Source organism: Diadema setosum, chromosome 21, assembly GCF_964275005.1.
Source record: "Diadema setosum chromosome 21, eeDiaSeto1, whole genome shotgun sequence".
Classification (NCBI taxonomy): domain Eukaryota; kingdom Metazoa; phylum Echinodermata; class Echinoidea; order Diadematoida; family Diadematidae; genus Diadema; species Diadema setosum.
In genome coordinates, this window is record NC_092705.1 from 30,734,242 (window position 1) to 30,806,330 (window position 72,089).

Here is a 72,089-nt window from a genome sequence, read left to right on the forward strand (position 1 = left end):
GAGGGTTAAGCAAGATTACGGTTTGCTTTGACAATATAGACAGTGGAAGAAGAATGTATGCGCTGCCATTTTTATCTTAGTTCTACTTCATAAAATGTCATTTACTATGTAGAGCGAATGTTGTTTTTTTTCTTTTATTATATCTGTCAAAGTCATTTGCTTTCCTTTCATCTGCAAAATCAGCCATGAATTATGATGAAGTGTGTGTATATTTCTGAAAGTGATCATAGTTGATTATTTGTACCTTCCAGAAACAATAAAATAAAATGAAATAAAATTAAAAAGTGCACATACATCGTACACACACACAATAACATCGAAGCATGGAAAAATTTCTCAAAAGATATTTGGATCTAATAAACTTTTGCCTTTATTCCTAAAAACAAACAAAATGAAGTAGAAAAGTTTCTAATCATTGCAAACATACACCAACAATAAAAATGAAAATTATATACGCAGAACAACCAAATAGTTTGAAAAGACCAATATTACAAGATTTCTTTTTAAGTATGCGAGATACACATGCTTTATATTTGATTCAAGATACTCCGGGTGAAATTCTGAACCCTAAACACTGTTTCAGAGAGAGAGAGAGAGAGAGAGAGAGGGGTAAGTTAAGAGGGCAGAGAAAAAGACGGCACATAATGAATGTAACGCGGTATGGATGGATGTACAGATTTTTTTGTTGTTTTGTTTAAGACAATTAGGAAGAATTGCAACAAACACTTAAACTTCGGTTAGACAAAAATCAATACAAGCATGTAAATGTGACCCTGCATCACATGAGTCTTTTAAGTTAAGAGCAGATCCTGAAAGAGAAGTTTTAAAATGATGTGGTATAACTCAAGTGAAATGGACTCCCCCAACCTTCCCTAACCTCCCCTAACCTTAATACTGGAAAGAAAGCACACACTCTGGAAAAGTGTGAACTGAGAAAAGAGGCTCTGAAGTACAGGGTCTATTCAAACGCTTAATCTTTTAAGCCATGCTTGCCTTACGATGAATGGAACAAAACATAGGATGTAAACCACCGGAGTAAAAACAGTGAAGGTATTGTCAGATTAAACTGAAATTGAGCATGCTTTATCAACTCATTCTGTAAATAATTAATGCTAACTTTCAACGCAGTAGCCTCATCCTTATAGAGTTGAAAGTGAATGGTATGGACAAGGTTTTTAAAAAATGAAAAGGGAACTCTATAAGACACACTCAATCACATTATCTTACTAAAAGTGTTCGAGAGAATTTTGTTGTTCAACATTCTTTATTATGAATAAACAAGGTAACATGAAAGGCCTAGGTTGTCTAGTGGATTTAACAGGAGGCACAAGGCAAATACAAAGGACAATACAGAAAATATGTCAATACATCTTGTATAGTATAAAACTTACTCGACAATTACAGTTACATAATCACAATCAAATTGACCAAAAATACATTTATACTCAAACAAATCAAAATATGCAATATTTGATTTCAAAACATACATTTCTTCCATGATAATACAACTTTATCTCATTGTATTTTTATTCTCTTTGCCTTTTACTAAGTAGTTCTCTTTGACCTCCCTCTCTCTCTCTCTCTCTCTCTCTCTCTCTTCCCTCTCTCTCTCTCTCTCCCTTCCCCGCCTTATTCTTAAACAAATCTTCTTCCTTTCTTATACCTTTCTCCTTACTCCATGACCCATTAATTCGTTTAACACCTTATTAATTAATTTCTTCTCCAAACACTCCACTTTAACTTTCTCATTAAAGATAACACCAATCCATTAACAATACCAAATCATGCAACATCAAATCTTATATAACATCATATATTAGCAATTGAATAAATCTAAAATTCTTTGGTTTCCTTGTATAAACCTAGACATAAAATCTTTACACTAAAAAACTTAACTAATGTTATAAAGAAAGACACAAACATCCTGTCTAAACTCATCAAACGCCATACATTAAACACTCATCTCATGCTCATGATAAAAAAAAAAAACTTACTAAAAACACAATTTTCTGTTCGTTTCATGATCCCAAAATTAAGTAAAATGTAGAAGAAGACTTCTGCCCTACTTTGGCAAAAGGAAGCAAGTGACACCAAATACAAATGCTACAAATAAAGAAAATATGTTTTTGGGAAGGCCCTTCAAATTTGTGATGAGAAATAATGTCGGTATTCGTGCAAGTCATATGGGGATGCATTTAAGAAAATTCGAAGAATTTGGATATTCTCATAGAAACTCGTTATTATGTAACTTGCTTCCTTTTGCCAAAGTATTGTAGATTTGTAGCAAATATAAAAAATGCCAAAAATAAGCAAGTGACAATCATATCATAAGGATGTCACTTGCTTCATTTTGCCAAAGTATATACTAGAAAAACAAGTGACAATCACATCATGAGGTTGTAACTTGCTTCCTTTGCCAAAGTATTTCAGATTTTTAGCAAACATGAAAAAAATGGCAACAGGGAGCAAGTGACAATCATATCATGAGAATGTTACTTGCTTCTTTTTTGCCAAAGTATTATAGATTTGTACCAAACATAAAAAAATAGGCAAAAGGAAGCAATTGACAATTATATCATAAGGATGTTACTTGCTCCCTTTTGCCGAAGTATTTTAGACTGTGAAGATGTTGACCATCGCGGTGAATACTATGACGATAGGGAAACAATTATTCACTTGTCTCGCGAAGAAGATCGTAGAAAGGTGTACGACGTTTCGCTCGCTACTGCTGAGCTTCGTCAGGTACAATAAGACACGTTGGTGCGTGCACGCAAGTTATAGCGTGTATGCGGACGTGGTAGTGGGCCCGCGGCCGCCGGAGCCGGGTCGGGCAGTGCGCCGCACTGTGTCCGCTGTATGCTGCGTTCATGCGGACCTAGTTGGCAGCACGTTCACTCTGAATATCACACCAAAACTTAATTTTCCTCAACATGCTACTACAGAACTAATCGCATTTCACGTTACATCGCATCAATGATGTAGAGTCTATCTGGAGTGCAGAAAGCTATCTCACCACTCTCAAACTCTTGTAGATAGTACCAAACTATTCGTGGCTTTACTATTTTGAAATCAGTGATGAGATTGCACAGGTGCTGCAAATCTCTCGTGTATTGATCGATACTGACAAGACCCTCCTCGCGCTTCACCCAGGCTACAATGACCGAATCATCTCGACAAACAGCTGGGAAGGCTGTCATGTCCTCCGTCTTCAAGACATTCTTCTTCGTCCCCTCACTATCAAGGCACACGATAGCCGATGGGACTGCCACAATCTGGTTCCTCGTGGTGTGAAAAGAGAATAATTGACAGGGTTTAAATTCACAACTTATTTCCCTAACAGCCTTACCTCCTCGTGGGGTAAATACCTGGATCTTCTTTAGATTGACATAACCCACGTAGATATCATCATCTCTATCCACAGTGAGACCACCAAGTCCTCCTTCATCATAACTCATTGTCTCGAACGCGACGTTAAGCTCCCCCCATTGTGGAGTGTATAATGATATATTGTTGCCTCCATCACGTACAACACTTTCACCATCAGACAGGAATCCAATTCCCCAGACACTGACATCCTTCAGTACGGTCTGCTGTATCTCACCGTCAGGGGAGTAGACATGGATTCCGCCATTCACCGAACCCACTGCCATCTTGCCGTCTGGAGCACAAGTGGCACAGGTCATGCTGTCTTTGCTAGGGAGCTCTACGTCTGCTTTGACATCCCACGTGTAACCACCCAGCTCTCCGAGGCGAAGTTCATTGACCTTCGCTTCTTTACGGAATGAAATCTTTTGAGCTCGTTCTGCCACACCTTTCAGTGATTTGTCGTCAGGATCTTCTCGTTCCAGAAACCTCTTCAAGTTCTCGCATAGCGTGTCATGTGCAAACAAGGCGTCTTTCTCTAGCGGTACCTTCATACCTTTAGCTACCAGCTCTTCCATACCGTTCACGTGACTGAATGTTTGGCGACTCTCTTCCTCCATAGTTTGTAATTCCTTCTCGAATTTTTCAGACAATCGTTTCACTTGACATTTCAGGGTCTCTTTTCTGGTTGACAATAGTTGCATGCATTCCTCGTACGTCTTGTCGATGTCATCATTGAGTCTTCTCATCATGTTTGTTATTTCATCACGCTGTGTCTTTATGAAATCGATATGATTTTCAATGGTTGTTTTCTTTGATTTTGCTCTATCTTGTAACTTCTTGATATTTTGCTTCAAATTCTCCTCATGGATAGCTGCCTCTTCGATCTGATGCCCTGCTTGTAAGTGCCTTACCAACCCGCACTTGCTGCAAATGTACTCCCGACATTTGGTGCAGAAATACTCTTCATCATCGTTAGGATGTTTCTTACATTTCCGTCGCTTCTCAAGAGGAACTTTTCCAGAGAGTACGTCACTCATGGCCACCATTTTGTGATTGGAGACCAGTTTCCAGTTCTTGTGGCCATTCTCACACGATTCACACATGTATTTCCCACAGTCCTGACAGTAGGACACAGCTGGCTGCTTTCCGTCCGTCTCACAAACTGTACAAACTGGATTCTTGGTTTTCACTTCGTCCACGAGAGAATTCACTGGTACGTTTGTTTGTAACTTACTCACATCTCCACTTGGAACTGGCGTTTGTTTCCTGCATACTGGGCATGTTATAGTTTGTCGGCTGGGCTGAGTTTGAAAGATTTGTTGCAGGCAGTCTTTGCAGAAGATGTGAGAACACGTAAGTGATTTAGGTTGGTTAAAAAGTGTCAGGCAGGCAGGACAACTCAGATTCTGGCTGCTGATTTGATGAAACGTTGCCATGGTGTCCCTCTATGTCCTATAATAGCAAAAGAACCACACAGCGGTAAACAGAAATATGAATTCTCATTTATCAAAGACATAGAAAAGTGGATATTCAGTCGAAGCACGATGTTAAAATTGATGCACTCTTAAGATACAACTAAGTAATAAATCAAGCACAATTTAAAAGACGTGTGAATATTGTTTTCATGTTGCTAAGTATAGTTTATATCCGGGTTTCAAAGATTGATTTATGATGGTTCATTTGATTGGAGGAGATCACACTAACTAGTTGTCTGGTGAGAATGTCATTGGGTGGGTAGACTTAGAATAAAGCCGGACACTTGTTCATATCCTGAAGGAACGATAGTCAAAAAAACAACAACAACAACAACACTCATCATATTTTGATTAATACGTATCCGGGCAATTACCCCCCAGAGGGCAACTACCCCCCCCCCCCCCATGCCCCCCCCCCCCCCCCGGCTAAACACTGGTTAGTGGTAAGGTTAAGAGTTAAGATTAGGGTAAGGGTTATGTTTAGGGTTAGGAGTTGGGTTAGGGTTAGGATTAAGTTCAAGATTAGGATTAGGATTAGGGCCAGGGGAAAGGTCCTGGGTAATTGCCCAGGGGGTAATTGCCCTAGACCCCTTTGTGGCACTGAATGAGACTACCCTGCATGCTTTTAAAGGAGACTTGATAAATAAACAAATAAATAAATGAATGAATAAATAAATCAATCAATAAATAAATAAATAAATAAAGTAAAATAAAACACACAAACAAAGAAACACGAAACAAACACACATACACACACACACAAACACACACGCAATAATCATGGATTATTTGTAAAGAAAAAAAATACGTGACAGCTATACATAACATTTAGTAGCTCTCGCATAGTGTGTCAATAATCGTTTCGTATGCTTACCAAGTAGCGGGCTGCACTTCCGGGTTCAAGTTTGCTGATTTCTGTCTGGCTCCGAATCAAATTTAGGCATGAGATCACTTCAATATCTGTTGTTCAGCCTGTAGGAAGGTGTGAACACATGTAAGATTGCATGTGGTCTTACTTTTTACTGGACCCCAGCAAAATCCAGACAGTTTGATTGAGGACAGAGAGATACATTGCGTAGTGCGCACAAAATGGCCGGGCGATTCGTGCAGCTTTAGAGGGGTGTTTGTATACTTTGCGAACTTTCACCTGATCGCTTCCGGGAAGCGGATTTTCCCATATCTCAAACACTGTGTCTAACTGAAATCACAGAACATAATGATTAACCATTACCATAGTATCATTAACACGTCGAGGATATACTTTCCATCAAAAAGCATTACGTGGAATGTATATATGATACTAACATAAAATATAACGTTATTTATTCATATATTTTTTACGTTTTTCATACGCAAGGAATGTTCGTTTATCCGAAAACGAGAACAAGGTGTGTACAAACGAACTTTCGGAATTTCGAAACTTATTTTTGTTTCGGATTGACGAACCTCAGAATTATATTAAACTACAACCAATGATAATTATACATCAAATATCAAAACAGTTATCATGCGATACAGAAGACGGCTCTTGTGTATGGTCCTTCTTCTCTCTCTCTCTCTCTCTCTCTCTCTCTTTCTTTCTCTTTAATGACTACAGTCACATTGTGAATATTTTAAATATTGTGACCTTCCTTGCTGTTTGAACACATTGTCTAAAATTTGATGAAAGCAAAAATATGCAGGAGTCTTCACATACGCCTGCTTGACTGAACATATTATATGTATAATATGCACATTATGGTTATTCTGTTTTATACTGGGGGTAGATTGGTAGGTTAAAAACATGATGAATTTAGTTCACCTAATTCAAGCATGATTTCTTTTTTTAGTTGCTGCAGGTTTTGGGAAATGTATTCTCAAGGGAGTGTCAGGAAATTTCTATAATGAAGCAGATATTGATTAATTTGACCAAGCTGATCAAATTTGATGTAATTTTTCGATATTGAATATGATCAGCAAAAAAGAAAAAAGAATAAGGTATGTTTTAAAGAAAAAGAAGGTGATTCAGCAATTGGCTTCATTAAGTTGATCAAGATGGCTTTTTCTGAGAGTCATGTAGAATTTGATGTAATTTCTTTTATACATGGTATAATCTAAAAGAAACCCAAAACAATCCAGAATATTATTATGTTGGGAAAAAAAATGACTTATCAGCACAAGAGAGAATACGGCTGCTTATTTTTGTTCATATTAATTTCGTTGCTAACATGGAACTGATATTGAATGAAATTCAAATAAAGAATATCATGAAACAAAAAAGTGGTTGTGTGTGTTTGCGTATAAGCGTGTGTGTGTGTACGTGTATGTATGTGTGTATGGTCATGCATGAAAGACGTTTGGTGTGATACTTACCTGTGAACAGCAGTCAAAATCATGGTGTCTTGATGCTTAGAAAATGACGCATGAAGAAAAGATGATTTCATCAAATCCCAGGCTCATATAGAAACAATACTGATAAAAGACACTACTTGACTTTTTTTCTTTTAAATACATCGCTTTTTATCTCCTTTTCTTTCTAGTCTACCCCCCCCCCCCCTCTCTCTCTCACTGCTGAAAGAACTCAATTATATTTATAGTTGTTTTGCACATGCAAAAAAACTCGTTTATTTTTGAAGACTTCCACCACCTGGCTGAATACTTACATTATTATAATCGATTCTCAACAGATGACGACTTCTGTATCGTTTCGCTATTTCTCTCTTTTTCTCTTTTTCTCTCTCTCTTTCTGTCAATGTACGTATCTATACATCTATCTATATTTCTCTCATACAGCCTGTTAATGACTCTTATTCCTCTTGAAAACTAATATGATATTCCCAGGGCTCTCGGAAGTGGTTTGACTTCATACACACCTTTCGTTGTAATTCCGCGTCTTGGGGGAGTTAACGAGAGTGCGCTCGTGTGGAATTCGCGGACACAAGGGACAAAAAATTACAGTAACAGATTCTACAATGTCTGTTTCTGATCTTTTCCCCTTTTTTGACAATTTCAATCTTCGGGAAGACACAGCAACAACAAAATGACAAGAAAAAGCAAGTTAAAGTCATCACAGATTTTTCCGTTGGTTCATGGAATATGGCAAGCGACTTCCAATTATTGGAAAACGAGGAACACAATGTTTAAAGAGTTAAAACCGATGTATTCATTTGCACCAACTCGAATTATTTAAGGCAGAAAGGGTGGAAAAGCAAAATAACTAATTGAACAGTAAGTTGGTCCAATATTTTTATCGTTATGTTACCGGCGCAGTTTCATTAAGTATACTATTTAAATTTATCTCTATTCATTTCAATGATGACTTAATATACAAACTGTACTTTGAAAATGACCTTTATCTGTTTTTGTACTTAACTCTTCATTTCATTGTAACTCAATTTGGAAATAGCAGCGAAAATAGAGACCATCATTCGTAAACGTTTCTCGGCACTCACAAGGCGCTGATGGCTATAAGGCAACAAATAGTATACGTCAATTTGCTTTTATGTCCTAATCAAGACAGTTGTGTCATCATTATTATGTCACATGGAATGTACCAGCTATTTTCATCATGAAATGGAAATTGAAGAAATTAGATTTTACTCCAAACGTAGAAGCAAGACGCAGGATGTGTCTACAGAGATTTAATGTATCCATAGACACTGGTGTATTTGCTGTGTGTAGTGTACGGAGTAAGTAGTTACATACTAGTACTCAGATGCAATAGACATGAACTTCACTCGATCGTAGTTGGGAGGATAAGTGATATTTATTGGAGAATCTTTCTGATATAAAACATGAATATACAAGCAGTTGCACAGAGGTGTGATCGTGTTAATGCTAGGATGAGGGACGAGGTGTAGTGGTCAGTCTTACTTGGAAAGTGGTCAACGATATTTATGTGAGATCGTTGATCAAGAGGAAGTGATGGACAGTCATGGCAGAATGTGTGCTGGCGTGAGATTGACGAAGATTGAGAGGGGAAAAAGGACATAGGTGGCGTAATTATGATTGAATCATACCGTTCAGTGGTCAGTGGAGATTACACCAGGGCCCTGTTTCATAAGGCTGTTGGTAAAGTTATGCACGATCAGTGTGTGGGACTTTGTATTGGTTTGATGATGCACGGTCATAAATGCAATATAACATCTAAATCATGTTACATTAATTTCTAATCACAGTATAATTAGTCCACCCAATTTCTCATTTTGTCTTGACTAGCGTGATAATATCATCATTATGTTAAGCGAGCTGTACAGAACAAAAATACAACAGAATAATCATACAATGAAGATAATCCATAATTATTAAAAGATACAAAAATAAGACAACAAACCAAGAAAAAAAAACACTGTAAAAAAAGAGTCACGTAGTATAAGTACAGACAGATGATAAAACAAACAAACAACATATGACAAGGGAGTGATAAACGGTAATTACTGACCGTGTTTCAGAGAGAGAAGTTAAGAGGGCAGAGAAAAAGACGGCACATAATGAATGTAAGGCGGTATGGATGGATGTACAGATTTCTTTTGTTTAAGACAATTGGGAAGACATGGAAAATTGCAACGAAACACTTAAACTTTGTTTAGACAAAAATCAATACAAGCACGTAAATGCACTAAGGTAACATCTAAATTATGTATCATTAATGTCTAATCACAACAAAATTAGTCCTCAGAAGTTCGCATTTTGTCTTGACTAGCGTGATAAGCGAGCTGTACAGGAATGATCTATATGATGCTAATTATCAACATTGATGGGTACGAACAAAGTTTACTACCAGCAATAAACAACATGCTTTTATCTACGATAAAAGTGATACTAGTTACATTTTATATACAATAGTTGACCCATACATTTTCCAAGATCAACATACATGACATATGAGTTTCAATTTTTTCATTTTCATTTCATTTCATTTTCGACTACGCAAAATATTTTATACACAAAATAACACAGTATCAATACAATGTATAGTAGCAAAGAAAAATACGTGAAATTAACAATACTATAAGCATCATAAAAGCAGATGAATTAAATCAAAGTTAAAGTTTCAGGAAAATGGAGGAGACATAGAGACACTTCCCCTCGTGGACAAAATAAGCCTAGCAGAGTTTACTTATTCAACCATGGTATAAAGCTTGCTATCAGGTAAAAGCTGTTTTTCTGCAAGGCCGTGAAATGATAACAAAACATAGAAATTATACAACGAAGTGAATCCAAGTTTAAAGATACAAAATTAAGACAAAAAACAAGAAAAAACACAAATAAAGAGTCACGTAGAATAAGTACAGACATTTCAGTCCTCACACAAAATCAATGTGTGCGACTTTGTGTTGGTTTTGAGATGCACGGTCATAAATGCACTGTAACTTCTAAATCATGTATCATTAATTTCTAATCACAGTATTAGTTCACAGGAATTCTCATTTTTCAATTTCAATTTCAATTTCAATTTATTTTCATACTTCTCAATGAAGGAATGTACATCAAATATAATAAAAACATAGTGAATCATAATATCCGGCTTGGTTGTACAGTAAATTAATGTAAGAATAGAAAACATATAGTGGTCAATCATCGTACGTTTGGTTCTATGTATAACGCTAAAGAAATATGACGGAACCTACTTAAAAGCGAGCTTGTTAAGCATTTTGTTAAGCAAATTTTGTCTTGACTAGAGTGATTATATCATCACCATGTTTAGTCTGCTGTACAGGTATTAACTAAGATGCTAATTGAGTATATGAATATAAGAACGACCCAAGTCCATAGATGACCATTTCAAGTAAACTTAAAAAAAACTTCATATTTTTTTTTATTTGTCCAATAATATTCTATTTAACTGTGATGGGAAGGCAACATTGTATATACAATTTAGAACATATTATATTATTATGACGATTAATATTTACATTGATTGTGGAGAGGCCATTTTGTGTGATGGACTTGGGTCGTTCTTTGATTCATAAGATTATGGACTTGGGTCGTTCTTTGATTCATATACATGATATTCTGCTATAGAGATGAAGGACGAGAGAGGGCGCTATAATATGAATGTAAGAACGACCCAAGTCCTTCATGTTTACATTCATATAAGATTTAACTCATTTATTTCAGGCACTTCCGGGGGTAATTAGGATTTATCATTTATACACAAGATGAGTCCATGCATAAGCTACAATTTTCCATGTCAAACTAAATTTGGCCAAAAATTGGACTTGGGTCGTTCTTATATTCATATACTCAATTGTTAACATTGATGGTTACTAACAAAATCTACTACCAGCAATAAACAACGTGCTGTTATCTAACATAAAAGTGATACTACATACATTGTATATACAATAGTTGACCCACACATTTTCCAAGATCAACATATGAGTTTCAATTTTTTCTCTTCATTTCATTTCATTTCCAACAAAGCAAAATATTTCTATACAAAAATTAACACAGTATCAATACAATACGTATATAGTAACAAAGAAAAATACGTGTAAGTAACAATATTACCCATCATAAAAGCAGATGAAATTAAATTGAAATTAAAGTTGCATGAAATGGAGGAGACGATGAGACATTTCTCCTCGTGGACAAAATTAAACTGAGCAGACTTTATCTATTTTACCATGGTATAAAGCATGCTATCAGGTAAAAGCTGTTTTTCTGCAAGGCCGTGAAATGATAACAAAACATACAAATTATACAACGAAGTGAATCCAAGTTAAAAGATAAAAAATTAAGACAAAAAAAACAAGAAAGAAATTTGCAAAAAAAGGAGAGTCATGTAGTCTAAGTACAGACATTTCATTCCTTTCCTCACACAAGATCATTAATTGCGACATTGTGTTGGTTTTGTGATACACAGTCTTAAATGCACTATACCATCTTAATCATGTACATGTATCATTAATTTCTAATCACAGTATAACTAGTCCACAGAAGTTTTCATTTTGTCTTGACTAGCGGGATGATATCATCATCATATTCAGCGTGCTGTACAGGAATGAACTACGATGCTGATTATTAACATTGATGGGTACGAACAAGTCTACTACCAGCAAAAAACAAGATGCTGTTATCTGTGATAAAAGTGACACTACATTTTATATAATACAATAGTTGACCCAAATACTTTCAAAGATCAACATATGAGTTGAGCTGAGTTTAAAAAAGCTTGCTATCAGCTATATATGCTGGGGGTTTTTTTTCAGCAAGGTGGTGAAATTATAGCACGTGGAACAAAAATGCAACACAGAAATCAAACAATGAAGATGATCCAAGTTAAAAGCTAACAAACTAAGAAAAAAACGCTGTAACAACAAAACAAAAAGAGTCACGTAGTTAAGTACAGACAGATGATAAAACAAACAAACAACATATGACAAGGGAGTGAGAAACGGTAATTACTAACCGTGCTTCAGAGAGAGAAGTAAAGAGGGCACAGAAAAAGGCTGCACATAATAAATGTAACGAGGTATGGATGGATTTCCAGATTTCTTTTGTTTAAGACAATTGGGAAGACGTGGAAAATCGCAACGAAACACTTAAACTTCGTTTAGACAAAAATCAATACAAGCAAAGTAAATGCGCTAATGTAACATCTAAATCATGTATTATTAATTTCTAATCACAGTATAATTAGTCCACAGAAGTTCGCATTCTGTTTTGACTAGCGGGATAATATCATCATTATGTTAAGCGAGCTGTACAGGAATTAACTATACAATGCTAATTATTAACATGGATGGGTACGAACAAAGTCTACTACTACCAGCAATAAATAACATGCTGTTATCTATGATAAAAGTGATAATACATAGTATATACAATAGTTGACCCACTCATTTTCCAAGATCAACATGCATGACATATGAGTTTCATTTTGTTTTCATTTTCATTCCATTTCATTTTCAACAACGCAAAATATTTTTGTACACAAAATAACTCAGTACAATACGCTCAATACAATGTAGTAACAAAGACAAACACGTGATATTAACAATACTATAAGCATCATAAAAGCAGGTGAATAAGATTGAATTAAAGTTTTAGGAAATGGAGGAGACATTAAGACATTTCCCCTCGTGGACAAAATAAGCTGAGCAGAGTTTATTTATTTAACCATGGTATAAAGCTTGCTATCAGATAAAGGCTGTTTTTCAGCAAGGCCGTGATATGATAACAAAAGAAAGAAATCATACAATGAAGTGAATCCAAATTAAAAGATACAAAATTAAGACAAAAATCAAAGGAAAAAACACTGCACAAAAAAAAAGAGCCACGCAGTATAAGATCAGACAGATGATAAAACAAACAAACAAACAAACAACATATGACAAGGTAGTGACAAACGGTAATTACTGACCATAAAAAATTATAAATAAGGTCGATAAGTTACAAAGGAAATGTGAGAAAATCCTTTTAAGAATGCGGTAATTGACGCTATAAAATGGATCTTGTTTCTGTTGGTCATATGAAATTTCATATGAAGTCATTTACATTTTCTAAAGCTATGACTCATTGAATGGGTGAAATTGGTCTCAGTCCTACCTTGTCGATTTGGTTAGGCAATAAATCGTAGACATTAATCAAACATTTTTTTTTTTTACTTCTTTTAATGTACAAAGGACTATATCAAGACACTTCAGTTAATCTCTGTCCTCTTAATGTTATTCATTTGCAGCTTCTCGCTCATATTTGGTGCACCACAATATCAGCGATTCATCACCTCAAACTCCTCCGTAACAAGTGACGTCAGTTTATTTACAAAAAGGAAAATGAGCTATTGCAGACATCAGAAAGTACAGAACATTTGCAACTTAAAATACGCAAGAAAATGAACATGAAGAGAAAAAGAGGGAGAGAGAGAGAGAGAGAGATAGGGAGAAGCCGATACAGATTTGGAATGGTTGTTTGCTAAGCGAAACATGATAAAGAATGATCAGACATACATTGATTTCGTTTGAATGATCTTCTGTGCAACCATTTCATCAAAATTCTTGTAGAATTCTCTAAAATACTCTCTTCCACCAAAGCAGTCTTTTGGTTTGTTTATTTGTCTGTTTTTTTCGGTGCAAAGCAAAATAAATCTCATCCCTTCCTAATAACAGAAAAATCTGCTTTTCTTACTTTTTCTTATTTATGTCTTAGTTACGTCAGTGTAGAGCAATTTGTCAATCAGTTGCAACAGCTACTTTGTTTTAAAATGGAGATGGATTTTATTGTCACTGTTCCCAAGCTGATAAAGGCAGCGTGTTTGCATGCGATAAGTTTCGGATCCATTATATGAAATATTTTCTGAATGCCGATGAAGCAGAAAATCGCTGTTCATTCTCATATTATTGTTCTAGTCCCAATATGCGATGTGACTTTCTGGATTAAAAAAACGCAGCTACCCTTATACCAGTCACATAAAATAATACCTAAAATATAACCTCTATAGCTCATTGAGCACACTAACATATAAATACAAACAGAGCACAGGGCAAAATAATATGATTCAATATCACGAATGATTGCATATAAAGTTCTCCTCCTTTTAGATCAAACATGGCAATGTATATCAAAGGCAAACTAGGGAATTGAGGATACTTGTTTGCTTGGCAACGTCTAGACTATTTGAAATATTATTGTGATATCTGGTGTTGAGCAGTGTTAACTGCAAGAATAAATTGCCTAATTTACATTAACAATATTGAATAATACTGTTCACTTGGGCAGACCCATTTCTGTCGCTTTTCAGGTTTTCTGTTTCAGTATTTGTCACAGCGCACCTTGAACCCGATACCAAGCTATGTTTGTCTGTTAGTTATAACATAGTTAGCTGAAAAGCAAAGCAAGGTGTTATGGGTTGCATTTTAGGTTGTCATGAAACTGAGCCTTATGTAACAATTCATCAAACGAACGTTTGTTTGTTTATTTAATCACACTGCATTTCATTTCGGTAATGTTAATATTGTTATATATAAAATGGAGCTCGAAAACCGAAATCATGAATATTGTGATTTCCTTGTGAATATAATTATGATGGTCAGACCTGTGATACTCAAAGTGGAGTAAACTACGATGACACTTACAATTATCATGCTGTTTGTTTAGAGCCCACTGAGGGACGCTCATATTCAAACATATACAGAGTTTCGTCGCAAAATGGGGTAAGTGGCAATTCTAAAAAGTAATGATAATAAATGAAGTAAGCCCATAATCATCTCACATAGCAAAATCAAAACTTTCCAGGGAAACCTTACATGTAAATTTAAAAGAAATGAAGTAATGGTGTGAAATTATGACTTATATTCCTTTAATTGTTTTTTACCAGGTTTAATCGTAAAAATTTCAACTTTAACAAGAATGTAGTTAGTTCGTTTTGCGACAAAACTCTTCAAATAAATAACACGGAACAATTCAACCAGGTGTATAAGTCTGTGTTCACTTAGAATATCGCACCAAAGAATTCATTTTCCTCAACATGCTACTACAGAACTAATCGCATCTCACGTTACATCGCATCAATGATGTAAAGTCTCTCTTGAGTGCAGAGAGCTATCTCTCCACTCTCAAACTCTTGTAGATAGTACCAAACTATTCGTGGCTTTACTACATGTATTTTGAAATCAGTGATGAGATTGCACAGGTGCTGCAAATCTCTCGTGTATCGATCGATACTGACAAGACCCTTCTTTCGCTTCACCCAGGCTACAATGACCGAATCATCTCGACACACAGCTGGGAAGGCATCCATACCCTCCTTCATCAAGACATTCTCCTTCTTCCCCTGGCTATCGAGGCAGACAACAGGTGATCTGTCTGTCAGTATCAGTTTGCCCGTGGTGTGAAAGGAAAATAATTGCTGGGGACAATATCCATCACATGTTATTTCCCTGACTGCCTTACCACCCTGTTTGGTAAATACCTGGATCTTTTTGGAGTCCCAATAACCCACGTAGATATCATCATCTGTATCCACAGTGAGTCCACCAATCCCTCCTTCATATTTACCAATCGTCTCAAACGTGACGTCAAGCTTTTCCCACCGAGGAGTGTAGAGTGACATTTTGCCGTATATATCACGTACAACACTCAAACCATCAGACAGGAATCCAATTCCCCGGACACTGTCATCCTGCAGCACGGTCTGCTGTAACTCACCGTCAGTGGAGTAGAGATGGATTCTGCCTTCCAACGAACCCACTGCCATCTTACCGTCTGGAGCACGAACGGCACAGGTCATGCAGTCTATGCTAGGGAGCTGTACGTCTGCCTTGACATCCCACGTGTAACCTCCCAGCTCTCCAAGACGAAGTTCATTGACCTTCGCTTCTTTACGGAATGAAATCTTTTGAGCTCGTTCTACCACACCTTTCGGTGATTGGTCGTCAGGATTATCTCGTTCCAGAAATCTCTTCAAGTTCTCGCATAGCGTGTCGTGTGCAAACAAGGCGTCTTTCTCTAGCGGTACCTTCATACCGTTAGTTACCAGCTCTTCCATAGCATTCACGTGACTGACAGTTTGGCGACTCTCTTCCTTCATAGTTTGTAATTCCTTCTCGAATTTTTCAGACAATCGTTTCACTTGACATTTCAGGGTCTCTTTTCTGGTTGACAATAGTTTCATGTACTCCTCGTATGTCTTGTCGATGTCATCATTGAGCCTTCTCATCATGTTTGTTATTTCATCACGCTGTGTCTTTATGAAATCGATATGATTTTCAATGGTTGTTTTCTTTGATTTTGCTCTATCTTGTAACTTCTTGATATTTTCCCTCAAATTCTCCTCATGGATAGCTGCCTCTTCGATCTGATGCCCTGCTTGTAAGTGCCTTACCAACCCGCACTTGCTGCAAATGTACTCCCGACATTTGGTGCAGAAATACTCTTCATCATCGTTAGGATGTTTCTTACACTTCCGTCGGCTCTCAAGAGGAATTTTTCCAGAGAGTACGTCACTCATGGGCACCACTTTGTGATTGGAGACCAGTTTCCAGTTCTTGTGGCCTTTCTCACACGATTCACACATGTATTTCCCACAGTCATGACAGTAGGACACAGCTGGCTGCTTTCCGTCCGTCTCACAAACTGTACAAATTGGATTCTTGGTTTTCACTTCGTCCACGAGAGAATTCACTGGTACATTTGTTTGTAACTTACTCACATCTCCACTTGGAACGGGCGTTTCTTTCCTGCATATGGGACATGCTATATTTTTTCGGCTGGACTGAGTTTGAAAGATTTGTTGCAAGCAGTCTTTGCAGAAGATGTGAGAACACATCAGTGATTTAGGTTGGACGAAAAGTGTCAGGCAGATAGGACACTCCAGGTTCTGGCTGCTGATTTGATGAAACGTTGCCATGGTGTCCCTCTATGTCCTATAATAGCAAAAGAATCACACAGCGGTAAACAGAAATATGAATTCTCATTTATCAAAGACATAGAAAAGTGGATATTCAGTCGAAGCACGATGTTAAAATTGATGCACTCTTAAGATACAACTAAGTAATAAATGAAGCACAATTTAAAAGACGTGTGAATATTGTTATCAGGTTGCTAAGTATAGTTTATATCCGGGTTTCAAAGATTGATTTATGATGGTTCATTTGATTGGAGGAGATCACAGTAACTAGTTGTCTGGTGAGAATATCATGGGATGGGTAGACTTAGAATAAAGTTGGACACTTGTTCATATCCTGCAGGAACGATAGTTAAAAAAAAAAAAAACACTCTTCATATTTTGATTAATACGTATCCGGGCAATTACCCCCAGAGGGCAACTAACCCCCCCCCCCCCCCCCGGCTAAACACTGGTTAGTCGTAAGGTTAAGAGTTAAGATTAGGGTAAGGGTTATGTTTAGGGTTAGGAGCTGGGTTAGGGATAGGATTAAGTTTTAGGATTAGGATTAGGGCCAGGGGAAAGGTCCGGGGTAATTGCCCAGGGGGTAATTGCCCTGGACCCCTTTGTGGCACTGAATGAGACTACCCTGCATGCTTTTAAAGGATACTTGCTAAATAAACAAATAAATAAATAAATAAAGTAAAATAAAACACACAAACAAAGAAACACGAAACACACACACACACACACACCCGCAATGATCATGGATTATTTGCAAAAAAGAAAAAAATACGTGACAGGCATGCACAATATTCAGTAGTGCTCGCAAAGTGTGTCGATATCGTGTCGTATGCTTACCAAGTATCAAGTAGCTAGCTGCACTTCCGGGTGTAATATTGCCGATTTCTGTCAGGCTCCGAAACAAATTTAGGCATGAGATCACTTCAATATCTGTTGTTTAGCTGTAGGAAGGTGTGAACACATGTAAGATTGCATGTGGTCTTACTTTTTACTGGACCCCAGCAAAATCCAGACAGTTTGATTGAGGACAGAGAGATACACATTGCGTAGTGCGCACAAAATGGCCGGGCGATTCGTGCAGCTTTAGAGGAGTGTTTTTATTCTTTGCGAACTTTCACCTGATCGCTTCCGGGAAGCGGATTTTCCCATATCTCAAACACTGTGTCTAACTGAAATCACAGAACATAATGATTAACCATTACCATAGTATCATCAACACGTCGAGGATATACTTTCCATCAAAAAGCATTACGTGGAATGTATATCTAATACTAAAATATATAACGTTATTTATCCATATATTTTGTACGTTTTTCATACGCAAGGAATGTTCGTTTATCCGAAAGCGAGAACAAGGTGTGTACAAACGAACTTTCGGAATTTCGAAACTTATTTTTATTTCGGATTGACGAATCTCAGAATTATATTAAACTGCAACCAATGATAATTATACATCAAATATCATATACCAGTTATCATGCGACACAGAAGACGGCTCTTGTGTATGGTCCTTCTCTCTCTCTCTCTCTCTCTTTCTTTCTCTTTAATGGCTACAGTCACATTTTGAACATTTTTAATATTGTGACCTTCCTTGCTGTTTAAACACATTGTCTAAAATTTGATGAAAGCAAAAGCATGCAGGGGACTTCACATACACCTGCGTATGTGTAATAAACACGGTATGGTTATTCTGTTCTGTACACGGGGGTAGGTTGGTAATTTAAAAAAAAAATGATGAATTTCGTTCAGCTAATTCAAGGATGATTTTTTTCCCTTTACTGCAAGTTTTGGGAAATGAATTCTCAAGGGAGTGTAAGGAAGTTTATATAATGAAGCAGATATTGGTTGATTTGATCAAGTTGATCAAATTTGACATAATTGTTCGATAGGCCTATAGAGTATGCTAAAAAAAGAAGAAGTTTTAATTTAAAAAAAATGAGGGATTTAGTAGCACAAGTTTCTTTTTTGTGTAATGTACGTGTATCTTTTCTTTTGGAAAGAGATCAAGATCAAAACCAAAACCAAAACACCTCAGAATATATTGCACTGTATGTTGAAAAAAAAAATAATGATTTAGCAGCACAAGAAAGGAGAATACAGTTGCTTATTTTTGTTCATATTAATTTCGTTGTTAACATGGACCTGATATTGAATGAAATTCAAGTAAAGAATATCATAAAACAAAAAGTGGTTGTAGATGTGTATGTGTGTGCGTGTGCGTATATATGTGTGTGTGTGTGTGTGTATGCTCATGCATGAAGGACGTTTGGTGTGATACTTAGCTGTGAACACCAGTCCAAATCATGGCGTTTTGATGCTTTCAAAATGGCGGATGTGGAAAAGGAGATAAATCCAGGCTCATAGAAACAACGTGACGATGCTGATAAAAACACAGCTTGAGTTACTTTTTTTTTAATATATTGCTTTATACATCCTTCTCTTTCTCGTCTACCCCCCCCCCTCTCTCTCACTGCTGAAATGACTCAATTATATTTACAGTTGTTTTGCACATGCAAAAAAATCCTTGTTTATTTTCGAAGATTTTCACCACCTGGCTGAATACTTACATTATTATAATCGATTCTCAACAGATGACTACTTCTGTATCGTTTCGCTATCTCTCTCTTTTTCTCTTTCTCTCTCTCTTTCTGTCAATGTACGTATCTATACATCTACCTATATTTCTCTCATACAGCCTGTTAGTGACTCTTATTCCTCTTGAAAACTAATATGATATTCCCAGGGCTCTCGGAAGTAGTTTGACTTCATACACACCTTTCGTCGTAATTCCGCGTCTTGGGGGAGTTAACGAGAGTGCGCTCGTATTGAATTCGCGGACACAAGGGACAAAAAATTACAGTAACAGATTCTACAATCTCTGTTTGTGATCTTTTTCCCTTTTTTGACAATTTCAATCTACGGGAAGACACAACAACAACAACAAAATGACAAGAAAAGCAAGTTAAAGTCATCACAGATTTTTCTGTTGGTTCATGGAATATGACAAGCGACTTCCAATTATTGGAAAACGAGGAACACAATATTCAAAGAGTTTAAACGCGAAAACCGATGTATTCATTTTCACCAACTCGAAATATTTAAGACAGAAGCTGTGGAAAAGCAAAATAAATAATTGGACTGTAAGTTATAATTATGATAATATATTCCAATATTTTTATCGTTACGTTACCATCGCAGTTTCATTGAATATATTATTCAAATTTATCTCTATTCATTTCGATAATGACTTAGTATACAAACCGTATATTGAAAATGACCGTTATCTGTTTTTTTCATCAAACTCTTCATTTCATTTTAACTCAATTTGGAAAGAGCAGCGAAAATAGAGACCATCATTCGTAAACGTTTCTAGGCACTCCCACATGATCTAACTACAGTTTTGTTGTATACTGTAAAACTCATCGTGAAAGCAAATTGACCGAATATTATCAAGGCGCTGATGGTAGTAAGGTAACGAACAGTATACACCAATTTGCTTTTATTTCCTAATCAAGACAATTGTGTCATCATAATTATGCCACACGAAATGTTGTACCAGCTACTATCATCTTGAAACGGAAATTGGCGGTATCAGATTTTACTCCAAACGTAGAAGCAAGACTCAGGATATATCTAAACAGAGCTGTAAAGTTTTCATCCATGACACACAGTCACTGGTGTATTGCTGTGTTTACATTAATGTACGGAGTAGTTGGATACTCGATGCAATGTAGACATGAACTTCACTCGATGGTAGTTGGGAGGATAAGTGATCTTTATTGGCGAATCTTTCTGATATAATACATGAATGTACAAGCAGTTGCTTAGACGTTTGATCGTGTTAATGCTAGGATGAGGGACGAGGAGTAGTGGTCAGTCTTACTTTAAAAGTAGTCAACGATATTTATGTGAGATCATTGATCAAGAGGAAGTGATGGACAGTCATGGCAATGGAATGTGTGCTGGTTTAGAGTGAGAGGAAAGACTGGACATAGGTGGCGTGATTATAGTAGAATCATACCGTTCAGTAGTCAGTGGAGATTACACCAGGGCCCTGTTTCATATTAAAGGCTGTTCGTAAAGTTATGCACGATCAGCGTGTACGATTTTAGGTTGGTTTGATGATGCACGGTCATAAATGCAGTATAACATATAAATCATGTTACATTAATTTCTAATCACAGTATAATTAGTCCCCCCAATTTCTCATTTTGTCTTGACCAGCGTGATAATATCATCATTATGTTAAGCGAGCTGTACAGAACAAAAATACAACAGAATAATCATACAATGAAGATAATCCATATTTAAAGATACAAAAATAAGACAACAAACCAAGAAAAAAAACTATAGAAAAAAAGAGTCACGTAGTATAAGTACAGACAGATTATAAAACAAACAAACAAACAACATATAACAAGGGAGTGAGAAACGGTAATTACTAACCGTGTTTCAGAGAGGGAGTAAAAGGGCAGAGAAAAAGACGGCACATAATGAATGTAACGAGGTAAACATGGATGAACTGATTTCTTTTGTTTAAGACAATTCGGAAGACATGGAAAAATTGCAACGAAACACTACAAAACTTCGTTTAGACAAAAATCAATACAAGTACATAAATGCACTAATGTAACATCTAAATCATGTATCATTAATTTCTAATCCCAATATAATTAGTCCACAGAAGTTCGAATTTTGTCGACTAGCGTGATGATATCATTATCATGTTAAGCGATCTATACAGGAATAAACTATACGATGCTAATTATTAACATTGATGGGTACGAACAAAGTTTACTACCAGCAATAAACAACATGCTTTTATCTATGATAAAAGTGATACTAGTTACATTTTATATACAATAGTTGACCCATACATTTTCCAAGATCAACATACATGACATATGAGTTTCAATTTTTTCATTTTCATTTCATTTCATTTTCGACTACGCAAAATATTTTATACACAAAATAACACAGTATCAATACAATGTATAGTAGCAAAGAAAATACGTGAAATTAACAATACTATAAGCATCATAAAAGCAGATGAATTAAATCAAAGTTAAAGTTTCAGGAAAATGGAGGAGACATAGAGACACTTCCCCTCGTGGACAAAATAAGCTGAGCAGAGTTTACTTATTTAACCATGGTATAAAGCTTGCTATCAGGTAAGAGCTGTTTTTCTGCAAGGCCGTGAAATGATAACAAAACATAGAAATTATACAACGAAGTGAATCCAAGTTAAAAGATACAAAATTAAGACAAAAAACAAGAAAAAACACAGATAAAGAGTCACGTAGAATAAGTACAGACATTTCAGTCCTCACACAAAATCAGTGTGTGCGACTTTGTGTTGGTTTTGAGATGCACGGTCATAAATGCACTGTAACTTCTAAATCATGTATCATTAATTTCTAATCACAGTATTAGTTCACAGAAATTCTCATTTTGTCTTGACTAGAGTGATTATATCATCACCATGTTTAGTCTGCTGTACAGGTATTAACTAAGATGCTAATTATTAACATTGATGGATACTAACAAAATCTACTACCAGCAATAAACAACGTGCTGTTATCTAACATAAAAGTGATACTACATACATTGTATACACAATAGTTGACCCACACATTTTCCAAGATCAACATATGAGTTTCAATTTTTTCTCTTCATTTCATTTCATTTCCAACGAAGCAAAATATTTCTATACAAAAATTAACACAGTATCAATACAATACGTATATAGTAACAAAGAAAAATACGTGAAATTAACAATACTATAAGCATCATAAAAGCAGATGAATTAAATCAAAGTTAAAGTTTCAGGAAAATGGAGGAGACATAGAGACACTTCCCCTCGTGGACAAAATAAGCTGAGCAGAGTTTACTTATTTAACCATGGTATAAAGCTTGCTATCAGGTAAAAGCTGTTTTTCTGCAAGGCCGTGAAATGATAACAAAACAAAGAAATTATAAAACGAAGTGAATCCAAGTTAAAAGATAAAAAATTAAGACAAAAAAACAAGAAAGAAATTTGCAAAAAAGGAGAGTCATGTAGTATAAGTACAGACATTTCATTCCTTTCCTCACACAAGATCATTAATTGCGACATTGTGTTGATTTTGTGATACACAGTCTTAGGTGCACTATAATATCTTAATCATGTACATGTATCATTAATTTCTAATCACAGTATAACTAGTCCACAGAAGTTTTCATTTTGTCTTGACAAACGTGATAATATCATCATCATATTCAGCGTGCTGTACAGGAATGAACTACGATGCTGATTATTAACATTGATGGGTACGAACAAAGTCTATGCCAGCAATAAACATCGCGCCGTTATCTATGATAAAAGTGATACTACAAATGTATATAGTGACCCACAAATTTTCAAAGATTAACATATGAGTTGAGCTGAAAAAAGCTTGCTATCAGCTGATATATGCTGTTTTTCAGCAAGGCCGTAATGATTACACCTGGAATAAAAATACAACATGGAAATCATACAATGGAGAGATTCCAAGTTAAAAGATAAAAACTAAGACTGAAAGACACCAAGAAAAAAATACTGCAAAAAAAGAAAAGAAAAAAAGAGTAACGTAGTATAAGTATAGACAGATGATAAACAAACAATTCATGACAAGGTAATGAGGAATGGTTAGTACTGACTGTGAAAAAAAATATAAATAAGGTTGATTACTTTACAATAGAAATGTAAAAATTGATTTTAAGAAGGCGGTAATTGAGGCTATAGATATCGTTTCTAAATTCTCTAAAACTATGACTACTAACTGAAAGGGTGAAATTAGTCTTAGTCCTACCTTGTCGATTTGGTTATGCAATAAATCGCAGACATTAATCAAACATATTTTTCTTATTTTAATCTACGAAGGACTATATCAAGACACTTCAGTTAATCTCTGTCCTCTTAGTGTTAGTCATTTGCAGCTTCTCGCTCATATTTGATGCATCACAATATCAGCAATTCATCACCTCAAACTCCTCCGTTACAAGTGACGTCAGTTTATTTACAAAAAGACAAATGAGCTATTGCAGACATCAGATAATATTGAACATCAGCAACTGAAAATACGCATGAAAATGAAAATGAAGAGAGAGAGAGAGAAAAAAAAAGAGATAGGGAGAAGCTGATAGAGGTTTGGTATGGTTGTTTGGGAAAGCGAATTGATGACAAGGAATAATCTGACATATATTGATTTCGTTTGGATCTGTGTGACCATTTCATCAAAATTCTGGTAGAATTCTCCAAAATGCTCTCTTCCATCAAAGCAGTTGTTTGGCATGTTTGGTTTGTTTGTCTGTTTGTTTGTTGTTTCGGTGCAAAGCGAAATAAATGTCATCCCTCACGAATAACTACAACAGCTGCTTTTCTTACTTTTTCTTATTTACGTCTTAGTTACGTCAGTGTAGGTTAATTTGTCAATCAGTTGCAACAGCTACTTTGTTTTAAAATGGATATGGAGACTATTGTCACTGTTCCCTAGCTGATAAATGCAACGTGTTTGCATGCGATAAGTTTCGGATTCATTATATGAATTATTCTCTGAATGCCGAGGAAGTAGAAAATCGCTGTTCGCTCTCATTATGTTAGTCCTGATACGCGATGTGACTCTCTGACTTTCCGAAATCAATAACGCAGCTACACTTATATCAGTCACACAAAATAATACCTCAATTGTAATCTTACTCAATACATCATTGAGCACACTAACATACAAATACAAACAGAGCACAGAGCAAAATAATATGATTCAATATCACGAAAAATTGCGTATAAAGTTTTCCTCCCATTGGATCAAACAGGGCAATGAATATCAAAGACAAACCAGGGAAATGGAGGATACTTGTTCGCTTGGCAACGTCTAGAATATTTGAAATATTATTGTGATATCTGGTGTTGAGCAGTGTTAACTGCAGGAATAAACTGCCTAATTTACACTAACAATACTGTGCATTCGGCCAGACCCTTTTCTGTGGCTTGTCAGGTTTTCGGTTTCAGTTTTGTCACAGCGCACCATGAACCTGATAACAAGGTTTTCTGTTCGTTATCACATTTTTAGCTGAAAATCAAAGCAAAGAGTTCTGGGTTGCATGTTAGGTTTTCATGAAACTGAGGCTTGTGTAATAATTCATCAAACGAACGTTTGTTTGTCTATTTAATCACACTGCATTCCATTTTAGTAATGCTAAGGATATATTATCATATATAAAGTGGAGCTACAAAACCGAAATCATGAATATTGTGACTTGCTTGTGAATTAATGATGGTCAGACTTGTGATATTCAAAGTGGCGTAAACTATGATGGCACTTATGAAATTATGCTGTTTGTTTAGAGCCCGTTGAGGGACGCTTATGTTCATACATAAAGAGAGTTTCATCACAAAATGGGGTAAGTGCCAATTCTGAAAAAGTAATGATAATAAATTAAGTAATCCCATAATCATCTCATAAAGTAAAATCAAACCTTTCATGTGATACCTTACATGTAAATAAAAAAAAGATGAAATTATGACTTATGTTCTTAACAATTGATTTGATTTTTAGCAACTGTAATCATAAATATTTCAACTCTCAATCTCAAAAATGGAGTTAGCTCGTTTTGCGATAAAACTCTTCAAATGAATAACACGGAACAATTTAACCAAGCGTATAACTCTGTGTTCACTTAGAATATTGCACCAAATAAATCATTTTCCCCCCATCATGCTACTGCAGAACCAATCGCATTTCACATTACATTGCATCAGTGAATATGTAGAGTCTATCTGGAGTGCAGAAAGCTATCTCACCACTCTCAAATTCTTGTAAAAAATACATACCTGCTCTTTTTGGTTTTTGTATTTTGAAATCAGTGATGAGATTGCACAGGTGCTGCAAATCTCTCGTGTATCGATCGATACTGACGAGACCCTCCTTGTGCTTCACCCAGGCTACAATGACCGAATCATCTCGACAAACAGCTGGGTAGGCTAACATACCCTCCTTCATCAAGAGATTCTCCGTCTTCCCCTGATCAGCGAGGCACACGACAGATGGTAAGTCTGTCAGAATCAGTTTCTCCGTGGTGTGAAAGGAAAATAAATGCCGGGGTGAATATCTGTCACATGTTATTTCCTTGACCGCCTTACCTCCCTGTGGGGTAAATACCTGTATCTTTTTGGAGTCCCTATAACCCACGTAGATATTATCATCTCTATCTACAGTGAGTCCACCAATCCCTCCTTCATCGAAACTCATCGTCTCGAACGTGACGTCCAGCTTCTTCCACTGAGGAGTGTAGAGTGACGTCTTGTTACTTGTATCACGTACAACACCCAGACCATCAGACAGGAATCCAATATTAAAGACACAGACGTCCATCAGCACAGTCTGCTGTAACTCACCGTCAGGGGAGTAGAGATGGATTCTGTGTTGCCACGAACCCATTGCCATCTTACCGTCTGGTGCACGATTGACACAGATCATGCTGTTTTTGCTTGGTAGCTCTACGTCTGCTTTGACATCCCACGTGTAAAATCTCAGCTCTCCAAGACGAAGTTCATTGACCTTCGCTTCTTTACGGAATGAAATCTTTTGAGCTCGTTCTGTCACACCTCTCGGTGATTGGTCTTCAGGATCATCTCGTTCCAGGAAGCTCTTCAAGTTCTCACAAAGCGTGTCGTGTGCAAACAAGGCGTCTTTCTCTAGCGGTACCTTCATACCGTTAGTTACCAGCTCTTCCATATCGTTCATGTGACTGACTGTTTGGCGACTCTCTTCCTCCATAGTTTGTAATTCCTTCTCGAATTTTTCAGACCATTGTTTCACTTGACATTTGAGGGCCTCTCTTCTGGCTGACAATAGTTGCATGTATTCCTCGTATGTCTTGTCGATGTCATCATTGAGTTTTCTCATCATGTTTTTTATTTCATTGCGCTGTGTCTTTATGAAATCGATATGATTTTCAATGGTTGTTTTCTTTGATTTTGCTCTATCTTGTAACTTCTTGATATTTTCCCTCAAATTCTCCTCATGGATAGCTGCCTCTTCGATCTGATGCCCTGCTTGTAAGTGCCTTACCATCCCGCACTTGCTGCAAAATTTAATGTACTCCCGACATTTGGGGCAGAAATACTCCTCATCATCGTTAGGATGTTTCTTACACTTCCGTCGCCTCTCAAGAGGAACTTTTCCAGAGAGTACGTCACTCATGGCTACCACTTTGTGATTGGAGACCAGTTTCCAGTTCTTGTGGCCTTTTTCACACGATTCACACATGTATTTCCCACAGTCCTGACAGTAGGACACTGCTGGCTGCTTTTCGTCCGTCTCACACACTGTGCATATTGGATTTTTAGTTTTTACTTCGTCCACGAGAGAATTCAGTGGTACGTTTGTTTGTAACTTACTCACATCTCCACTTGGAACGGGCGTTTCTTTCCTGCATATGGGGCATGTTATAGTTTGTTGGCTGGGCTGAGTTTGAAAGATTCGTTGCAAGCAGTGTTTGCAGAAGGTGTGTGAACATATCAGTGATTTAGGTTGGTTAAAAAGTGTCAGGCAGGCAGGACAACTCAGATTCTGGCTGCTGATTTGATGAAACGTTGCCATGGTGTCCCTCTATGTCCTATAATAGCAAAAGAACCACACAGCGGTAAACAGAAATATGAATTCTCATTTATCAAAGACATAGAAAAGTGGATATTCAGTCGAAGCACGATGTTAAAATTGATGCACTCTTAAGATACAACTAAGTAATAAATCAAGCACAATTTAAAAGACGTGTGAATATTGTTATCATGTTGCTAAGTATAGTTTATATCCGGGTTTCAAAGATTGATTTATGATGGTTCATTTGATTGGAGGAGATCACACTAACTAGTTGTCTGGTGAGAATGTCATGGGATGGGTAGACTTAGAATAAAGTCGGACACTTGTTCATATCCTAAAGGAACGATAGTCAAAAACAAACAAACAAACAAACACTCATCACGTTTTGATTAATACGTATCTGGGCAATTACCCCCAGAGGGCAACTACCCCCCCCCCCCGGCTAAACAGTGGTTAGTGGTAAGGTTAAGAGTTAAATTTAGGGTAAGGGTATATGTTTAGGGTTAGGAGCTGGGTTAGGGTTAGGATTAAGTTCAAGATTATGATTAGGATTAGGGCCAGGGGAAAGGTCCGGGGTAATTGCCCAGGGGGTAATTGCCCTAGACCCTTTTGTGGCACTGAATGAGACTACCCTGCATGCTTTTAAAGGAGACTTGATAAATGAATAGATAAATAAATAAATAAATAAATAGATAAATAAAGTAAAATAAAACACACAAACAAACAAACACGAAACACACACACACATACACACACACACACCCGCAATGATCATGGATTATTTGTAAAAAAGAAAACAAATACGTGACAGGCATGCACAATATTTAGTAGCGCTCGCAAAGTGTGTCGATAACCGTTTCGTATGCTTACCAAGTAGGTGGCTGCACTTCCGGGTTCAATATTGCTGATTTTTGTCTGGCTCCGAATCAAATTTATGCATGAGATCACTTCAATATCTGTTGTTTAGCTGTAGGAAGGTGTGAACACATGTAAGATTGCATGTGGTGTTACTGTCTTACTGGACTTCAGCAAAATCCTGAGAGTTTGTTTGAGGACAGAGAGATACATTGCGTAATGCGCACAAAATGGTCGGGCGATTCGTGCAACTTTCAGAGGGGTGTTTGTATTCTTTGCGAACTTTCACCCTGATCGCTTCCGGGAAGCGGGTTTTCCCACATCTCAAACACTGTGTCTAACTGAAAATCACAAAACATAATGATTAACCATTACCATAGTATCATCAACACGTCGAGGATATACTTTCCATCAAAAAGCATTACGTGGAATGTATACTGTACGAGCTGAAATTTTCGCGTACAGATATTTTCGCGAATTGCTACTTGGCGGACATTTTCGCGTGTTGTTAATTTCGCGGTTACGAGGGTCTAACTGAACTTAGTTAATCGCGCCTTGTTATTTTCGCGTGTTGTTATTTTCGCGGTTCGAAGGCGATTCGCGAAATTCGCGAAAATAAAACCACCGCGAAAATTTCAGCTCGTACAGTATACTAAAATATATAACGTTATTTATTCATATATTTTTTACGTTTTTCATACGCAAGGAATGTTCGTTTATCCGAAAACGAGAACAAGGTGTGTACAAACGAACTTTCGAAATTTCGAAACTTATTTTTATTTCGGATTGACGAATCTCAGAATCATATTAAACTACAACCAATGATAATTATACATCAAATATCATATACCAGTTATCATGCGACACAGAAGACGGCTCTTGTGTATGGTCCTTCTCTCTCTCTCTCTCTTTCTTTCTCTTTAATGGCTACAGTCACATTGTGAACATTTTGAATATTGTGACCTTCCTTGCTGTTTGAACACATTGTCTAAAATTTGATGAAAGCAAAAACATGCAGGAGTCTTCACATACGCCTGCTTGACTGAACATATTATATGTATAATATGCACATTATGGTTATTCTGTTTTGTACTGGGGGTAGATTGGTAGGTTAAAAACATGATGAATTTAGTTCAGCTAATTCAAGCATGATTTTTTTTTTAGTTACTGCAGGTTTTGGGAAATGTTGTATTCTCAAGGGAGTGTCAAGGAGTTTCTATAATGAAGCAGATATTGATTAATTTGACCAAGCTGATCAAATTTGATGCAATTTTTCGATATTGAATATGATCAGCAAAAAAAAAAAGAATAAGGTATGTTTTAAACGAAAAGAAGGTGGTTCAGCAGCACAAGTTTTTGTGTAATGACGCAGATGGATTGGCTTCATTAAGTTGATCAAGATGGCTTTTTCTGAGAGTCATGTAGAATTTGATGTAATTTCTTTTATACATGGTATAATCTAAAAAAAACCCAAAACAATCCAGAATATATTATATATTATGTTGGGAAAAAAATGACTTATCAGCACAAGAGAGAATACGGCTGCTTATTTTTGTTCATATTAATTTCGTTGCTAACATGGACCTGATATTGAATGAAATTCAAATAAAGAATATCATAAAACAAAAAAGTGGTTGTGTGTGTTTGCGTAAGCGTGTGTGTGTGTACGTGTATGTATGTGTGTGTGTATGGTCATGCATGAAAGACGTTTGGTGTGATACTTACCTGTAAACAGCAGTCAAAATCATGGTGTCTTGATGCTTAGAAAATGACGCATGAAGGAAAGATGATTTCATCAAATCCCAGGCTCATATAGAAACAACTCGACGATACTGATAAAAGACACTATTTGACTTTTTTTTCTTTTGAATATATCGCTTTTTATCTCCTTTTCTTTCTAGTCTACCCCCCTCTCTCTCACTGCTGAAAGAACTCAATTATATTTATAGTTGTTTTCCACATGCAAAAAACTCGTTTATTTTTAAAGACTTCCACCACCTGGCTGAATACTTACATTATTATAATCGATTCTCAACAGATGACGACTTCCGTATCGTTTCGCTATCTCTCTCTTTTTCTCTTTCTCTCTCTCTCTTTCTGTCAATTTACGTGTCTATACATCTATATATATTTCTCTCATACAGCCTGTTAATGACTCTTATTCCTCTTGAAAACTAATATGATATTCCCAGGGCTCTCGGAAGTGGTTTGACTTCATACACACCTTTCGTTGTAATTCCGCGTCTTGGGGGAGTTAACGAGAATGCACTCGTATGGAATTCGCGGACACAAGGGACAAAAGATTACAGTAACAGATTCTATAATCTCTGTTTCTAATCTTTTTTCCCTTTTTTGACAATTTCAATCTACGGGAAGACACAACAACAACAAAATGACAAGAAAAAGCAAGTTAAAGTCATCACAGATTTTTCTGTTGGTTCATGGAATATGGCAAGCGACTTCCAATTATTGGAAAACGAGGAACACAATGTTTAAAGAGTTAAAACCGATGTATTCATTTGCACCAACTCGAATTATTTAAGGCAGAAAGGGTGGAAAAGCAAAATAACTAATTGAACAGTAAGTTGGTCCAATATTTTTATCGTTATGTTACCGGCGCAGTTTCATTAAGTATATTATTTAAATTTATCTCTATTCATTTCAATGATGACTTAATATACAAACTGTGTGACTTTGAAAATGACCTTTATCTGTTTTTGTACTTAACTCTTCATTTCATTGTAACTCAATTTGGAAATAGCAGCGAAAATAGAGACCATCATTCGTAAACGTTTCTCGGCACTCACAAGGCGCTGATGGCTATAAGGCAACAAATAGTATACGTCAATTTGCTTTTATGTCCTAATCAAGACAGTGGTGTCATCATTATTATGTCACATGGAATGTACCAACTATTATCATCTTGAAACAGAAATTGAAGAAATTATATTTTACTCCAAACGTATAGAAGCAAGACGCAGGATGTGTCTACAGAGATTTAATGTACCGGTATCCATAGACACTGGTGTATTGCTGTGTGTAGTGTACGGAGTAAGTAGTTACATACTAGTACTCAGATGCAATAGACATGAACTTCACTCGATCGCAGTTGGGAGGATAAGTGATCTTTATTGGAGAATCTTTCTGATATAATAGATAAATGTACAAGTAAATGCATAGAGGTTTGATCGTGTTAATGCTAGGATGAGGGACGAGGGTAGTGGTCAGTCTTACTTGGAAAGTGGTCAACGATATTTATGTGAGATCATTGGTCAAGAGGAAGCGATGGACAGTCATGACAGAATGTGTGCTGGCGTGAGATTGAGGAAGATTGAGAGGGAAAGAAGGACATAGGTGGCGTGATTATGATTGAATCACAACGTTCAGTGGTCAGTGGAGATTACACCAGGGCCCTGTTTCATAAGGCTGTTCGTAAAGTTATGCACGATCAGTGTGTGCGACTTTGAATTGGTTTGATGATGCACGGTCATAAATGCAACATAACATCTAAATCATGTATCATTAATTTCTAATCACAGTATAATTAGTCCATAGAAGTTCTCATTTTATCTTGACTAGCGGGATACTATCATCATTATATTACGCGAGCTGTACAGGAATGAACTACAATGCTAATTATTAACATTGATGGGTACGAACAAAGTCTCTACCGGCAATAAACAACATGCTCTTATCTATGATAAAGTGACACTACATTTTATGTAATACAATAGTTGACCCAAACACTTTCAAAGATCAACATATGAGTTGAGGTGAGTGTAAAAAAGCTTGCTATCAGCTATATGTGGGTTTTTTTTTTCAGAAAGGTCGTGAAATTATAGCACGTGGAACAAAAATACAACAGAATAATCATACAATGAAGATCAAATCCAAATTAAAAGATACAAAAATAAGACAAAAACGACGAAAAAGTACTGTAAACACAAAACAAAAAAGAGCCAAGTTGTATAAGTACAGACAGATGATAAAACAAACAACATAATATGACAAGGGAGTGAGAAACGGTAATTACTGACCGTGTTTCAGGGAGAGAAGTTAAGAGGGCAGAGAAAAAGACGGCACATAATGTATGTAAAGAGGTATAGATTAATGTATAAACGTCTGTTGTTTAAGATAATCAGGAAAACATGGAAAAATTGCAACGAAACACTTAAACTTCGTTTAAACAAAAATCAATACAAGCACGTACATGCACTAAGGTAACATCTAAATTATGTATCATTAATGTCTAATCACAACAAAATTAGTCCTCAGATGTTCGCATTTTGTCTTGACTAGCGTGATAAGCGAGCTATACAGGAATGATCTATATGATGCTAAATATTAACATTGATGGCTACGAACAAAGTCTACTATCAGCAATAAACAACGTGCTGTTATCTATGATAAAAGTGATACTAGTTACATTTTATATACAATAGTTGACCCATACATATTCCAAGATCAACATACATGACATATGAGTTTCATTTTTTTCATGTTCATTTCATTTCATTTTCGACTACGCAAAATATTTTATACACAAAATAACACAGTATCAATACAATGTATAGTAGCAAAGAAAAATACGTGAAATTAACAATACTATAAGCATCATAAAAGCAGATGAATTAAATCAAAGTTAAAGTTTCAGGAAAATGGAGGAGACATAGAGACACTTCACCTCGTGGACAAAATAAGCCTAGCAGAGTTTACTTATTTAACCATGGTATAAAGCTTGCTATCAGGTAAAAGCTGTTTTTTTCTGCAGGGCCGTGAAATGATAACAAAACATAGAAATTATACAACGAAGTGAATCCAAGTTTAAAGATACAAAATTAAGACAAAAAACAAGAAAAAAACACAAATAAAGAGTCACGTAGAATAAGTACAGACATTTCAGTCCTCACACAAAATCAATGTGTGCGACTTTGTGTTGGTTTTGAGATGCACGGTCATAAATGCACTGTAACTTCTAAATCATGTATCATTAATTTCTAATCACAGTATTAGTTCACAGGAATTCTCATTTTTCAATTTCAATTTCAATTTCAATTTATTTTCATACTTCTCAATGAAGGAATGTACATCAAATATAATAAAAACATAGTGAATCATAATATCCGGCTTGGATGTACAGTAAATTAATGTAAGAATAGAAAACATATAGTGGTCAATCATCGTACGTTTGGTTCTATGTATAACGCTAAAGAAATATGACGGAACCTACTTAAAAGCGAGCTTGTTAAGCATTTTGTTAAGCAAATTTTGTCTTGACTAGAGTGATTATATCATCACCATGTTTAGTCTGCTGTACAGGTATTAACTAAGATGCTAATTATTAACATTGATGGTTACTAACAAAATCTACTACCAGCACTAAACAACGTGCTGTTATCTAACATAAAAGTGATACTACATACATTGTATATACAATAGTTGACCCACACATTTTCGAAGATCAACATATGAGTTTCAATTTTTTCTCTTCATTTCATTTCATTTCCAACGAAGCAAAATATTTCAACACAAAAATTAACACAGTATCAATACAATACGTATATAGTAACAAAGAAAAATACGTGTAAGTAACAATATTACCCATCATAAAAGCAGATGAAATTAAATTGAAATTAAAGTTGCAGGAAATGGAGGAGACGATGAGACATTTCTCCTCGTGGACAAAATAAGCTGAGCAGAGTTTACTTATAATAACCATGGCATAAAGCTTGCTATCAGGTAAAAGCTGTTTTTCTGCAAGGCCGTGAAATGATAACAAAACATAGAAATGATACAACGAAGTGAATCCAAGTTAAAAGATAAAAAATTAAGACAAAAAAAAAAAAACAAGAAAAAAAAATTGCAAAAAAGCAGAGTCATGTAGTATAAGTACAGACATTTCATTCCTTTCCTCACACAAGATCATTAATTGCGACATTGTGTTGGTTTTGTGATACACGGTCATAAATGCACTATAATATCTTAATCATGTATATCTAATCACAGTATAACTAGTCCACAGAAGTTTTCATTTTGTCTTGACTAGCGGGATGATATCATCATCATATTCAGCGTGCTGTACAGGAATGAACTACGATGCTGATTATTAACATTGATGGGTAAGAACAAAGTCTATGCCAGCAATAAACAACGTGCAGTTATCTATGATAAAAGTGATACTACAAAATTGTATATAGTGACCCACACATTTTCAAAGATTAACATATGAGTTGAGCTGACAAAAGCTGATATATGCTGTTTTCAGCAAGGCCGTAAAATGATTACACGTGGAATAAAAATACAACATGGAAATCATACAATGGAGAGATTCCAAGTTAAAAGATACAAACTAAGACTGAAAGACACCAAGAAAAAAATACTGCAAAAAAAAAAAACAGAAAAAAAGAGTAAGTAGTATAAGTATAGACAGATGATAAACAAACAATTTATGACAAGGTAGTGAGGAACGGTTAGTACTGACCGTGAAAAAAAGACATTAATAAGGTTGATTACTTTACAAAGGAAATGTGAAAATTGCTTTTAAGAAGGCGGTAATTGAGGCTATAGATATCGTTTCTAAATTTTCTAAAACTATGACTACTAACTGAAAGGGTGAAACTAGTCTTAATCCTACCTTGTCGATTTGGTTATGCAATAAATCGCAGACATTAATGAAACATATTTTTTCTTATCTTAATGTACGAAGGACTATATCAAGACACTTCAGTTAATCTCTGTCCTCTTAGTGTCCTTCATTTGCAGCTTCTCGCTCATATTTGGTGCATCACAATATCAGCGATTCATCACCTCAAACTCCTCCGTTACAAGTGACGTCAGTTCATTTACAAATAGAAAAATGAGCGATTGCAGACATCAGAAAGTACAGAACATTTGCAACTTAAAATACGCATGAAAATGAACATGAAGAGAACAAGAGGGAGAGAGAGAGAGAGAGAGAGGGAGAGAGATAGGGAGAAGCTGAAAGAGATTTTGCATGGTTTTTTGGTTAAGCGAAAAGTGACTAGGAATGATCAGACATACATTGATTTCGTTTGGGTGATATCCTGTGTGACCATTTCATAAAAATTCTAGTAAAATTCTCTTAAATGCTCTCTTCTACCAAAGCAGTGTTTTGGTTTGTTTATTTGTTTGTTGTTTCGGTGCAAAGCAAAATAAATCTCATCCCTCCCTGATAACTACAACAGTTACTTTTCTCACTTTCTCTTATTTACGTCTTAGTTACGTCAGTGTAGGTTAATTTGTCAATCAGTTGCAACAGCTACTTTATTTTGAAATGGATATGGAGACTATTGTCACTGTTCCCTAGCTGATAAAGGCATCGTGTTTGCATGCGATAAGTTTTCGAATCCACTTTATGAATCATTCTCTGAATGCCGATGAAGCAGAGAATCGCGGTTCACTTTCATATTTTAGTCCTAACATGCGATGTGACTTTCTGGGTCCAAGAACGCACCTACAATAACATTCATGTAAAATGATATACCTCAATTATAAACTCACTCAATACATTATTGAGCACATTAACATTCTAAATACAAACAGAAGACAGAGCAAAATAATATGATTCAAAATCACGGATAATTGCGTATAAAGTTTTTCTCCGATTAGATAAAAAAGGGCAATGTATATCAAAGGAAAACCAGGGAAAGGGAAGATACAATACTAGTTTGCTTGGCAACGTCTAGAATATTTGAAATATTATTGTGATAACTAATGTTGAGCAGAGTAAACTGCAGGAATGAACAGCTTAATTTACACTAACAATACTGTGCACTTGGCCAGACCCATTTCTGTGGTTTGTCAGGTTTCCGGTTTCAGTTTTGTCACAGCGCACCTTGAACCCGATACCAAGCTATCTTTGTCTGTTTTTAGCTGAAAAGCAAAGCAAGGTGTTCTGGGTTGCATATTAGGTTTTCATGAAACTGAGCCTTATGTAACAATTCATCAAACGAACGTTTGTTTGTTTATTTAATCTCACTGCATTCCATTTCAGTAATGTCAAGTGTATATTATTATATGCAAAGTGGAGCTACAAAACCGAAATCATGAATATTGTGACTTGCATTTGAATTAATGATGATCAGACTTGTGATATTCAAAGTGGAGTAAACTGTGATGGCATTTATAATTATGCTGTTTGTTTAGAGCCCACTGAGGGACGCTCATATTTAAACATATACAGAGTTTCATCGAACAATTGGGTAAGTGGCAATTCTAAAAAGTAATGATAATAAATAAAGAAATCCCATTATCATCTCATAGAGCAAAATCAAACCTTCTCAGTGATACATTCCATGTAAATAAATAAAAAATGAAGTAATGATGTGAAATTATGATTTTTATTGCTATTTATTGTTTGATTTTTTGCAGCTTTAATCGTAAAAATTTCAACTTTAACAAGAATGGAGTTGGTTCGTTTTTGCGACAAAACTCTTCAAATAAATAACACGGAACAATTCAACCAGGCGTAAAAGTCTGTCTTCAAGTAGAATATCGCCCCAAAGATCTAATATTCCCCAACATGCTCCTGCAGAACCAATCGCATTTCACGTTACATCGCATCAATGATGTATATAGAATCTATATCTAGTGAAGAAAGCTATCTCACCGCTCTCAAACTCTTGTAGATAGTACCAATGCATTTGTGGCTTTACTATTTTGAAATCAGTGATGAGAGTGCACAGGTGCTGCAAATCTCTCGTGTATCGATCGATACTGACGAGACCCTCCTTGTGCTTCACCCAGGCTACAATGACCGAATCATCTCGACAAACAGCTGGGTAGGCTAACAAACCCTCCTTCATCAAGACATTCTCCATCTTCCCCTGACCATCGAGACAGACAACAGCTGATTTGTCTGTCAGTATCAGTTTGCCCGTGGTGTGAAAGGAAAATAATTGTAGGGGACAATATCCATCACATGTTATTTCCCTGACTGCCTTACCACCCTGTTTGGTAAATACCTGGATCTTTTTGAGTAACCAATAACCCACGTAGATATTATCATCTCTATCCACAGTGAGTCCACCAATCCCTCCTTCATATTTACCCATCGTCTCAAACGTGACGTCAAGCTTCTCCCACTGTGGAGTGTATAATGATATATTGTTGTCTCCATCACGTACAACACTCAAACCATCAGACAGGAATCCAATTCCCCAGACACTGACATCCTTCAGTACGGTCTGCTGTAACTCACCATCAGGGGAGTAGAGATGGATTCCGTGTTGCCACGAATCCATTGCCATCTTACCGTCTGGAGCACGAACGGCACACCTTATGCAGTGTATGCTAGGGAGCTCTACGTCTGCTTTGACATCCCACGTGTAACCTCTCAGCTCTCCAAGACGAAGTTCATTGACCTTCGCCTCTTTACGGAATGAAATCTTTTGAGCTCGTTCTACCACACCTTTCGGTGATTGGTCGTCAGGATCATCTCGTTCCAGGAAGCTCTTCAAGTTCTCGCATAGCGTGTCGTGTGCAAACAAGGCGTCTTTCTCTAGCGGTACCTTCATACCGTTAGTTACCAGCTCTTCCATAGCGTTCACGTGACTGAATGTTTGGCGACTCTCTTCCTCCATAGTTTGTAATTTCTTCTCGAATTTTTCAGACAATCGTTTCACTTGACATTTCAGGGCCTCTCTTCTGGCTGACAATAGTTGCATGCATTCCTCGTACGTCTTGTCGATGTCATCATTGAGTCTTCTCATCATGTTTGTTATTTCATTGCGCTGTGTCTTTATAAAATCGATATGATTACCAATGATTGTTTTCTTTGATTTTGCTCTATCTTGTAACTTCTTGATATTTTGCTTTAAATTCTCCTCATGGATAGTTGCCTCTTCGATCTGATGCCCTGCTTGTAAGTGCCTTACTATCCCACGCTTATTGCAAATGTACTCCCGACATTTGGTGCAGAAATAATCCTCGTCATCGTTAGGATGTTTCTTACATTTCCGTCGCTTCTCAAAAGGAACTTTTCCAGAGAGTACGTCACTCATGGCCACCACTTTGTGATTGGAGACCAGTTTCCAGTTCTTGTGGCCACTCTCACACGATTCACACATGTATTTCCCACAGTCCTGACAGTAGGACACAGCTGGCTGCTTTCCGTCCGTCTCACAAACTGTGCATAGTGGATTCTTGGTTTTCACTTCGTCCACAAGAGAATTCAATGGTACGTTTGTTTGTAACTTACTCAAATCTCCACTTGGAACGAGCGTTTCTTTCCTGCATATGGGGCATGCTATAGTTTGTCGGCTGGGCTGAGTTTGACAGATTTGTTGCAAGCAGTCTTTGCAGAAGGTGTGTGAACATATCAGTGATTTAGGTTGGTTGAAAAGTGTCAGGCAGATAGGACACTCCAGATTCTGGCTGCTGATTTGATGAAACGTTGCCATGGTGTCCCTCTATGTCCTATAATAGCAAAAGAACCACACAGCGGTAAACAGAAATATGAATTCTCATTTATCAAAGACATAGAAAAGTGGATATTCAGTCGAAGCACGATGTTAAAATTTATGCACTGTTAAGATACAACTAAGTAATAAATGAAGCACAATTTAAAAGACGTGTGAATATCATATCAAATATAGTTTATATCCGAGTTTTAAAGATTGATTTATGGTGGTTCATTTGATTGGAGGAGATCACACTAACTAGTTGTCTGGTGAGAATGTCATGGGATGGGTAGACTTAGAATAAAGTCGGACACTTGTTCATATCCTGAAGGAACGATAGTAAAAAAAAAAACAACAACAACAACACTCATCATATTTTGATTAATACGTATCCGGGCAATTACCCCCAGAGGGCAACTAACCCCCCCCCATGCCCCCCCCCCCCCCGGCTAAACACTGGTTAGTGGTAAGGTTAAGAGTTAAGATTAGGGTAAGGGTTATGTTTAAGGTTAGGAGCTGGGTTAGGGTTAGGATTAAGTTCAAGATTATGATTAGGATTAGGGCCAGGGGAAAGGTCCGGGGTAATTGCCCAGGGGGTAATTGCCCTAGACCCCTTTGTGGCACTATAAATGAATAGATAAATAAATAAATAAATAAATAGATAAATAAAGTAAAATAAAACACACAAACAAAGAAACACGAAACACACACACACACACACACACACACCAGCAATGATCATGGATTATTTGTAAAAAAGAAAAAAATACGTGACAGGCATGCACAATATTCAGTAGCGCTCGCAAAGTGTGTCGATATCGTTTCGTATGCTTACCAAGTATCAAGTAGCTAGCTGCACTTCCGGGTGTAATATTGCTGATTTCTGTCTGGCTCCGAAACAAATTTAGGCATGAGATCACTTCAATATCTGTTGTTTAGCTGTAGGAAGGTGTGAACACATGTAAGATTGCATGTGGTCTTACTTTATACTGGACCCCAGCAAAATCCAGACAGTTTGATTGAGGACAGAGAGATACACATTGCGTAGTGCCCACAAAATGGCCGGGCGATTCGTGCAGCTTTAGAGGGGTGTTTGTATTCTTTGCGAACTTTCACCTGATCGCTTCCGGGAAGCTGGTTTTCCCATATCTCAAACACTGTGTCTAACTGAAAATCACAGAACATAATGATTAACCATTACCATAGTATCATCAACACGTCGAGGATATACTTTCCATCAAAAAGCATTACGTGGAATGTATATATAATACTAAAATATATAACGTTATTTATTCATATATTTTTTACATTTTTCATACGCAAGGAATGTTCGTTTATCCGAAAACGAGAACAAGGTGTGTACAAACGAACTTTCGGAATTTCGAAACTTATCTTTATTTCGGATTGACGAATCTCAGAATTATATTAAACTACAAGCAATGATAATTATACATCAAATATCATATACCAGTTATCATGCGACACAGAAGACGGCTCTTGTGTATGGTCCTTCTATCTCTCCCTCTCTTTCTTTCTCGTTAATGATTACAGTCACAGTATGTGAAAATTGTGAATATTGTGACCTTCCTTGCTGTTTGAACACATTGTCTAAAATTTGATGAAAGCAAAAACATGCAGGAGTCTTCACATACGCCTGCTTGACTGAACATATTATATGTATAATATGCACATTATGGTTATTCTCTTTTGTACTGGGGGTAGATTGGTAGGTTAAAAACATGATGAATTTAGTTCAGCTAATTCAAGCATGATTTTGTTTTAGTTACTGCAGGTTTTGGGAAATGTTGTATTCTCAAGGGAGTGTCAGAGAGTTTCTATAATGAAGCAGATATTGATTGATTTGACCAAGCTGATCAAATTAGATGTAATTTTTCGATATTGAATATGATCAGCAAACAAAAAAAAAAAGAATAAGGTATGTTTTAAACAAAAAGAAGGTGAATCAGCAGCACAAGTTTTTGTGTAATGACGCATATGGATTGGCTTCATTAAGTTGATCAAGATGACTTTTTCTGAGAGTCATGTAGAATTTGATGTAACTTCTTTTATACATGGTACAATCTAAAAAAAAAAAACCCAAAACAATCCAGAATATGTTATACATTATGTTGGGGAAAAAAATGACTTATCAGCACAAGAGAGAATACGGCTGCTTATTTTTGTTCATATTAATTTCGTTGCTAACATGGACCTGATATTGAATGAAATTCAAATAAAGAATATCATGAAACAAAAAAGTGGTTGTGTGTGTTTGCGTAAGCGTGTGTGTGTGTACGTGTATGTGTGTGTGTGTGTGTGTGTGTATGGTCATGCATGAAAGACGTTTGGTGTGATACTTACCTGTAAACAGCAGTCAAAATCATGGTGTCTTGATGCTTAGAAAATGACGCATGAAGGAAAGATGATTTCATCAAATCCCAGGCTAATATAGAAACAACTCGACGATATTGATAAAAGACACTATTTGACTTTTTTTTCTTTTGAATATATCGCTTTATATCTCCTTTTCCTTCTAGTCTACCCCCCTCTCTCTCACTGCTGAAAGAACTCAATTATATTTATAGTTGTTTTCCACATGCAAAAAACTCGTTTATTTTTAAAGACTTCCACCACCTGGCTGAATACTTACATTATTATAATCGATTCTCAACAGATGACGACTTCCGTATCGTTTCGCTATCTCTCTCTTTTTCTCTTTCTCTCTCTCTCTTTCTGTCAATGTCTATAAATCTATCTATATTTCTCTCATACAGCCTGTTAATGACTCTTATTCCTCTTGAAAACTAATATGACATTCCCTGGGCTCTCGGAAGTGGTTTGACTTCATACACACCTTTCGTTGTAATTCCGCGTCTTGGGGGAGTTAACGAGAGTGCGCTCGTATGGAATTCGCGGACACAAGGGACAAAAAATTACAGAAACAGATTCTACAATCCCTGTTTCTGATCTTTTTCCCTGTTTTGACAATTTCAATCTACGGGAAGACACAACAACAACAACAAAACGACAAGAAAAAGCGAGTTAAAGTCATCACAGATTTTTCTGTTGGTTCATGGAATATGGCAAGCGACTTTCAATTATTGGAAAACGAGGAACACAATATTTGAAGAGTTTAAACGCGGAAACCGATGTATTCATTTTCACCAACTCGAATTATTCAAGACAGAAGCTGTGGAAAAGCAAAATAACTATGAACTGTAAGTTATAATTATGATAATATATTCCGATATCTTTATCGTTATGTTACCAGCGCAATTTCATTTAATATATTATTTAAGTTTATCTCTATTCATTTCGATGATGACTTGGTATACAAACCGTACATTGAAAATCATCTTTATCTTTTATCTATTATTTTGTATTAAATTTCATTGTAACTCAATTTGGAAATAGCAGCGAAAAGAGAGACCATGCTTCGCAAAACGTTTCTAGGCACTCCCAAATGATCTAACTATACTGTAAAAGTCATCGTGAAAGCAAATTGACCGAATATTATCATGGCGCTGATGGCCATAAGGCAACAAATAGTATACGTCAATTTGCTTTTATGTCCTAATCAAGACAGTGGTGTCATCATTATTATGTCACATGTAATGTACCAGCTATTTTCATCTTGAAACGGAAATTGAAGAAATTACATTTTACTCCAAACGTAGAAGCAACACGCAGGATGTGTCTACAGAGATGTAATGTTTCCATAGACACTGGTGTATTGCTGTGTGTAGTGTACGGAGTAGGTAGTTACATACTATACTAGTACTCAGATGCAATAGACGTGAACTTCACTCGATCGTAGTTGGGAGGATAAGTGATCTTTATTGGAGAATCTTTCTGATAGGATACATGAATGTGCAAGCAGTTGCATAGAGGTTTGATCGTGTTAATGCTAGGATGAGGGACGAGGTGTAGTGGTCAGTCTTACTTGGAAAGTGGTCAACGATATTTGTGTGAGATCATTGGTCAAGAGGAAGTGATGGACAGTCATGACAGAATGTGTGCTGGCGTGAGATTGAGGAAGATTGAGAGGGAAAAAAGGACATAGGTGGCGTGATTATGATTGAATCATACCGTTCAGTGGTCAGTGGAGATTACACCAGGGCCCTGTTTCATAAGGCTGTTCGTAAAGTTATGCACGATCAGTGTGTGCGACTTTGTATTGGTTTGATGATGCACGGTCATAAATGCAACATAATATCTAAATAATGTATCATTAATTTCTAATCACAGTATAATTAGTCCACAGAAATTCTCATTTTATCTTGACTAGCGGAATTCGTACGCGAGCTGTACATGAATGAACTACAATGCTAATTATTAACATTGATGGGTACGAACAAAGTCTCTACCAGCAATAAACAACATACTCTTATCTATGATAAAGTGACACTACATTTTATGTAATACAGTAGTTGACCCAAACACTTTCAAAGATCAACATATGAGTTGAGGTGAGTGTAAAAAAGCTTGCTATCAGCTATATGTGGTTTTTTTTTTAGAAAGGTCGTGAAATTATAGCACGTGGAACAAAAATACAACAGAATAATCATACAATGAAGATCAAATCCAAATTAAAAGATACAAAAATAAGACAAAAACGACGAAAAAGTACTGTAAAACAAAACAAAAAAGAGTCAAGTAGTATAAGTACAGACAGATGATAAAACAAACAAACAACATAATATGACAAGGGAGTGAGAAACGGTAATTACTGACCGTGTTTCAGGGAGAGAAGTTAAGAGGGCAGAGAAAAAGACGGCACATAATGTATGTAAAGAGGTATAGATTAATGTATAAACGTCTGTTGTTTAAGATAATCAGGAAAACATGGAAAAATTGCAACGAAACACTTAAACTTCGTTTAGACAAAAATCAATACAAGCACGTACATGCACTAAGGTAACATCTAAATTATGTATCATTAATGTCTAATCACAACAAAATTAGTCCTCAGAAGGTCGCATTTTGTCTTGACTAGCGTGATAAGCGAGCTGTACAGGAATGATCTATATGATGCTAAATATTAACATTGATGGGTACGAACAAAGTCTACTACCAGCAATAAACAACGTGCTGTTATCTATGATAAAAGTGATACTAGTTACATTTTGTATACAATAGTTGACCCATACATTTTCCAAGATCAACATACATGACATATGAGTTTCATTTTTTTCATGTTCATTTCATTTCATTTTCGACTACGCAAAATGTTTTATACACAAAATAACACAGTATCAATACAATGTATAGTAGCAAAGAAAAATACATGAAATTAACAATACTATAAGCATCATAGAAGCAGATGAATTAAATCAGAGTTAAAGTTTCAGGAAAATGGAGGAGACATAGAGACATTTCTCCTCGTGGACAAAATAAGCTGAGCAGAGTTCACTTATTTAACCATGGTATAAAGCTTGCTATCAGGTTAAAGCTGTTTTCTGCAAGGCCGTGAAATGATAACAAAACATAGAAATTATACAACGAAGTGAATCCAAGTTAAAAGATACAAAATTAAGACAAAAAACAAGAAAAAACACAGATAAAGAGTCACGTAGAATAAGTACAGACATTTCAGTCCTCACACAAAATCAGTGTGTGCGACTTTGTGTTGGTTTTGAGATGCATGGTCATAAATGCACTGTAACTTCTAAATCATGTATCATTAATTTCTAATTAACAGTATTAGTTCACAGAAATTCTCATTTTGTCTTGACTAGAGTGATTATATCATCACCATGTTTAGTCTGCTGTACAGGTATTAACTAAGATGCTAATTATTAACATTGATGGTCACTAACAAAATCTACTACCAGCAATAAACAACGTGCTGTTATCTAACATAAAAGTGATACTACATACATTGTATATACAATTGTTGACCCACACATTTTCCAAGATCAACATATGAGTTTTTTCTCTTCATTTCATTTCATTTCCAACGAAGCAAAATATTTCTATACAAAAATTAACAAAGTATCAATAAAATACGTATATAGTAACAAAGAAAAATACGTGTAAGTAACAATATTACCCATCATAAAAGCAGATGAAATTAAATTGAAATTAAAGTTGCAGAAAATGGAGGAGACGATGAGACATTTCTCCTCGTGGACAAAATAAACTGAGCAGAGTTTACTTATATAACCATGGTATAAAGCTTGCTATCAAGTAAAATCTGTTTTTCTGCAAGGCCGTGAAATGATAACAAAACATAGAAATTATACAACGAAGTGAATCCAAGTTAAAAGATAAAAAATTAAGACAAAAAACAAGAAAAAAAATTGCAAAAAAGGAGAGTCATGTAGTATAAGTACAGACATTTCATTCCTTTCCTCACACAAGATCATTAATTGCGACATTGTGTTGGTTTTGTGATACACAGTCTTAAATACACTATAACATCTTAATCATGTACATGTATCATTAATTTCTAATCACAGTACAGCGTGTCCCAGAAAAAACGAAACCGGGTTTCCATGCAACTTTTTACTATCGAAATCATACATTTTCTTTATGAGATATACATCAATGAAAAGATAAACTTTTCTTCTTTCATTTGATGTACAACTTAATGTTCATTGTTCATGCATGACTGAGTTAGAACAATGAACAGTGGGGCTACAAAATTTTCATTTGCACGTGCAAATTATGACTTTAAGTGAATTTTTCAGACTTTTAACGTTACGTTTTTGAAAAACAAAGTTCATCAGCCAAATATTCATATTTTCTTCTTTCATATGAGACCTAACGCGTCAAATATGAAAAACGCATGCTTGAGAAAAATTTGCATGAAAACATGCTTTATTTCTACCGATTCTACTGATAGTCGAAAAACGAGCATTCAGCTCTCCCGAATTAGCATTAGACAATGGGCTCGTCTGCACCATTGAATTCACACAAAACAACCGCAGTGCTACAGTGAATGTTGTTCGGGGGGGGGGGGGGGGAGGGGGGTATTTACAGAGAATGCTGTATGAGACGGAAAGCCATTTGTTGTCATTTATTATAGAATAAGCTATGAGACATAACCAAAATTATTGAAGACTAATATCGTGAGTATGCTCAGGCTGCACGCAGTCCAATGGCTATGGGAAACAACATTACAACAATGATACACATTTTGATGATTTAGTACCTCAAACTTATTTCCCTGTTTTCATTCCTCTCTACATTTCTCTCACGCGTGGCTAGTCCTTCATCACTGACAGGATTTTGAAGTTTTTGAAAGGGGAGGTGAAGTACAAAGAGAGGGTACATCACTTTATTTATCACTGAACTTGCGCTTCTAACATTTCAAAGGTGCAAGTGCAGGGCAGAAAGGTCGTCTTTTTTTCGGGGGGGGGGGGGGGCTCGGAAGGTTTTTTTCGGTCCGTTTCTCCCACCCCACCTTCCCAATCATTCCGCTGATGAACATCAACACCCTTTGCTCTGTAGTTAGCTGCATGGTCAGGCAAGCTCATGATCATGTGCTAATTTAAGACCTTATTCAAAACTGAACAGTCAGTAACAATCTCTTTTACCCCCTCCCTTCATGTTTATGTCAATTCATTGAAGCATGAAGGCCATTGTTATCTGCCAAGTTGGGCATATCGGGAAAGCTAACTGGCTCCTTATTTATTATCTATCCATCTGGGTAAGATGGAAGCATATTTTCAAATTCAGTTTTCTAGAGCAGGCGTTGATCATTTTTGACGCATGGGATATCATATGAAAAGAAAAAATGGATAATAAGGCTATGATTTTTTTTTTTTTTTTGGAAAAAGATTGCTGAAAAAGTCTGAAAAACTCATTCAAAGTCGACATTTGCTCGTGCAAATGAAAATTTAGTAGCACTACTGTCTATTGTTCTAACTCAGTCATGCACGAATTTTGAACAATGAGTTGTGCATCAAATGAAAGAAGAGAAGTGTATCTTTCATTCCATGTACAACTCATAAAGCAAATATGTAATTATGATCGCAAAGAATTGCAATGAAACTCGGTTTCGTTTTTTCTGGGACACGCTGTATAACTAGTCCACAGAAGTTTTCATTTTGTCTTGACTAGCGGGATGATATCATCATCATATTCAGCGTGCTGTACAGGAATGAACTACGATGCTCATTATTAACATTGATGGGTACGAACAAAGTCTATGCCAGCAATAAACAACGCGCCGTTATCTATGATAAAAGTGATACTACAAATGTATATGGTGACCCACAAATTTTCAAAGATTAACATATGAGTTGAGCTGAAAAAAGCTTGCTATCAGCTGATATATGCTGTCTTTCAGCAAGGCCGTAAAATGATTACACGTGGAATAAAAATACAACATGGAAATCATACAATGGAGAGATTCCAAGTTAAAAGATACAAACTAAGACTGAAAGACACCAAGAAAAAAATACTGCAAAAAAGAACAGAAAAAAAAGAGTAAGTAGTATAAGTATAGACAGATGATAAACAAACAATTTATGACAAGGTAGTGAGGAACGGTTAGTACTGACCGTGAAAAAAAGATATTAATAAGGTTGATTACTTTACAAAGGAAATGTGAAACTTGCTTTTAAGAAGGCGGTAATTGAGGCTATAGATATCGTTTCTAAATTTTCTAAAACTATGACTACTAACTGAAAGGGTGAAATTAGTCTTAGTCCTACCTTGTCGATTTGGTTAGGCAATAAATCGTAGACATTAATGAAACATATTTTTTCTTATCTTAATGTACGAAGGACTATATCAAGACACATCAGTTAATCTCTGTCCTCTTAGTGTTGTTCACTTGCAGCTTCTCGCTCATATTTGGTGCACCACAATATCAGCGATTCATCACCTCAAACTCTCTCGTAACAAGTGACGTCAGTTTATTTACAAAAAGGAAAATGAGCTATTGCAGACATCAGAAAGTACAGAACATTTGCAACTTGAAATACACATGAAAAAGAAAATGAAGAGAGAGGGAGAGAGATAGGGAGAAGCTGAAAGAGGTGTTGCATGTTTTTTTTTTTTTGGGAAAAGCGAAAAATGATAATGATCAAAAATACATTGATTTCGTTTGGATGATCTTCTGTGCAACAATTTCATCCAAATTCTTGTAGAATATTCTCCTCGACCAAAGCAGTGTTTTGGCATGTATGGTTTGTTTGTTTGTTTGTTGCTTCGGTTCAAAGCAAAATAAATCTTATCCCTTCCCAATAACTACAACAGCTACTTTTCTTACTTTTTTTTATTTACGTCTTAGTCACGTCAGTGAAGGGTGATTTGTCAATCAGTTGCAGCAGCTACTTTGCTTTAAAATGGAGATGGAGATTATTGTCACTGTTCCCAAGCTGATAAAGGCAGCGTGTTTGCATGCGATAAGTTTTCAGATCCATTATATCAATTTTTTTTCGGAATGCCGATGAAGTAGAAAATCGCTGTTCACTCTCATATTATTTTATATTAGTCCCAATATGCGATGTGACTTTCTGGGTTCAAAAACGCAGCTACACTTACACCAGTCACACAAAAACAATACAGTCAAACCTGTCTATAGCGGCCACCCAAGGGAGACGAAAAAAGAGGCCGTTATTGACAGGTGGTCGCTATAGACATGTTATTCTATTTTGTGTGCATTGCCTACATGTACATGTATCATCGTTGTATATCTATGTAAGTACTTACATGCATAACATACATGTATGTGTGTACGTATGCACACGTGTGTTTCATGCATTGAACAATGCCGGTGTTTACGAAGTTGTTGCACAGTAGCATGTGTACAGTCGTGAAGAAAGCTTAACTCTATAAATGCAGCGGTGGCGATCACTGAACGTTGCTCATGAATGACTAGCACGGTTACAAAGCAGAAAAACACGCTGAATTATCGGCTCGGCTACGGCTCCATCGGGTCTGTGGCCGCCATAGACAGGTTAAAATCTACCGCGGGAAACAAAATTTGTGGCCTCTTATCGCGTTAGAAAGGTGGTCGCTATACACAGGGTCTTTGACAGGGCTTTTCTCTCGGGGGAATTTTTCAGTGGCCGCTATAAATAGGTGACCGCTATAGACAGGTGGCCGCTAAGGCAGGTTTCACTGTACCTCAATTATAATCTCACTCAATACATTATTAAACACACTAACATATAAATACAAACAGAGCACAGAGCAAAATAATATGATTCAATATCACGATTAATTGCGTATAAAGTTTTCCTCCTATTAGATCAAACAGGGCAATATATATCAAAGGCAAAGTAGGGAAATGGAGGATGTTTGTTTGCTTGGCAACGTCTAGAATATTTGAAATATTATTGTGATAACTGGTTTTGAGCAGAGTTACCTGGAGGAATAAACTGCCTAATTTACACTAACAATACTGTACACTTGGCCATACTCATTTCTGTGGCTTTTCAGGTTTCCGGTTTCAGTTTTGCGCAACTTGAACTTGATGCCAAGTTTTTTTTCTGTTCGTTATCACATTTTTAGCTGAGAATCAAAGCAAGGTTTTATGGGTTCCATTTTACGGTTTCATGAAACTGAGGCTTATCTAAATATTCATTAATCGAACTTTTGTTTGTTTGTTTTAAATCTCACTGCATTCCATTGCAGTAATGTCAAATAGCTCCAAAACCAAAATCATGAATATTGTGACTTGCTTTTAAATTGATGACAGTCAGATTGTGATATTCAAAGAGGACGAAACTGATGGCACTCACTGTTATGCTGTTTGTTTAGAGCCCGTTGAGGGACGCTCATATTATATTCAAACATAAAGAGTTTCATCGCAATGTGGGTTTAGTGCTAATTCTAAAAAAATAATGATAATAAATAAAGTAAGCCCATAATCATCTCATAAAGGTACAAAAGTAAAAAACCTTTCCAGTGACACCTTACATGAAAAAAATGAAGTAATGGTGTGAGATCATTACTCATATTCCTATTAATATTGGTCTGATTTTTAGCAGCTTTAATAGTAAAAATCTTAACTTTAACAAGAATGGAGTTAGTTCGTTTTGCGATAAAGCTCTTCAAATAAACATCACGGAACAATTTGACCAGGCGTATAAGTCTGTGTTCACTTAGAATATCGCACCCAGGAAATCGTTTGCCCAACATGCTCCTGCAGAACCAATTGCATTTCACATTACATTACGTCAATGATGTAGAGTCTATCTGGAGTGCAGAAAGCTATCTCTCCACTCTCAAACTCTTGCAGATAATACCAACCTCCTCTTTCTCTCTTTTGTATTTTGAAGTCAGAGACGAGACTCTTCGTGTGCTCCAAATCTCTCGTGTATCGATCGATACTGACAAGACTCTCGCTCTTCACCCAGGCTACAATGACCGAATCATCTCGACAAACAGCTGGGTAGGGATACATTCCCTCCTTCTTCAAGACATTCTCCTTCTTCCCCTGATCATCGAGGCACACGACAGATAGTAAGTCTGTCAGAACCAGTTTCTCCGTGATGTGAAAGGAAAATAATTGCCGGGGACAATATCCATCACACATTATTTCCCTGACTGCCTTACCTCCCTGTGGAGAAAATACCTTGATCTTTCCGAGATCCGTATATTCTACGTAGATCTTATCATCTCTTAACACGGTGAGACCACCAATTCCTCCTTCATCATAACTTGGAGTCTCGAACGTGACGTCGAGCTTCTCCCACTGTGGAGTGTAGAGTGACATCGTGTTCCTTATATCACGTACAACACTTCGACCATCAGACAGGAATCCAATGCCCATGACACGGACATCCTTCAGCACAGTTTGCTCTAACTCGCCATCAGGGGGGTAGAGATGGATTCCGCCTCGAGCCGATCCCACCGCCATCTTACCGTCTGGTGCATGAGTGACGTAGAGCATGCTATTTTTGCTAGGGAGCTCTACGTGTGCTTTGACATCCCACGTATAACCTCCCAGCTCTCCAAGACGAAGTTCATTGACCTTCGCTTCTTTACGGAATGAAATCTTTTGAGCTCGTTCTACCACACCTTTCGGTGATTGGTCGTCAGGATCATCTCGTTCCAGAAATCTCTTCAAGTTCTCGCACAGCGTGTCGTGTGCAAACAAGGCGTCTTTCTCGAGCGGTACCTTCATACCGTTAGTTACCAGCTCTTCCATAGCGTTAACGTTACTGAATGTTTGGCGACTCTCTTCCTCCATAGTTTGTAATTCCTTCTCGAATTTTTCAGACCATCGTTTCACTTCACATTTCAGTGTCTCTCTTCTGGTTGACAATAGTTGCATATATTCCTCGTAGGTCTCGTCGATGTCACCATTGAGTCTTCTCATCATGTTTGTTATTTCATTGCGCTGTGTCTTTATGAAATCAATATGATTTCCAATCGTTGTTTTCTTTGATTTTGCTGTATCTTGTAACTTCCTGATATTTTCCTTCAATTTTTCCTCATGGATAGTTGCCTCTTCGATCTGATGCCCTGCTTGTAAGTGAGTTACCATCCCGCACTTGTTGCAAATGTACTCCCGACATTTGGTACAGAAATACTCCTCATCATCGTTAGGATGTTTCTTACACTTCCGTCGCCTCTCAAGGGGAACTTTTCCTGAGAGTACGTCACTCATGGCCACCACTTCGTGATTGGAGACCAGTTTCCAGTTCTTGTGGCCTTTCTCACACGATTCACACATGTATTTCCCACAGTCCTGACAGTAGGACACTGCTGGCTGCTGTTCGTCCGTCTCACAAACTGTACAAACTGGATTCTTGGTTTTCACTTCGTCCACGAGAGAATTCACTAGTACGTTTGTTTGTAACTTACTCACATCTCCACTTGGAACGGGCGTTTCTTTCCTGCATATGGGACATGCTATAGTTTGTCGGCTGGACTGAGTTTGAAAGATTCGTTGCAAGCAGTCTTTGCAGAAGGTGTGAGAACACGTCAGTGATTTAGGTTGGTTGAAAAGTGTCAGGCAGATAGGACACTCCAGATTCTGGCTTCTGATTTGATGAAACGTTGCCATGGTGTCTGTCCGCCCTATAATAGCAAAAGAACCACATAGCGGTAAACACACCGACGAGCAATAGGAGAAATGTAAATTCTCATTTTATCAAAGGCATAGAAAAGTGGATATTCAGTCGAAGCACGGTGTTTAAATTTATGAGCTCTTAAAGGGGATGGCTAGTAACTGATCAATGTGAATCAGTGGGAATGCTAGGGGATGATTGTCCCAATCCTTGTGGGATTCATCTTGAATCTTGAAGATATAATTCCGATGGCAGCTTGTCCATAGAGCTAAACTGGGATGGGTGTGCGACAGTAGGTGACAGTGTAAGAAGGTTAGGTGACAGTGAAAAAGTTGTATGTACAGTAAAAGGGTGACTGTGCAAGTAAAATCCAGGGCAGGGTTTAGAATACTGAGTAGCCTGGAGCCCACAGGAGGCTGCATCCCTCCGATTACAGGTAGGGCGGCCTCCTGGAAAGCAGCAATTGATGGTGCTGTTCATTTAAGAGTACATTATAATAATTATTATATCTATTGTTGTGTGAATATTATTTGCTTCAGAATGGTCTCATATTCAAGTAATGTGCAGTTTAAAGTTTCCAGGTTAGCATGCCTGTACAGTGACGGGGGGATCGTTAATGGGCCGTTAACATTGAACTGCACATAACTTGAATATGAGACCATTCTGAAGCAAATAATTTTCACACAACAATAGATATATGATATACTCTTAAATGAATCCTACAAGGGTTGGAACAATCATCCGCCGGCATTCCCACTGATTCACACTGATCAGTTACTAGCCATCCTCTTTAAGATAGAACAAGTAATAAATGAAGCACAATTTAAAAGACGTGTGAATATTGTTATCATGTTGCTAAGTATACTTTATATCCGGGTTTTAAAGACTGATTTATATCATGGTTCCTTTGATTGGAGGAGTACACATTAACTAGTTGTCTGGTGAGAATGTCATGGCATGGATCGACTTTTGAATAAAGTCGGATACTTTTTCATATTGATGATGCTGGACGTAGCTGGACGTCTTGTGTACTCTGCATAAAATCTGCGTAAAATGTTGAATTTGTAGTTCGAAGGAGTACGGATAGCCATATATTCACTACTAGAGCCAAGCCTGCATACTCAGGAAAGAGTACGGCACTTGACAGACTCGACTGGAAGTAATTCCTGTGACATTTCGACTGCTTTTGAACGCTTCCCAAAATGGTCAACACCAGGGGAAATCCACCAACGGTAGCTGGAAAGAAGCAAGCCCGACCCGCAGCGTGCTTCACTCAAGAAGACCAAAAAATATACTTGCCAGATATATTCAATGATTATTTTTCTTCTCATGCCAAGAAACATTCTTTCAATACTAGAAACAAACAATGTTATATTTTACTATTTTATCGTCTGAAAAATTGTCAGTCTATCTCTGGCTAAATTGTGGAATTTGTTAAGCATGAAACTGAAATCTGTAAACACATTGAATCCTTTCATGACTCAATATAAGCAGCTTCCTCTTAATCTGTATTGATTAATGTTTATAAATGAATGATAAATAATTGTGCAATTCCCATACAAACCTTTGACAACTACCCTGCATGTTTGCATTATTGCATAGTATTATAATTATTGTATTAGTTCAGTTGTTTTGTTTTCTGTTTTCTGTCTCTATCATAATGTATTGTTGATTTTGTAACGGCCTCTAATCTAAGTTCTGTTTTGATATGTTTCATTCAAAACTGTGATTTTAAACTATATTGTAAAGGAAATCTCCATTTCCAAGCCCTAGGCTTTTGCGTGATTTCCTCCTTTGACTCACACATCTATGTAAATATTTTATATGTGATTTTATGAAATGAATAAATTGAATTGAATTGAATATTCTGAAGGAATGGTAATTAAAAAAAAAAAAAACACTTATCAAAATATACTGAGGTAATGCGAGCAGCTATAATCGTGAGGGCGCTGTGGCATATTGGATAAGACTCCCGACTCAGAGGACCCAAGTTCGACTCCCGCCCATAATATTTGCCCCTCTTCACGCAGGTGTACAAATAGATGCCTATAAAGGCTAGGGTAATTGAAATAGCAAGGCCCTCTGGTAGAGCAGTGGGAATGCTGAAGAGGCTACCCTGGGTAAATAAGATCTTATTATTATTATAATTATTATGATTATTATTATTATTATTATTATTATTACCATTATTATTATTATTATTATTATTATTATTATTATTATTATTATTATTATCATAAGGATAACGCTTTTAACCATGACCGTGTATATTTACAGCAATATTATAGGTATCTGTAACATTGTGCTTTCGATGTTTACAACTTGCCAGAAAAAAAATCGAAATGGTGTAAAGGAAGTATTGAAGAAAGACTCTTATCCCATGTGTGACTGAAGTCAGCCAGTTGTGATCTACATACACTATGGAGTTTTCGCTCAGTTTACGGATGTAAACATAATGAGTGTTGTCACTCGATCAAGATCCTAATCCATGCGTATTTACACATTATCTACATAGGGCTGATATAAGGGTGACTCTGTAACGCACAAAGTTTTACCAGTTTTGATAATGTTTGTGAATTTTTAGATGTCATGGTAACAAACTCAGCTTTATTGCGTCAAACATGAAATTGAATGAAGGCGGTGTGTCTAGCAGCTTTATACAAGGTGCTACAAAAACATTTCCCACTTTTGATCATTAATACATGTAGTTTAAAAACTATACATCAGATAACATTGTCATTGATATTAGTAATAGCTGAATAGTGTACAATTTAGTTGAGGGTGATTTGAATATGAGAGCCTGATTCAGTTTCGTTAAATCCATGATTAATTTAAAAGCTAAGTTCCAGATTTTGGTCAAATTTGAACCGTGTGTACAAAATTGTACTTTACACAAGAACCAATGATGTGTATGTGAGTGTGTGCTTTCAATGACCCCGAACAATAGACACGAATACCACGAATACCACCTTTTCAGAGCTCTGCTGACAAGGATTCTGGTCTCTTGCTCCAAAGCACATCAATGCTCTATTGATAATTCATGATGGGTTGCCCCTGGCACTGCTAGTCTTAATTTACGGTAAAGGATAAACTGTATGCACATGAAAAAGATAACCACATGCTTTCATGTGCTTCCATACACTCACATTTCAGAATGAATAAAGACTAGCTGCGGTAGTGGAATTCTAATGAACATGTAATAGAACATTCCAATCCTGGCCATTGTTCAGGACCATTGTCAGGGTGTTAACCACCACTCCCCCTGTGCAAATAATAAAAAAAGGTATATACAGAGGGTTGAGAACAGAGCAGAATCTGAAACCCAACTGCAAAATAAATCTTGAATTGAATGCCTTTTATTTATTTATTTTATGCCGTTATTTTAGAACTACCTCCAACAAAAGTGTACACTCTTCAGATATTTTATGATTGTCAGTGCCATCTGATATGTAGTTTTTGAACTATCAATGATCAAAAGTTGGAAATGTTTTTTGTAACACCAAGTATTCGATGGGAGGATGAGCTGTACCATACAACAACCGTGCACTTATTGAATGTTTCTTTTTAATCTTTTATCTGGGACACTATGATCATGTTCCCAATATTCTTTAAGCATGAATATACACCCTCTGTCTTGTGTCTTAGTTGTTTAGATTAAGAGATTATGAAAGTAACGTCATTGAGCAAGTCACTATTAAAGGACTCGAATAGTTTTAGTTGAAACCTAACTTTAGCTTTTTAACCTTTATTAGGTGAGATAATGAGAAACTTCTTATGAAATAAAAAAGAGCATGTAATTCCAAAATTAATTCAATGTTTATTTGATGAAAATTGGTTATGAAATGGCTAAGATATCCAAACAGAACAATGCAATTAAAATGTGGGACCGACATCTTACTACGATCGCATTGTTTTACTTTGTTTTGGATGTCGCAGTCATTCCAAAAACTTTGAATTCCTCTTAGAATGGCATGCTCTGTACCATTTCATAAGTGGTTTCTTGGTGTCTCGAAAAAAAAGTTAAAAGCCAAATCCTCAGCATAACCAATCCTGCACCATCCCTTCAAAAAACAAAACAAAACAAAACAAAAACTGGAAGTCGTAAAGAGTTCTGACTAATGCAAAGTTCTGCTCATGTCTCATTAATGTCTCCAGATTCCCTAAACTCCTATCTCTTTGCATCAATTTGTAATAAAATCATTAGACGTGGATTCATTTCCAGGGGAAACAATGATACGTTTATTCAAACAACTGTTATTGTGACGGGCTATGCCAGTTTTTCTGCTTGGCATACTATTAACTACTGGATATTACAAATTAAAACATAACTTGTTGGGTTCAACATGTTGGACAAAACTTGCAAAATTATAGCACATATAAACGAACAAGTGATAGTCAGTTCTATAATCATTATTCAGTGATCATGGATTATTTGTGAAAATACGTGACAAGCATGCACAATATTCATTAGCGCTCACAAAGTGTGTCGATATCGTTTCGTATGCTTACCAAGTAGCTTGCTGCACTTCCGGGTTCAGTTTTGCTGATTTCTGTCAGGCTCCGAAGCAAATTTAGGCATGATATCACATAAAAACTGTTGTTCAGCCTGCACGAAGGTGTGAACACACATGTAAGATTGCATGTGGTCTTACTTTTTACTGGACCCCAGCAAAATCCTTAGAGTTTGTTTGAGGACAGAGAGATTAATTGCGTAGGGCGCACAAAATGGCGGAGCGATACATGCAGCTTTCATTGTGGTATTTGTATTCTTTGTGACCTTTCACCCTGATCGCTTATTATCAAAAGAAGCTGGTTTTCCCCCATATCTCCAACACTGTGTGTATCATTAACACGTCGAGGAAATGTTTATCTATTTATATACTATTGTATTTTGACGTTTTTCATACGTAAAGAATGTTCGTTTTGAATATCCGAAAACGAGAACAAGGTGCATATAAACGAACTTTCGGAATTTCGAAACTTATTTTTATTTCGCATTGACGAACCTCAGAATTATATTGAACTATAACCAATGATATCACAAATTTGTTATCATGCAACACAGAAGACGGATCTTGTGTATGGTCCTTCTCTCTCTCTCTCTCTCTCTCTCTCTTTCTTTCTCTTTAATAACTACAGTCACATTGTGAACATTTTTAATATTGTGAGCTTCCTTAATGTTTCAACACATCGTTTAGAATTTGATGAAGGCAAAAATATGCAGGGGACTTCACATACGCCTGCATGTGTATAATATGCACATATGATTATTCTGTTTTGTACAGGGGGTAAGTTGGTGGGTTAAAAAAAGTGTTTAGTTTCTTTCAGTAAATTCAAGCATGATTTTTTTTTCAGTTTACTGTACGTTGTGGGAAATGCTGTATTCTCAAGGTAGTGAAAGAGAGTTTATGTAATGAGGCAGATATTGATAACTTTGGTCAACTGAATCAAATTCTATATAATTTTTATATATAGAATATGATCAGAAACAAAGAAAAGGTATGTTTTAAATAAAAAGAAGGTGATTCAGCAGCACAAGTTTTTGTGTAATGAGGCAGATATGGATTGGCTTGATTAAGTTGATCAAGATGGCTTTTTCTGAGAGTCATGAAGAATTTTATGTCATTTCTCTTAAACATGGTATGATTTAAAAAAACAACAACAACAAAATACATTGTACTGTATGTTGGGGAAAAATGATTTATCAGCACAAGAGAGGAGAATACAGCTGCTTATTTTTGTCCATATTATTAATTTTGTTGTTAACATCGACCTGATATTGAATGAAATTCAAATAAAGAATATCATAAGACAAAAAAGTGGTTGTGTGCGTGTGTGTGTGTGTGTGTGTGTGTATGTGTGGGTATGTGTGTATATGCGCGAGAGCATGTGTGTGTGTGTGTGTGTGTGTGTGTGTGTGTATGTGTGTATGTGTGCTCATGCGTGAAAGACGTTTGGTGTGATACTTGCCTGTGAACACCAGTGAAAATCATGGCCTCTTGATGCTTTGAAAATGACGCATGAACAAAACAGGGTGATTTCATTAATTCCCAGCTCATACACTTTGTAGAAACAATGCGACGATACTGCAAAGACACGGCTTGACTTTCTTTTAAAAAATAAATTGCTTTATATCTCCTTCTCTTTCTAGTCTACCTCCCCTCTCTCTCTCTCTCTCTCTCTCTCCCTCCTTGCTGAAAAGACTCAATTATACTTACAGTTATTTTGCACTTGCAACAAACTCTTTGTTATTTGGAAACATGGTCACTACCTGCATATGGCTGAATACTCACATTATTATAATCGATTCTCAACAGATGGCGACTTCGGAATCGTTTCGCTATCTCTCTCATTTTCTCTCTCTTCTGTCAATGTATCTATCTATACATCTACCTTTATTTCTCTCATACAGTCTGCTTGTGACTTTCATTCCTCTTGAAAACTAGTATGATATTCCCAGGGCTCTCGCAAGAAGTGGGATTTGTCACACACCTTTCGTCGTAATGCTGCGTCTTGGGGGAGTTAACGAGAGTGCGCTCGTATAGAATTCGTGGACACAAGGGACAAAAAATTACAGTAACAGATTCTACAATCTATGTTTCTGATCTTTTGCCCTTTTTTGACAATTTCAATCTACGGGAAGACACAACAGAATCAAAACGACCAATAAAAAAAGCGAGTTGAATTCATCGCAAATTTTTCTGTTGATTCATGGAATATGGCAAGCGACTTCCAATCAACTTGAGAACGAGGAACACAATATTTGAAGAGTTTAAACGCGAAAACCGATGTATCCTTTTTCATCAACTCGAGTTATTTTGCATTGGAGCTGTTGAAAAGCAAAGAAATTAATCGAGTTGTAAGTGATAATTTTTATAATCCTTATGTTCAATTATATTTTTGTTATGTAACCCGTGCAGTTTCAATGAATATAGTAAAGTAAATTTATCTCTTTTTGATGATAAATTAACCTTAAAAAAATAGATACTGAAAATGATCTTTATCAGTTTCTGCATTTAAACTCTTCATTTTAATGAACTCAGTTCGAAAATAGTGGCGAAAAGAGAGGCCATCATTCGTAAACGTTTCTAGGCACTCCCAAATTATCTAAGTATACTGTAAAAGTCATCGTGAAAGCAAATTGACCGAATATTATCAAGGTGCTGATGCCCATAAGGCAACAGATAGTACTAGTATAAGTCAATTTGCTTTTATTTCCTAATCAAGACAGTTGTCATCATTATTATGTCACGTGGAATGTACAAGCTTTAGCTATTTCCATCTTGAAACGGAAATTGACGAAATTAGTTTTTACTCCAAACGTAGAAACAAGACGCAGGATGTGTCTACAGAGCTGCAATGTTTCCATCAGTCTAGACACTGGTGTATTGCTGTGTGTAGTGCACGGAGTAAGTAGTTACATACTCAGATGCAATAGACATGAACTTCACTCGATCGTAGTTGGGAGGATAAGTGATATTTATTGGCGAATCTTTCTGACATGATACACGAATGTACAAGCAGTTGCATAGAGGTTTGATCGTGTTAATACTAGAATGAGGGACGAGGTGTAGTGGTCAGTCTTACTTGGAAAGTGGTCAACGATATATATTTGAGATCCTTGGTCAAGAGCCCATGACAGTGGAGTGTGTGCTGGCGTGAGGTTGATGAAGATTGAGAGGAAAAAATGGACATAGGTGGGGTGGTTATGGTAGAATCACAACGTTCAGTGGTCGGTTGAGATTACACCAGGGCCCTGTTTCATAAGGCTGTTCGTAAAGTTATGAACGATCAGTGTGTGCGACTTGGTTTGATGATGCACGGTCATAAATGCAATATAACATCTAAATCATGTATCATTAATTTCTACTCACAGTATAATTAGTCCACAGATTCAAGTTCTCATTTTGTCTTGACTAGCGTGATAAAACCATCATCATGTTCAACGAACTCTACAGGAATGAACTACAATGCTAATTATTAACATTGATGGGTACGAACAAGTCTACTAACAGCAATAAACAACGTGTTGTTATCTTTGATAAAAGTGACACTACATTTTATATAATACAATAGTTGACCCAAACACTTTCAAAGATCAACATATGAGTTGAGCTGAGTTAAAAAAACTTGCTATCAGCTATATATACTGGGTTTTTTTTTATCAAGGTCGTGAAATAATAGCACGTGGAACAAAAATACAACATAGAAATCATACAATGAAGATAAAAAGATACAAATATAAGACAACAAACCAAGATAGATGATAAAACAAACAACATATGACAAGGGAGTGAGAAACGGTAATTACTAACCGTGTTTCAGAGAGAGAAGTTAAGAGGGCAGAGAAAAAGACGGCACGTAATGAATGTAACTCGGTATGGATGGATGTACAGATTTCTTTTGTTTAAGACAATTCGGAAGACATGGAAAAATTGCAACGTGACACTTAAATTTCGTTAAGACAGAAATCAATACAAGCAAAGTAAATGCACTAATGTAACATCTAAATCATGTATCATTAATTTCTAATCACAGTAATAGTCCACAGAAGTTCGCATTTTGTCTTGACTAGCATGATAACATCATCTTCATGTTCAGCCTGCTGGTCAGGAATTAACTACGATGGTAATATTCAACATTGATGGGTACGAACAAACCCACTTATACCACCAATAAACAATGTGCTGTTATCTATGATAAAAGTGATACTATATACATTATATATACGATAGTTGATCCAGACTTTTTCCAGCAAGATCAACATATATATGACATATGAGTTTCAATTTTTTTTCCATTTTCATTTCATTCCATTTTTAACAACGCAAAATATTTCATACACAATATAACACAGTATCAATACAATGTAGTAACATAGAAAAATACGTGAAATTAACAATACTATAAGTATCATAAAAGCAGATGAATTGAATTAAAATTAAAGTTTCAGGAAATGGAGGAGACATAGAGACACTTCTCCTCGTGGACAAAATAAGCTGAGCAGAGTTTACTTATTTAACCATGGTATAAATCTTGCTATCACGTAAGAACTGTTTTTTGATAACAAAACATAGAAATCATACAATGAAGTGAATCCAAGTTAAAAGATACAAAATTAAGACGAAAATCCGAGAAAAAAAAAACTCTGCACAAAGCAAAAACAAAAAAGAGCCACGCAGTATAAGTTCAGACAGATGATAAAACAAATGAGCAACATATGACAAGGTAGTGAGAACCGGTAATTACTGACCATAAAAAAACATAAATAAGGTCGATAAATTTAAAAAGCTAGGAAATGTGAGAAAATCCTTTTAAGAATGCGGTAATTGACGCTATGGATCTTGTTTCTGTTGGTCATATGAAGTTTCATATGAAGTCATTTACATTTTCTAAAGCTATGACTCATTGAATGGGTGAAATTGGCTTCAATCCTACCTTGTCGATTTGGTTAGGCAATAAATCGTAGACATTAATCAAACAATTTTTTTTTTTTACTTCTTTTAATGTACAAAAGACTATATCAAGAAACTTCAGTTAATCTCTGTCCTATTAGTGTTGTTCATTTGCAGCTTCTCGCTCATATTTGATGCATCACAATATCAGCGATTCATCACCTCAAACTCCTCCGTTACAAGTGACGTCAGTTTATTTACAAATAGAAAAATGAGCTATTGCAGACATCAGAAGGCATGGACCATCAGCAACTTAAAATACACATGAAAAAGAAAATGAAGAGAGAGGGAGAGAGATAGGGAGAAGCTGAAAGAGGTGTTGCATGTTTTTTGGGAAAAGCGAAAAATGATAATGATCAGAAATACATTGATTTCGTTTGGATGATCTTCTGTGCAACCATTTCATCCAAATTCTTGTAGAATATTCTCCTCGACCAAAGCAGTGTTTTGGCATGTATGGTTTGTTTGTTTGTTTGTTTGTTTGTTGCTTCGGTGCAAAGCAAAATAAATCTTATCCCTTCCCAATAACTACAACAGCTACTTTTCTTACGTCTTAGTTACGTCAGTGAAGGGTAATTTGTCAATCAGTTGCAACAGCTACTTTGCTTTAAAATGGAGATGGAGATTATTGTCACTGTTCCCAAGCTGATAAAGTTTTCAGATCCATTATATCAAATTTTTTCGGAATGCCGATGAAGCAGAAAACCGCTGTTCACTCTCATATTATTTTATATTAGTCCCAATATGCGACGTGACTTTCTGGCTTCAAAAACGCAGCTACACTTATACCAGTCACACAAAAACAATACAGTCAAACCTGTCTATAGCGGCCACCCAAGGGAGACAAAAAAAGAGGCCGTTATAGACAGGTGGTCGCTATAGACATGTTATTCTATTTTGTGTGCATTGCCTACATGTACATGTATCATCGTTGTATATCTATATAAGTACTTGCATGCATAACATACATGTATGTGTGTACGTATGCACACGCGTGTTTCATGCATTAAACAATGCCGGTGTTTATGAAGTTGTTGCACAGTAGCATGTGTACAGTCGTGAAGAAAGCTTAACTCTATAAATGCAGCGGTGGCGATCACTAAACGTTGCTCATGAATGTTACAAAGCAGAAAAACACGCTGAATTACCGGCTCGGCTACGGCTCCATCGGGTCTGTGGCCGCTATAGACAGCTTAAAATCTACCGCGGGAAACAAAATTTGTGGCCTCTTATCGCGTTAGAAAGGTGGTCGCTATACACAGGGTCTTTGACAGGGCTTTTCTCTCGGGGGAATTTTTCAGTGGCCGCTATAAATAGGTGACCGCTATAGACAGGTGCCGCTAAGGCAGGTTTCACTGTACCTCAATTATAATCTCACTCAATACATTATTGAGCACACTAACATATAAATACAAACAGAGCACAGAGCAAAATAATATGATTCAATATCACGATTAATTGCGTATAAAGTTTTCCTCCTATTAGATCAAACAGGGCAATATATATCAAAGGAAAACTAGGGAAATGGAGGATACTTGTTTGCTTGGCAACGTCTAGAATATTTGAAATATTATTGTGATATCTTTCGTTAAGCAGAGTTAACTGCAGGAATAAACTGCCTAATTTACACTAACAATACTGTGCACTTGGCCAGACCCATTTCTGTGGCTTTTCAGGTTTCCGGTTTCAGTTTTTGTAACAGCGCAACTTGAACTTGATACCAAGTTTTTTTTCTGTTCGTTATCACATTTTTAGCTGAGAATCAAAGCAAGGTGTTATGGGTTCCATTTTACGGTTTCATGAAACTGAGGCTTATTCAAATATTCATTAATCGAACTTTTGTTTGTTCGTTTTAAATCTCACTGCATTCCATTGCAGTAATGTCAAATAGCTCCAAAACCAAAATCATGAATATTGTGACTTGCTTTTAAATTGATGACGGTCAGACTTGTGATATTCAAAGAGGACGAAACTGATGGCACTCACTATTATGCTGTCTGTTTAGAGCCCGTTGAGGGACGCTTATATCATATTCAAACGTAAAGAGTTTCATCGCAATGTGGGTTAAGTGCTAATTCTAAAAAATAATTATGATAAATAAAGTAAGCCATAATCATTTCATATAACAACATCAAAACTTTCCAGTGTTACCTCCCATGTAAATTAAAAAGAAATGAAGTAATGATGTGAAATTATGACTTATATTCCTTCAACTGTTTTGATTTTTAGCAGCTTTAATCGTAAAAATCTCAACTTTAACAAAATTGGATTTAGTTCGTTTTCGCGATGAAACTCTTCAAATAAACAACACGGAACAATTTTTGTTTTGCGTCAATCTAACCAGGCGTATAACTCTGTGTTCACTTAGAGTATCGCACCAAATAATTCATTTTTCCCAACATGCTACTGCAGAGCCAATTACATTTTTACATTACATCGCATCGAATATGTACAGTCTATCTGGAGTGCAGAAAGCTATCTCACCACTCTCAAACTCTTGTAGATAGCACCAATAACCTCTTTCTCGTTTTTGTATCTTGAAATCAGTGATGATATTGTGCACGTGCTCCAAATCTTTCGTGTATCGATCGATACTGACGAGACTCTCATTGTACTTCAACCAGGCTACAATGACCGAATCATCTCGACAAACAGCTGGGTAGGCAAACATACCCTCCTTCTTCTTCAAGACATTCTCCGTCTTCCCCTGACCATCGAAGCACATGACAGATGGTAAGTCTGTCAGAACCAGTTTCTCCGTGGTGTGAAAGGAAAATAATTGCCAGGGACAATATCCATCACATGTTATTTCCCTGACTGCCTTACCACCCTGTTTGGCAAATACCTGGATCTTTAGAGAGTCCAAACAACCCACGTAGATATTATCATCTCTATCCACAGTGAGTCCACCAGTCTCTCCTTCATTATTACTCATCGTCTCAAACGTGACGTCAAGCTTCTCCCACTGTGGAGTGTATACTGATATATTGTTGCCTGTATCACGTACAACACTCAAACCATCAGACAGGAATCCAATTCCCCAGACACTGACATCCTTCAGTACGGTCTGCTGTAACTCACCATCAGGGGAGTAGAGATGGATTCCGTGTTGCCACGAACCCATTGCCATCTTACCGTCTGGAGCACGAACGGCACACCTTATGCAGTGTATGCTAGGGAGCTCTACGTCTGCTTTGACATCCCACGTGTAACCTCTCAGCTCTCCAAGACGAAGTTCATTGACCTTCGCCTCTTTACGGAATGAAATCTTTTGAGCTCGTTCTACCACACCTTTCAGTGATTGGTCGTCAGGATCATCTCGTTCCAGGAAGCTCTTCAAGTTCTCGCATAGCGTGTCGTGTGCAAACAAGGCGTCTTTCTCGAGCGGTACCTTCATACCGTTAGTTACCAGCTCTTCCATAGCATTCACGTGACTGACAGTTTGGCGACTCTCTTCCTCCATAGTTTGTAATTCCTTCTCGAATTTTTCAGACCATCGTTTCACTTCACACTTCAGGGTCTCTTTTCTGGCTGACAATAGTTGCATGTATTCCTCGTACGTCTTGTCGATGTCATTATTGAGTCTTCTCATCATTTTTGTTATTTCATTGCGCTGTGTCTTTATAAAATCGATATGATTACCAATGATTGTATTCTTTGATTTTGCTCTATCTTGTAACTTCTTGATATTTTGCTTTAAATTCTCCTCATGGATAGTTGCCTCTTCGATCCGATGCCCTGCTTGTAAGTGCCTTACTATCCCACGCTTGTTGCAAATATACTCCCGACATTTGGTGCAGAAATAATCTTCATCATCGTTAGGATGTTTCTTACATTTCCGTCGCTTCTCTAGAGGAACTTTTCCAGAGAGTACGTCACTCATGGCCACCATTTTGTGATTGGAGACCAGTTTCCAGTTAGCGTGGCCTTTCTCACACGATTCACACATGTATTTCCCACAGTCCTGACAGTAGGACACAGCTGGCTGCTTTCCGTCCGTCTCACAAACTGTACAAACTGGATTCTTGGTTTTCACTTCGTCCACGAGAGAATTCACTGGTACGTTTGTTTGTAACTTACTCACATCTCCACTTGGAACGGGCGTTTCTTTCCTGCATATGGGACATGCTATATTTTTTCGGCTGGACTGAGTTTGAAAGATTTGGTGCAAGCAGTCTTTGCAGAAGATGTGAGAACACGTCAGTGATTTAGGTTGGACGAAAAGTTTCAGGCAGATAGGACACTCCAGATTCTGGCTGCTGATTTGATGAAACGTTGCCATGGTGTCCCTCTATGTCCTATAATAGCGATAGAACCACACAGCGGTAAACAGAAATATGAATTCTCATTTATCAAAGAAATAGAAAAGTGGATATTCAGTCGAAGCACGATGTTAAAATTTATGCACTCTTAAGATACAACTAAGTAATAAATGAAGAACAATTTAAAAGACGTGTGAATATTGTTATCATGTTGCTAAGTATAGTTTATATCCGGGTTTCAAAGATTGATTCATGATGGCTCATTTGATTGGAGGAAATCACACTAACTAGTTGGCTGGTGAGAATGTCATGGGATGGGTAGACTTAGAATAAAGTCGGACACTTGTTCATATCCTGAAGGAACGATAACAAAAAAAAAAAAAAAACACTAATATTTGGCCTAATACGTATCCGGGCAATTACCCCCAGAGGGCAAGTAATCCCCCAGGCCCCCCCCCCCCCCCGGCTAAACACTGGTTAGTGGTAAGGTTAAGAGTTAAGATTAGGGTAAGGGTTATGTTTAGGGTTAGGAGCTGGGTTAGGGTTAGGATTAGGATTAGGGCCAGGGGAAAGGTCCGGGGTAATTGCCCAGGGGGTAATTGCCCTAGACCCCTTTGTGGCACTGAATGGTATACCCTGCATGCTTTTAAAGGAGACTTGCTAAATAAATAAATAAATAAATAAATGAATAAATAAATAAAAAAGTAAAATAAAACACACAAACAAAGAAACACGAAACACACACACACACACACACCCGCAATGATCATGGATTATTTGTAAAAAAGAAAAAAAAAAGTGACAGGCATGCACAATATTCAGTAGCGCTCGCAAAGTGTGTCGATATCGTTTCGTATGCTTACCAAGTATCAAGTAGCTAGCTGCACTTCCGGGTCTAATGTTGCCGATATCTGGCTGGCTCCGAAACAAATTTAGGCATGAGATCACTTCAATATCTGTTGTTTAGCTGTAGGAAGGTGTGAACACATGTAAGATTGCATGTGGTCTTACTTTTTACTGGACCCCAGCAAAATCCAGACAGTTTGATTGAGGACAGAGAGGTACACATTGCTTAGTGCACACAAAATGGCCGGGCGATTCGTGCAGCTTTAGAGGGGTGTTTGTATTCTTTGCGAACTTTCACCCTGATCGCTTCCGGGAAGCGGGTTTTCCCACATCTCAAACACTGTGTCTTACTGAAAATCACAGAACATAATGATGAACCATTACCATAGTATCATTAACACGTCGAGGATATACTTTCCATCAAAAAGCATTACGTGGAATGTATATATAATACTAAAATATATCACGTTATTTATTCATATATTTTTTACGTTTTTCATACGCAAGGAATGTTCGTTTATCCGAAAACGAGAACAAGGTGTGTACAAACGAACTTTCGGAATTTCGAAACTTATTTTTATTTCGGATTGACGAATCTCAGAATTATATTAAACTGCAACCAATGATAATTATACATCAAATATCATATACCAGTTATCATGCGACACAGAAGACGGCTCTTGTGTATGGTCCTTCTCTCTCTCTCTCTCTCTCTCTCTTTCTTTCTCTTTAATGGCTACAGTCACATTGTGAACATTTTGAATATTGTGAACTTCCTTGCTGTTTAAACACATTGTCTAAAATTTGATGAAAGCAAAAGCATGCAGGGGACTTCACATACACCTGCGTATGTGTAGTAAACACGGTATGGTTATTCTGTTCTGTACACGGGGGTAGGTTGGTAATTAAAAAAAAAATATGAATTTCGTTCAGCTAATTCAAGGATGATTTTTCCCTTTACTGCAAGTTTTGGGAAATGAATTCTCAAGGGAGTGTAAGGAAGTTTATGTAATGAAGCAGATATTGGTTGATTTGACAAGTTGATCAAATTTGACATAATTGTTCGATATAGGGTATGCTAAAAAAAGAAGAAGTTATAAAAAAAATGAGGGATTAAGTAGCACAAGTTTCTTTTTTGTGTAATGTACGTGTATCTTTTCTTTTGGAAAGAGATCAAGATCAAAACCAAAACCAAAACACCTCAGAATATATTGCACTGTATGTTGAATTTGTTCATATTAATTTCGTTGTTAACATGGACCTGATATTGAATGAAATTCAAGTAAAGAATATCATAAAACAAAAAGTGGTTGTAGATGTGTATGTGTGTGCGTGTGCGTATGTGTGTGTATGTGTGTGTGTGTGTGTGTGTGTGTGTGTGTGTGTGTGTATGCTCATGCATGAAGGACGTTTGGTGTGATACTTGGCTGTGAACACCAGTCCAAATCATGGCGTCCAGGCTCATAGAAACAACGTGACGATGCTGATAAAAACACAGCTTGAGTTACTTTTTTTTTAAATATATTGCTTTATACATCCTTCTCTTTCTCGTCTACCCCCCCCCCCCCTCTCTCTCTCTCACTGCTGAAATGACTCAATTATATTTACAGTTGTTTTGCACATGCAAAAAAATCCTTGTTTATTTTCAAAGATTTTCACCACCTGGCTGAATACTTACATTATTATAATCGATTCTCAACAGATGACTACTTCTGTATCGTTTCGCTATCTCTCTCTTTTTCTCTTTCTCTCTCTCTCTTTCTGTCAATGTACGTATCTATACATCTATCTATATTTCTCTCATACAGCCTGTTAGTGACTCTTATTCCTCTTGAAAACTAATATGATATTCCCAGGGCTCTCGGAAGTAGTTTGACTTCATACACACCTTTCGTCGTAATTCCGCGTCTTGGGGGAGTTAACGAGAGTGCGCTCGTATGGAATTCGCGGACACAAGGGACCAAAAATTACAGTAACAGATTCTACAATCTTTGTTTGTGATCTTTTTCCCTTTTTTGACAATTTCAATCTACGGAAAGACACAACAACAACAAAATGACAAGAAAAGCAAGTTAAAGTCATCACAGATTTTTCTGTTGGTTCATGGAATATGACAAGCGACTTCGAATTATTGGAAAACGAGGAACACAATATCTAAAGAGTTTAAACGCGAAAACCGATGTATTTGTTTTCACCAACTCGAAATATTTAAGACAGAAGCTGTGGAAAAGCAAAATAAATAATTGGACTGTAAGTTATAATTATGATAATATATTCCAATATTTTTATCGTTACGTTACCATCGCAGTTTCATTGAATATATTATTCAAATTTATCTCTATTCATTTCGATGATGACTTAGTATATAAACCGTACATTGAAAATGACCGTTATCTGTTTTTTCATCAAACTCTTCATTTCATTTTAACTCAATTTGGAAAGAGCAGCGAAAATAGAGACCATCATTCGTAAACGTTTCTAGGCACTCCCACATGATCTAACTACAGTTTTGTTGTACACTGTAAAACTCATCGTGAAAGCAAATTGACCGAATATTATCAAGGCGCTGATGGCTATAAGGCAACAAATAGTATACGTCAATTTGCTTTTATTTCCTAATCAAGACAGTTGTGTTATCGTTTTTATGTCACAATGAATGTACCAGCTATTTTCATTTTGAAACGGAAATTGACGAAATTTGATTTTACTCCAAACGTAGAAACAAGACGCAGGATGTGTCTACAGAGCTGTAATGTTTCCATAGACACTGATATATTGCTGTGTGTAGTGTACGGAGTAAGTAGTTACATATACTCAGATGCAATAGACATGAACTTCACTCGATCGTAGTTGGGATGATAAGTGATCTTTATTGGCGAATCTTTCTGATATTAAACATGAATATACAAGCAGTTGAATAGAGGTGTGATCGTGTTAATGCTAGGATGAGGGACGAGGTGTAGTGGTCTGTCTTACTTTGAAAGTGGTCAACGATATTTATGTGAGATCATTGATCAAGAGGAAGTGATGGACAGTCATGGCAATGGAATGTGTGCTGGTTTAGAGTGAGATGAAAGACTGGACATAGTGGCGTGATTATAGTAGAATCACAACGTTCAGTGGTCAGTGGAGATTACACCAGGGCCCTGTTTCATAAGGCTGTTCGTAAAGTTATGAACGATCAGTGTGTCCGACTTTGTATTGGTTTGATGATGCACGGTCATAGATGCAATATAACATCTAAATCATGTTACATTAATTTCTAATCACAGTATAATTAGTCCACCCAATTTCTCATTTTGTCTTGACTAGCGTGATAATATCATCATTATGTTAAGCGAGCTGTACAGAACAAAAATACAACAGAATAATCATACAATGAAGATAATCCATATTAAAAGATACAAAAATAAGACAACAAACCAAGAAAAAAAAAACTCTGTAAAAAAAGAGTCACGTAGTATAAGTACAGACAGATAATAAGACAAACAAACAAACAACATGTGACAAGGGAGTGAGAAACGGTAATTACTAACCGTGTTTCAGAGAAAGAATTCAGTAAAGAGGGCAGAGAAAAAGACGACACAATGTCATAATGAATGTAACGCGGTATGGATGGATGTACAGATTTCTTTTGTTTAAGACAATTCGGAAGACATGGAAAAATTGCAACGAAACACTACAAAACTTCGTTTAGACAAAAATCAATACAAGCACGTACATGCACTAATGTAACATCTAAATCATGTATCATTAATTTCTAATCACAATATAATTAGTTCACAGAAGTTTGCATTTTGTCTTTACTAGCGTGATAATATCATCATCATGTTAAGCGAACTGTACAGGAATGAACTATACGATGCGAATTACGAACATTGATGGCTACGAACGAAGTCTACTACCAGCAATTAACAACGTGCTGTTATCTATGATAAAAGTGATACTACATACATTGTATAAAAGTTGACCCACACATTTTCCAAGATCAACATGCATGACATACGAGTTCCATCTTTTCAATTTTCATTTCATTTCATTTTCAACAACGCAAAATATTTTATACACAAAATAACACAGTATCAATACATTGTAGCTACAAAGAAAAATACGTGAAATCGGCAATACAATAAGCATCATAAAAGCAGATGAATCAATTTGAAATTAAAGTTTCAGGAAATGGAGGAGACATAGAGACACTTCTCCTCGTGGAGCCGAGTTTATTATTTAACCATGGTATAAAGCTTGCTATGAGGTAAAAACTGTTTTTCAGCAAGGCCGTGAAATGATAACAAAACATAGAAATCATACAATGAAGTGAATCCAAGCTAAAAGACACAAAATTAAGACAAAAATCCAAGGAAAAAAAAAACTGCACACAAAAAAAAACAAAGAGCCACGCAGTATAAGTTCAGACAGATGATAAAACAAACAAACAACATATGACAAGGTAGTGAGAAACGGTAATTACTGACCATAAAAAAAAAAAAAAAAATATATATATATATATATATATATATATATATATAAATAAGGTCGATAAATTTACAAAGGAAATGTGAGAAAATCCTTTTACGAATGCGGTAATTGACGCTATGGATCTTGTTTCTATTGGCGATATGAAGTTTTATATGAAGTCATTTACATTTTCTAAAGCTATGACTCATTGAATGGGTGAAATTGGTCTCAGTCCTATACCTTGTCGATTTGGTTATGCAAAAAAAACAAACATATTTTTTCTTATCTTAATGTACGAAGGGCTATATCAAGACACTTCAGTTAATCTCTGTCCCCTTTAGTGTTGTTCACTTGCAGCTCCACGCTCATATTTGGTGCACCACAATGTCATCAGACTCCTCCGTTACAAGTGACGTCAGTTTATTCACAAAAAGGAAAGTGAGCTATTGCAGACATCAGAAAGCATGGAACATAAGCAACTTAAAATATGCATGAAAAAGAAAATGAAGAGAGAGGGAGAGAGATAGGGAGAAGCTGAAAGAGGTGTTGCATGTTTTTTTTTTTTGGGGGGGGGGGGGGAAGTGAAAAATGATAATGATCAGAAATACATTGATTTCGTTTGGATGATCTTCTGTGCAACCATTTCATCCAAATTCTTGTAGAATATTCTCCTCGACCAAAGCAGTTGTTTGGCATTATGGTTTGTTTGTTTGTTGCTTCGGTGGAAAGCAAAATAAATCTTATCCCTTCCCAATAACTACAACAGCTACTTTTCTTACTTTTTTTTATTTACGTCTTAGTTACGTCAGTGAAGGGTATTAATTTGTCAATCAGTTGCAACAGCTACTTTGCTTTAAAATGGAAATGGAGATTATTGTCACTGTTCCCAAGCTGATAAAGGCAGTGTGTTTGTATGCGATAAGTTTTCAGATCCATTATATCAAATTTTTTTTCGGAATGCCGATGAAGCAGAAAACCGCTGTTCACTCTCATATTATTTTATATTAGTCCCAATATGCGA

The 72,089-nt window shown here is 36.5% G+C and overlaps 4 protein-coding genes and 3 pseudogenes across 4 annotated transcripts; all 7 read right to left on the reverse strand.

Annotated features, from left to right (window-relative positions):
- Positions 1–2,960: 2,960 nt before the first annotated feature.
- On the reverse strand, positions 2,961–4,802 carry LOC140244481 (uncharacterized). The gene has a single exon (XM_072324114.1). It carries the CDS (start codon positions 4,800–4,802, stop codon positions 2,961–2,963), a length of 1,842 nt encoding a protein of 613 aa, XP_072180215.1.
- Positions 4,803–15,321: 10,519 nt separating this feature from the next.
- On the reverse strand, positions 15,322–17,172 carry LOC140244482 (uncharacterized). The gene has a single exon (XM_072324115.1). It carries the CDS (start codon positions 17,170–17,172, stop codon positions 15,322–15,324), a length of 1,851 nt encoding a protein of 616 aa, XP_072180216.1.
- An 8,765-nt stretch (positions 17,173–25,937) lies between these two features.
- Positions 25,938–27,797, reverse strand: LOC140244724 (uncharacterized). Its single transcript, XM_072324338.1, has one exon. It carries the CDS (start codon positions 27,792–27,794, stop codon positions 25,938–25,940), a length of 1,857 nt encoding a protein of 618 aa, XP_072180439.1. The 5' UTR covers positions 27,795–27,797.
- A 9,434-nt stretch (positions 27,798–37,231) lies between these two features.
- On the reverse strand, positions 37,232–39,070 carry LOC140244483 (uncharacterized). Its single transcript, XM_072324116.1, has one exon. It carries the CDS (start codon positions 39,068–39,070, stop codon positions 37,232–37,234), a length of 1,839 nt encoding a protein of 612 aa, XP_072180217.1.
- An 11,059-nt stretch (positions 39,071–50,129) lies between these two features.
- LOC140244484 (uncharacterized) lies at positions 50,130–52,043 on the reverse strand (annotated as a pseudogene).
- Positions 52,044–58,675: 6,632 nt separating this feature from the next.
- LOC140244486 (uncharacterized) lies at positions 58,676–65,784 on the reverse strand (annotated as a pseudogene).
- A 2,850-nt stretch (positions 65,785–68,634) lies between these two features.
- The window catches only part of LOC140244487 (uncharacterized), a 13,169-nt pseudogene continuing 9,714 nt past the window's right edge, over positions 68,635–72,089 (reverse strand).

Coding starts and splice junctions, on each gene's coding strand:
- LOC140244482 (XM_072324115.1), bottom strand. CDS start 17,172: ATGGCAACGTTTCATCAAATCAGCAGCCAGAACCTGGAGTGTCCTATC.
- LOC140244724 (XM_072324338.1), bottom strand. CDS start 27,794: ATGGCAACGTTTCATCAAATCAGCAGCCAGAATCTGAGTTGTCCTGCC.
- LOC140244483 (XM_072324116.1), bottom strand. CDS start 39,070: ATGGCAACGTTTCATCAAATCAGCAGCCAGAATCTGGAGTGTCCTATC.
- LOC140244481 (XM_072324114.1), bottom strand. CDS start 4,802: ATGGCAACGTTTCATCAAATCAGCAGCCAGAATCTGAGTTGTCCTGCC.